Below are 72,089 nucleotides of genomic sequence, written 5' to 3'. Positions count from 1 at the left end.
TATTTCGTCGCAGTTTTTATTTTCAAAGGTGCATTTTTATTTAGTTATCGCGTCGTTTTCGTCATGGAAAGAGTTTCGCTGACGAACATTTTTTGTCGATGAAATTAACGCTGAAACAGATTAATGTTAGACTAGCAGAATCATTAAACTTGTGAAAGGTAAAAATGAGAGAAAGCACAATGAAACGCCATTTCGTTATAATAAAGGAAGTGTGGCAATGATTGTACTGCAATCATTAGTAAGAAGTTAATCTATTCGCAACTTAGACGCCCACACAAAGTGATTCAGTGCAGATGGAACTGAATGGATTTGGACGTAATGTTTTATCTTTTAGCAAAAGGACATATTGTTCCTCAACACAAGATTCCACTCCGTGATACAGATGGCTAAAAATGGCAACAAGCACTCCAGATTCCAACTGTGATTTGACTCGGAGGCTGGGCAGTACTGGGAACTCTGGAATTCCAGCAGCGTCCCATTTGTTTTCTCTCTCAGTGGCTGAGGGCTCAGTGCAACTGAGTTTGTCCCATGCTCACACAGGTGTTTGTGTGTTTGTAAGCGTACGAGTGTGTGTTGAGGTACTAGAGATGATAAAACGGATTCACCAGCTGCAAGAAATCTGCTCCTTAGCCCAGAATCTCTCAAGAGCTAACTGCTCATACCTTATAAGGCCAAGCAGTGAGAAAATCCACCAGAGGATCTGTTTCGCAGCATCGAGACTGGAATTTGGTATTTGTGGCTGGGAAATGCATCAAGTATTGCGAAATTACATTCTCCTGTGTTTGTTTTTTTTTTTTTTCCTGCACCAACCCCCCCTTTGCTAATATGGTAAAAGCATTAGCAAAGTCTGACAAAAATGTGCCTTCAGAAGTAGTTAAGAAATAAGTAAATGTACAACCCAGGATAGCTTTGCAGTCCTGTAGTAAAGTCTTGTATTATTGAATCAATGAAAGAGATGGAGTGCTTAAGTCAGTTGTTTCAGTGGTGTAGCAGTTTTGTTCTGCTTGGATGTGAATACTAGTGCTCAGCTTGTCCTTCAGGAGGTCATTTTATGCTAATAAGTCATAAACATAAAGTGCAGCATGGTTCTTTTTTTTTTTTCCCCGGGTTGGTCCAAGTCTTAATGGTTCTGAAAGTTTTAGCTTATGCTCGGTCAGCATCACAACCAGACTGCCAACGATTGTGTATTGCTCCACCCACAGACGATGTTGTTGACTTTAAAAATGCTTGCATTTAAAACTAGGCTAAAGTGGTGTCTTTAAGGTTTTCATATGTTTATGGTATAGGTCTTAGGAAGAAAATGAATGTAAACTTGTTGCATGTTCGTGCACAAAGCTATATTAGTGCAGACCTCTAGGACTAGAGTATCTCTTACTTCCTGTTTTGCCATGTGCTTGTGTTTATGCATCCGAGAGAGAGAGAGAGAGAGGGGGAGAGAGAGAGATGGGTTTCTCTCGGATTCTCCCGGTCTGTTGGACTCTGTGTGTGGGGTGCCATGCATACCAATGGTCCCTGTTGTGCCATAAATTTATGTCCGTAGAGGATCATTGACAAACTGCAGTGAGGCAGACGTCATCTTGGTTCCTAACCAGGCCATCATGGTCTTAAGCTTTTTTTTTTTTTTGCAGCCAGACAAAATTCATTTGATTACTTTCCAGAAATGCTTTTCACGTCAGATGTGCCATGAAGCAAGTTCTGAGACTTTTTTTTAACAGTGAGACGCTCGTGTTTATGTTCATAGGTTTACTTAACATTTGTGTGCAAACACACAAACAAACACATGCAACCACACTACAATCTACAGGCGTGTGTCTGTATGCACATAAATCATATATGGAGTATTCTCCCAAGCCTCAGCAGTGTCCTGACTGACTGTTAGGAGAACAGCAGGAATAACCATCTGATACACACATTCTCTGATGAACAAGTCTACACATAAACCCTGAAAAGTTTCCATGTCAAAGGAAAGACCTAGGGCAATTTTCCTATGACTTTCATCATCCAGTGAAGTCACCCCTCCCAGAATTCAGAGAATGCCAAGAATGAGTACCTTTAACAGCTTCTGGAAAAATCTGTGTTATCAGATTGAAGACTCTGGGATAAAGAAAATAATATCCTTATTTTGCATATTGTGGTTGACAGGGAAGGTGGGAGCAGCTTGCTATCTCCTGTTTTTGTGAAAAGACTTCCTTTGACTGTTCCCTATAGCTGCCATCTGCTGCTATCTGTAGGGCAATTAAAGCCATCATGGCCCATGTGTCTGCTCCCCCCCCCCCCACTGAACACAGCAAATGTTATTGAGCAAAAAGCTGTCAGCTTACACATCTAAACATAGTTAATGACTTACACCATTTACTTTTGAGAACAACATTGTTGCAGATGTTGTGAGGTGGTGATAAGTTTCTTTTTCGTGAGGTCTGCCTTCAGTCTTGCAACGCGAGGGAATCAGTCATTCCATGCAGGATCATAGACTAGTCAGGCCCAGTCCCAGAGAGGCAATAGAGTCTCATTGAACTGTAGTTCCACTGAATGGGCCCCCTAGTGGTTGACCTGGCAATTCAACAGTTCACATTCTTTGCACAAAACATATAGAAAATATTATGTTTTATACAACAAAATACCTTCTGTATATGCCCTTGCTCTCTGTCACTGCTATTTGGTCTCTCTCTCTCTCTCTCTCTCTCTCTCACCCAGAACAAGAACCAGAACAAAGCCATTGTTTTCTTTTGTCATATATTTTACACTTCTTTTACACAGTTCATAATCTGCTTTATAATTTGTGACGCTATACTAGATAGCAAGTCTTACAAGTGCAAATATGAAAAGGTAGTTGTGAATGTTCTGAAAAACGAGTCTGTGCTGTGCAACCACTGTTTAATCCAGTGGTTCTCCACTCCAGTCCTGAGGGCCCCCTGTCCTGCACGTCTTTGTTTTAACTCTTCGTTATCGCAGTTAATTGAGCTAATCAAGGGCTTGATGATTAATTGATCAGTGGAATCAGATGTGCCAGTCCTAGAGTTAAAACAAAGACAGGCAGGACAGGGGGCCCTCAGGACTGGAGTTGAGAACCACTGGTTTAATCTGTCCACTGAGCAGAAAAGCAAAAAAAAAAAAAAAATCCATTCAAATGAAACCATACAGCAAAAGAAATGCCATTCATATGACATGAAGCAGGATGTGCGATGATAAGGTAAATGAAGATTATTTATGTGACATGATGGTCAGTAAAAGTACAGTAGTGACAATTTCTTTTCTTGGCCAAAAGGTCTCCATGGTGATTAAAATTCACCATTCTTAGCTGTCCCATCAATTGTGCCAATACGTCAGACAAGAATTAGCCGCGCTGATTAATCACTCCACATTTAAATCATTCTGACTGTGCTCTAATTTCAGCAAGTTTTTTTTCCTTTTTTTTAACACAAATTCACAGACTCCATATTGCTCTATATTGATAGTTGAATTCTGCAATTCCATACACATTCTGTCCATGGCAGAAACCATAAGACACAGAATTCTCTTGCTATCTTCAACAGTACAATTTGTCCAAGAACTTTAGTACTTTAAAATCCAAACCCCTGTGAAACAATGCATTTTATCACGGTCTTTGGTTACCTCAACACTTTTTTGTCTTTGTAAATGTTTTGCATTAACAGAGGTTCCCCCATTTTAGCATCTTGTCAGAATAGTGCAGCAGGCTTCATTACATTGGTTTGGATGGAGTTATAGACCTGTTAATTCAACTGTATAACACATTTAGAACGGGATTCAGTCTAACACTTACAGCATGTACCAGCAGGACATTCATTTATGATATTATGAGATTTGGTGTTTGGTTCTGGTTCCAGTTAGGAAAACAGAAAGCACAACCTTGGAGCTGTTTGTTCTACAATAGTAAAGAATTCCTTTGTCTTAGGACACAAAGGGAGAGAGACAGACACAGTCCCCTAGTGTTTTGTTTACAGTAATGTTGAATACAATCAATAATGCCTCAGAAGTTCTAAATGGCATTCCTGTTCTCTCAGAGATAAGAGGAAATATTACGCCTTTTTTCAATTTAGTACCCCGAAACCATATACTAACTTTTTAAGCCCTTTGTACAAAAGGCAGAAACTGTTCCTTCAACTGGAAGAAAATAATTTGAATCATCCAAAAACCTCTTATCTGCCTTCACAGTCACTGCAGGCCCAGCCTGGCTCCCACGGGATGGAAGTCCTACTATGGACTTTCCTTCCGCCAGCTGTTTTTAGTCAGTGATGTACTGACCATATTTGGTCTTCCATCCCATGGGAGCCAGGCCAAAAGATTTAATCAGTGATTAAGGAATTGTGAGGATGATCAGAGCATTTGGCTTACATTGTGAAGATGGTGTCATAGATGTATCCTACTTTTTACTCACACACTCCGTACTTGATTCGTACCTAAATGGATGTACAGTAGGGGTAGCTACAGTAAACCTCATGGCATGTATATGCTATAAACTCAAAAGTATTTATGTTGAGTTGAAAATTTGGATGAACATAAGAAGTTTACGTAATTGGCCTGATCATATTTTAAAACAAAAGCTGGGAAACTGGGGGCTGGGGGGGAGAAAAAAAGATTTCTGGGAAAGCCCCTCATTAGTATTTATGGGAAACCTCATGGCTTTTTTGCAACTTCATAGAAACTTTTTTTTTTTAATGTAGGGAAACAGAATCCTTCTCTCTGCAGCTTGTTTTCTTCTCTACGGAGGGTTCGTTTTTCCACATGAGCCTCTCATTCCTCTCCTTTTACGTGGCCTCACAACCAAATCACTCACAGTAATCTCTGTGGTGGCAAAGTGGCAAACACCCTTTCTCTCTGGGAGATGGTCCAGAACATTCCAAGGAAAGTATAAAAGAGTTTTGTGTTAGCACACCCTGTTTATCCCAGAACTAACTGAAGAACCACTTTAGAGGTGTGATATGTGTTCTGGCTGATAACTGTGGTCATTAAAGTCCTTTCTGTGTGATGCTTTGACTGGTACGGTATGTTGTGACAAATAGTATTAATTAATATTACACAGCCTTGGTATTTGTGTTACCGTTTGTTAAACAGTTGCTCTAAACTTGCGAACCTTATCAAACAGTTGTTTGTCAGTGGCATTGAATGAATGGAGTAGAATTTATGCCATCTCAGGTGCTCCTCCTCTGCCCAAGGACCCACCCTAAACACTCTTGGAGGTGAAAGGCTGACCTTTTAAAACAGTAGGAGTAAAGATTACCCTTAACTGATTATTTTTTTTCCCCCCAACTCTTTCTGACTCATCATAGAATTGCCCTTTGGCTGTTTGAACTCTAATCAGTTGAACGATACAAGCTTGGCTGAGGTGAGATGGCCAGTTACAGAATGTTCATATATTTTTATTATTGCTGTTGATTAGTAGATTGTTTCATTTGAATGGGCTTCTTTGCATATTGTTGATTGATAAAGCAGTAAAAGAACATTAGCACTGCAAAAGAATCACCAACATGAGGAAAAATATGTTAAATGGTACAACCCCCCCCCCCCCCTCCCCCCCCAAAAAACCCCAAAAACGGTAATACTAGATGAAACAACAAATGTGAGAGATATTATCTTCAGAATCGAAATCACCAAATTGTTATGATTAATGATTTATATTTCCAGTAAATATTATTTGTTAATATTTGTCAGTTTTCACACAGAATGAACAGACGCGTGCGTTTCTCCTCCGGTCACCCTACTCATATAACACACCTCGTCCGCAATAATACACACTGTCATTCCAACCCTCAAATGCCATCTCCCACTAAGCTTGTTTACGGAGTCCCCTCTGTGTGCCTGAGATTCTGAAGATACTGAGGGTAAATCAAAGCAAACAAGTATCATTTTCTTCAACTATTCCAAGAAAGACACTGTCAGCCCAATCCGAGACGTGCGTTTGGTTTTGTATTAAGTTTTTATCTGTGTTTTTGTGTGTATCTGTGTCTTTGTATGTCTTTGTGTGTGTGTGTGTGTGTGTGTGTGTGTCTGTTGCCTTAATAAACTTGAGTCAGATTTTGCGCTCTCTCTGGGGGGTCTGAAGGTATTGGAAAAGAATGTTTTTATTTTCTCCTTGTTTGTATTCTCTTCGTTCTCACTCTATATCCCCGTAATGCTTGTGTATTTCTACAAGATGTTTGTCTTGTCTGCTAATCTTCAGGCTCCATGTTTTAGCTCTCAGGGAAGTCATTGTCCTCGTCTGGTATGAAAAGAACCTGAGAATTCTGCTGGAGTTTAAAGTTCAGACTGAACATGGTGTTTTGCACTAAGTTACATAATGTGAGACTGATCATAATGGCAATGCATGAAGTCGGGTGTAGCAAAAATATTAAATTGATAGGACTAAAATTCAAATTGGCTGGACCATGCAGTCACCATTAGCAAAAAGCAAATTGGCATATTTAAATTTTCTGCCTGTTATGTATGCTCACAGCTTTCTTGACAAAGTTAATGATAGAATGAAATAAATTAGAAAGTTCTAGCAGCATTGGACAATTATTGCTGTGATGTTACATCTTAAACCTTAAAACCACCGATTTTCTGTGGAGAAAACCACCTTAGCTCTCATTTTATGAATATAAACTTGGCCATTATTAACAGTGTAGTATTCCCTGCCAAAATCCTGATTTCACAGAAAATGAACAAAAAAACTTCTAGGGTAGTTAACAAAAAGATACACAGTGTGTGTCTAGCTTTGGGATAGAGTAGTGAATTTAAATGTTATCTAATGACTGTGGCACTGTGTCTAGTGACTGCACCAGCACAGAGAAGAGGCTAACCCTACAGTATAGTGAGGTAGGATTGAATTACAAAATGAAAAAGAACCCCGCTTGACAAACAACAAATCTAATGGTGCTTTAGTCCAACACCCAAGAGAGTAATAGAGAGACAGAGAGAGAGAGAGAGAGAGAGAGACTTTGGTTGTGAGTAGCCACTGTATGGGCCAAGAGGGGATGAGGGATAAGAACTTCATGGGGGGTCTCTGTGCTCTCACACAGAGTGTGACACCTGAAACCTTCCCCTTCACTGTATCGCTCTTCACTGTCATTCCTACCACCCTCACCTTTTCTGTTTGAGGTGTGCAGGCATTTGTCAGAGAGAGAAAGAACTGTTAAACAGGAGAATGCACAAAAGCTACTTTTTGGACCACAATAGTCCCTAACCAGCTGGGTTTTACCAGCTTCTCTCTGCATGACACAATTAATGTGTGTTCTCCAGCTGAGTCTCAGTAAATCTGGCAGTTTCACAGACTTCTGTAAAGAGAGAGAGAGAGAGAAAGAAAGAGAGAGAGAGAATTTGGGTGAAACACGGCAGATGGGCAAATGTACACATAACCTTGACCTATTTTCTGATGTCTATGTAAACTTAAAGTCTGTCTGTCTCTCTCTCTCTCTCTCTCTCTCTCCCTTTCTCTCTTTCTTTCTTTCTTTCTTTCTTTCTTTCTGTCCTCCTTTCTTTCTTTCTTTCTTTCTTTCTTTCTCCATCTGACTGATACCATTTCACTCTCTGGGCTCAGGTGGCCTGAGAGCTCCATGGTGCAGGCCCATCCTGTGTGTGCCCTGAGCTTTCCCACTTGCTGAAGAATGGCTGGAATGTGGCAGGCTCGCTGTGGTGGCACAAAAGTGCTTGTGAAAGTCAAAGGGAATTTCAGGCAGAGAATAGAAGTGATCTGAGTGTGTCCTTTTGTGCCCGCCCTCCCCTGGCGCCCTCAGCAGCGGGCACTGGTGCAAGGGATTGGGTAACTCGACAGGATAATGGGTGATCCGTGCACTTAGCCAGGTGCATTCCTAGCATTGGCCAAGCATGACCAGACTAAATAAGTGAGAGAGAGAGAGACAAAAAGAAGGGATCTGAGTGAGAAAGGGGGAGGGAAAGGATCGGATTGGAGGTACCTCAAATACCACTCAAGTCAAGTTGCCGTTGGCACAAGTTTTCCTTATGGATGCAGAAAATGGTACCTAACTGGGCGATTTCCAGGGTGTAGGTTTAATTTATCAGAGGGGTTTTGAAAAGATAGTGTAGTATCGTTTCTATAATGATGAGAGAGGTCTACTTCATATTAGTATAACATCAGACATTAGTAGCTGTTGCAGTCATCCAGTCAGTCCATGTATGGGACACAAACCAGTCCATTTATGGCACATATTCTGTTCCTACAAGGCTTTTTATCAGAAATTTTTCAAACCATATAAATTATATACAGTCAAAAAAGGAAGTGAAGAAAAGATATATTTGCAAAAAAAATAAATAAATAATGTGAAACACGTGAATAGTGTCACACAAGAAATATGTATCATGAAGACCACATGACCATGGTAATGATCATAGTTTAGACCACAGCAAATCCCATAAAACTGTGGTTACCAGTAAATTTAAAAGAATAGTAAAAAAAATTTGAAGATGAAATATCAGCTGTGAACAAAAGTGCTTTGAAAAAAGACTGAAACATATTTTCTGCACACTTCTGATCATGACTGGGTGCTTGGTATAAACATTCTGCCGTTACCAAAATACCTCTGCACTTCCATCAGGCACTGCCTGTCAGGCCTGACTCAAAATGTGTGGATTTGACTAGTCTTCATCCAGAACAGCTTTAAACAAAGCTGAAACAATCTCAGCCATAATGCAAATTGCTCATAGTTAGAACAACGCATTGACAAGCACCCTTCTTTTCAAAGACTTTGGTCTGACGTTTTCCATAACTCCTTCAAATTCAAACAAATTTTTTTTCGCTCTTTCCATACCGAACAGTTTGAAACTTTGACTCCTGGGAGTTTGAATATATTGTACAATAGGAAACTATTCATGTATTAATTGATTAGGCCAAGAATATTTCTTTTAGTCCTTGTTATCTATATATGCACTTTGGGCTGCCACCATGCGATGAAAATTTCAAAATAAAAGTATTATTATAATCATGGACTACTCACCGAGGCATGGCAAGAGTTTCAGTTATTTTTCTAAGACTGCCCGTCTTTTGGGCTTATTAAACTGACGACTCCCCCAAAAATCTATATTTAGAATGTTAGCCTTCGCCTTTGCAACACGAAAACAAAATGGAAAGACAGAAAGTTCGATAAAACCAAAACCCGAGGCTGTGATTTTTCTGATGGATGCTTTATCTTTTAATTGGGTCAAGTGTGTGTTTCTGCGTGGATGTGCTCTCTCCACTTGAGCCCCAGCACGTTCAGATGAACTGCATTTGCAAATAAAACGGCGATGAGTTCCTATCAATCTCTCCCTTTAATGAAAACCACAGGTGTCACTCTCTCAACCATAGGCCAAAACACAGTAAGATCATTCAAATTATTTATCTCAAAGATAGAAAAAAAAAGGTTTAGACTGACCCATTTTCCTGCCTAAATCTACCATTAATAAAATGATGTAAGAGAACAGAGTTGAAAACCAGGTTGAGCGGTGGAGTGTGTGGTCTGTTTGTATTTGGGGAAACGTTGGAGTGCTTTTTCCTCAAGTAGCTGAGAGAGACAACTGCACAGCACTTTACTCTTTCGCTGTGCCAATATAAGGATTGGGTAAGGGGACAAAAGAAAAGCAGGAGGATGAGAATGTTGGCATCGTGCCCGGGCTCAATTAGAGCGCCCTGCGGGGTCGGGCATGCTCTGCCAGAGAGAGGAAAAAGAGAGAACTGTGTCAATCAGCTTCCCACTGCTAACAAAAGGGACATGCTCCCTCCCCCATTTTTTGCTCTTCATTAAATTCAGAGACATTAGTTACCTCACAGCTTGGCAGCCATACATCACTAAAAGGAAAACTGAGACAATCTTCCATCTCTTCAGTGGGGAGGAGGAGGAGGCTATAATTTTGCTGTTGGATTTTGCTAAGGAATATCAGCCACAGACAACTCTTCAAGGTGGTGAGGCACTGTAGAGTTCAGGGTAGTATTTCATGTTGTCTTCCTGTGTCCCACAAAGACACTCCCCCATGGCCACTCCCCCATGTTTATTCATGGCCTTTTTTTTTTTTTTGGCAAACTCTGTCCCTAAAATCAAATAACAAATAATTATGCTTGAAGTAGTATCTTCTGTTCTAAGTTGATATACAAAGAAGATCTTGTCTGTTGGTGTATTCCTGATGTTCTGCGCGCTCAACAAGTTTCGTTCATTCATTTTCATTTCTGAAAGTAGAAATTTAAAATGAGGAATTGAGCTATTTTGAAATTCTAAAGCAAAATGTAGGCTTTTATAAAATTTGAAACAATAGAAGGATTTGTCTCAAAATTTGATTTGACACAAAACTTGAAATTGAATACGACTGAATGGAGAACTTTCATTAGGAATTTAGCATGTGATTATCAGACAGGACATCAGTCAAACACAGTTTTAAAGTATGCAATATATTCAATGCAGCTGCACTCCTACAGATAGTATACCAAAACTCTGTCTCAACCTCATGTTGAACAAACATTTTCAGTTGACATCTGATGATTCTGCCACCAGCCATCAAAGCAGAACTGTATCTAAAATCAAAATTTCCTTTTAGGTGCAGAACCCATTTCTCAGCAGTTAATATTTATGATGCTGTGACAAATGTGCAGCATCTTAATTTTTATTTAGAGGAAGTATGAAATGACAGTCCTCTTTTCTAATCCCCTGTGTTCATACAAGTGTCCCTCCAGGGGTAATAAAGTAAAGTGACAAATTCATTTTCATTTATGATGTAATGTTGCATTTATCGGTAAAGACCATGTTGGATCATCCCTATTAAGTTATCAAAACATGATGCAAAATGTTCCACCTACTTTGTCACAGTAAGGCTATGAGTTTCATAGTGAAACATTAAGACACCTGAGTTAAAATGAACAGAAGCATCGCTGAAGATTTATAACGTATGCATTTAGAGATTTGGTCAGTGTAGGTTCCAACCCTGAGTCCCCTGACAGCTGTAGGTGCAGCTACAGAACATTGTTAACAAAATGCAAATGGAAGAATGTATGAGATCCAGAACTGCGTGTAACCTTTTGGAAGATCTGTGACTTCTCATTTTGGCTCTGTGACGTCTCACTTTGGCTCTTTTCGGACTAACGCTGTCTTTCATAAACCCCTACAAAACTGTGGACTACACATGAATAACCCCAAGTGACTAGAATCAGTATTTTCTCTAAATAGTAAGCTGATAAAGTTAACAAGTAAATGAGCGGACAATAGCAGCCCTAGTGAGAGACGTGAACCCAATGCTGTTGTCACTTAACAGTAGAACTGCAGGATCAAACCTTTTAACAAAGCTTTCGGTATGAGATACGGTGCTGAGTGGTATCATGTCTTGTTCATGCATCTTTTGGCTTTGTAGCATTGTTATATGGACTGTAAAACTTTTTTCCCTCCAGGAATAAAAATGCCATAATTGAATACATTTAAGTTATTTTATCTAATGCTAGGTGGCGAAAATTGCCATCCTGGGTTCAAATTTAAGTGGCAGTGTTGTTGTCGGTCAGCTTGTTACAATACAAATGTCTGTGTCTGAGTTTTTAGTAAGTTTGGCTTTTCAAGCCAGCACACAATCAACAAATCAACAATTTTTTTGGCAACATCTAGTTAATTAAACAGAATGAGATTACAAACAGCATTCAATTTAGCATAACAGACTCTGTGTTTATATGTGAGTGTGCGTGGGTCCGTGTCTGAGGGGATAGAGATAGCGTGAGAGTGTGTGTTGTTATGGGAAGGGGAATGGAAGACTTTCTATTACCTGAGGGGGAAATGGGGGGCCATGGTTTCCGTGGCAGTCCACCCCTAGGTGACCTCATGCTTTGGCAAGACTCTCTGAGGAGGAGAGGCAGAAGTAGGAGAACCTTTGACTAGAGCAGCGAGTGACCTCACTGTGGAAAGACTGATTCTCCCGTAAAATCAGAGCTCGCACTGTGACCCCAGGGAGCAGCCAAACCAGACAATAAAAAGTGACCCGAGTTGCCAGACCTTACTCTACCGCACTGACCAAACAGATGGTCTCCTGTGATGATTGTCAGCAGACAGGTTTTGAGTGGCTTCCAGAAAGGCTTGAGTGTTTTTCTCTCTTTTTTTTTTATTGTTCTTTTTTTTTTCCCTGTAGGTTACTTGCTTTACCTCTTTTTTCCTCATAAAAGTTTAACATATTTCCTTTTGCGCTGACATCACCCCATGGCTCACAGAGATGATGTCATTGCGATCTCTTAGACAGGCTGGTCAGAGTCTGGCATGCCATGTGAGGCAAGCAACAACCATAAACTCACTAGCATTTAGAGGAGTTAGAACCCTCTCTCTCTCTCTCTCTCTATCTCTCTCTCTTTCTCTCCCTCCCTCTCTCCCTCCCCCCAATCCGCCCCCCTCCTTCTCTCTTGCTCTCTCTCAAAGTGAGTAAATAGGAGAATACTTGTAGGTTCACTCATGGACAGAAGGGGGAGTTTGGGCATTTTGTTTGCAGTCCATTGTCTCTGTCATCCTGATTGGTACATATTCATGCCTTTGTCCAAAGCTTATAGATAATGAAACTTTTAACTGCACCAAACTCCTGTTGGCTACAGCCAATGGTTATGTGTTTGATTGCTATTATGTTTATTGTTCTATCTGTTCTCTCCTTTCCCTCAGACGGAGGTTATGAAGAAGGCTCTGACGGAGCTGAATCTGAACATTGTCGAGATGACGGATGAGACAGCCGTGCTGGATGGAGGAGACGTCCTGTTCACAGGTACAGAACAATCAGCTCTTTGCATGAATCTGCAGTTAGATTCATTGGTGTACTTGAATCAGTGCTATTGTTATATGTATTCTCAGTCACATGCAGCGTGTATTCGTGGAGTATTCTGCCTGTCAAACGAATCCAGATTATTGAACAGCAGGTACCCCCTGTTTGTTCCTACCATGTCTTCCGTGGTCATCTCTTCATAATCGTTATACAGCATGTAGAAGAACGTTTAAGACTTTTACCATCCTACTTCTAATATACATTTTAGTTTGGTTTTGCTGTGAATTTAAATGTAGGTCATTCACTGTGTAAAGCTGGAAAAAGCCCGAGTACACCTAATTGAGTTTCTAGACGTTGGCTGTCTTTTTTTTTTCTTCCCCCCCCTTTCCTGTTTGAAATGAGTTTCACATGGCGGGCCTTGAAACATTTCCTCTTGGCATGGCAGAGCTAATAGCTCATTCCTAAAAGCTCAGCAGCTGTGGCCACTGTGTCTGTCTCTTGAGCCTTTCCCACAAGCCCCTGCACTGACAAGAGCTTGCCTGATTGGTCATTCTTCAGGTAGAGAGTTCTTTGTGGGCTTGTCAAAGAGGACCAATCAGAAGGGAGCCGAAGTCCTTGCGGACGCATTTAAGGTCAGTCCCATTGATATGTCAAGTGTTCACCAATAAAGGGCAGCTATTATCCTAGGCTCACGCACCAGGCAGCTCTAACACTTACCCTGACATTGTCCGGTAAGAATTTATCCTAACTGTAACAGAGTCCAGTGAAAACTTACGCTAACTCTATTCTAATCCTGGTCGGAAATTCACACTTATACGTACACCTTTATATAGTCAAAAAGGAATTTACTCTAACCCAACCTATTCTAAAGAAAGCAGCGAAAAAAACCCTTTTCACCCACCAAAACGTCTCCTTACGCAAAATCTCAGCCAGACATAGCAAAGTCCCGTCTTGGCTCCTGCCTTGGCTCTAACTCAGTCCCAGTGCATTATCTAGCCAAAGCCTAACTGTGTCAGACGCTGATCCCAAACTCACCTGCTTTAGACTCAGTCCTCTGAAAGCATCACCTAACTCAACTCAGGTAAACTCTACAACAATTATAGAGATTATAGAATTCAATCATAAAGTGAAAACACTGATCAGAAATACATTAACAAAAGACGTGCCCTACGCTGTCCTTTTGATGCTATTTAGTTGTTATTTTGTACTTTCGCAGACCGACTGTATACATTTTGGGTAGCTGTGCTACAGAGTGACTTTGAACAAACCATTGGTCATACTTCTATCAAGCATTTTTACCTCTCACAGCTCAGCCCTTGTTTTACAGACAGCAAAACAATCCACATGCAGCACCAGACAAGCAAAGCAGAGTCTGTTATTTGTGTACTCTTTTATGAATTATTTTCTGAGGGCAATGTACCTGCATGTCTATCCGTAATGACTTTTACAGCTGAAAGGATAGAAGTTCGTCACAGACATCTGCGCCAGCTACCGTCTGTACAGACACGTTGGAGCAGTATTACAAGATGAGATATTCATTGTGGTCCCTGGAAAGATTTGCATTCTTTCTCCTTATCAACAGTACGGCCCGACTGCACATTTGGTGATAACCGATCACTCGCTTAAAAAGAACGGATTTCAGTCAGAACGAAAGGAAAAGGCCAATTTAAAGGCAGAACATTTTTACTGATGATCATTTTGCGCAAGATATATTTAATGAGCTGTATCATGGTCTGCTTGAACCCTTTGAAATGCCGAGAGCGACGCAGAGGTTTGACGTTTATGGAAACATCTGACTTTAAGTTGAAGAGATATTGTTGATTTTGAAAGGGCAGCCATCGCCATAATGAAATCAGAGCAGCTTCCTCTAAGTTGAAAAACTCGTTTCTAAAAATAGTGTGGTGTTCCAAAATATCGCATCTTGTGCTGGTAATCAAGTGCACCGCCAGGGCCATGAATTCTCTTGCATTTTCTAATTTTCATGTGTTTTACTTGCTGATTTTCCTATGTTTCTCATCAGCTTTTAGTGCAGCTATCATGTGCTGTATTGTAGCCAGTGTATCTGGACAGGTATTTTGAATCATCTTTAGAAACTGAGCCAGGAAATTCCTTCTCCCTGTCCCTTGGTTTATATTATCGTTTCCTACAAATTAGTCAAATAGAATTGTGGCCCGCTTACTTTCTTAGGTTTCACATATTTTCTTATGAGCAAGGGTTTTATGTATTAATAGATTCTATGTTGTAAATGTTTGCATTCCGCTTTGCAACGTGCCCCTTTTTTTTTTTTTTTTTTTTTTTACAATGTTCTCACTGAGCTTGTGTTTGGTAGGACTATGCCGTATCCACTGTGCCCGTGTTGGAGGGACTGCATCTGAAGAGTTTCTGCAGCATGGCTGGACCAGACCTCATTGCTATTGGCTCGAGTGAACCTGCCCAGAAAGCACTGAAGGTGTGGTAGCTAAAAAAAAAAAAGTGAAAATCACCAGTGTGCATGCTGTTCTGTGTGTCTGTTTGTGTTAGAGCATGTTGTTTGTGATAAAATATTTCATGACAACGGTGAGGAAAGTCATGTGTGACACAGCCCCGTAACACCAGAAACCTTTAAGTCTGCTCCAGGACATCACCACCCCCACACCACTGTTCTTATTCCCCAAACCTGAATTTGGACGGGTTTAGAGAGGAACAAACACATTGTTATTTTGCCTTCCTATCTGACTGACAGAATATGAATAATTCAGAAACATAAAGTGTGGTCTCATCGAAAGGAGCTAGATCATAGTTGGGACAGGAGAAGAGAAACTTCTGGTTTGGTAGTTAGGGTTATATTACTGTGTTGAGTTGTGCAGTAGATGGGTGTCAGCAAAGAGAACACAGCAGACTCATTCTAATGTTTTTTTGTGGTTATGTGTCTAAAGAGATGACAACTGGAATGCTGGGTTTTGCCATTATTTGAAATGCCGTTATTGCCTAAACAAATCCTAGAACTGAACTGAATGGTTGTCATGGAAATTCCAGAGACCTGAGCCAAAGCTGAAACAGTGTTTCTTTAACACTGACATGTTCTTTAAAAAAAAAAAAACCAAAAAAAAACTTTGCCCGATTATTTGGCATTTTCCCAGATTCCCAGGGGTGTTGCTGCATTCCTCCTACCCTACAGAAGGTGTTTAATGCATGTTAGTGCAACTGAGCAAGACAGGGCATCACAAGCTGACATCACATGTAGCCTCACCAGACCTAATGTGTACTTTACAATGTGTTTATTCATGATATGGTAAAAAAAAACACATTTTCGATTAAATACATTGTTGTAGATGAACAGTCATTTCATCTGCTAGACCAGATTAAGCAGTACACTAAAGAACCATTTACGAGCAGTTTTCACAGTCCATTGTTCAAGTCAGTTTTGATACATATGTGAGATTTTCTTAACACTTAAAGTTTCAGCAAAAGACAAATGGTTTTGCATTAATAGGGATTATCAGTATTTACAAGATTGCAGTGCCATCTGTTGGATGACTGGCCACAGAAAGTTTGTAAACTATTGAAGTCATGTACAAAATATGCAAAATTTCAGAGTGAACAACAAACTGTAGTGGAGTGACATTTTCAGTCATTGCCTCGTTATAGGGCTACAATGCCGACTGCCTGAAGTTTGATGTGCTTCATTACTGTTATGCAGTGACTAAGTTTGTTGACAGTTGCACAGTGTTTTTCAGAAATAGCGATATTTGTAAAAATGGTAGGCTAACTGAAAATGATTAACTTTCATTGAAGCACCCGTGTAGATGATGCCAGTCACATTTCATGTTACCTGGATGAACATTCAAGGAGGACACGTCCTTTCAATGTTTTAGATCAAGCTCAACATGAGAGAGTTGTCACAGTTTAAGATTGCAATCAGCTCCATTAATCTCGTGGAAAAGAGCTGTTCTGTTATCAGAATATTTTACATCAGCCCTGGAGACGGCACGTGGACACCACTTATGTTGGTATTTGTTTATATGTAGCAGCTCTAAAAAAAACGTGACACTCATAACCTATTCCAGTCACTGTCAAAATCAAATTCCCCAAAATATCTTTAGCATCAGTTAATATAAACAGCTACACTTACCACTTGAACATTTTATGAGTTACACAGAATAAGTTGCTCATCAGTGTGCTCAAATGTTTACTCAAATCATGGCTTTGTTTAACTGCTAGCAATATTCAGAACTGTTTTGATTCACAGCCATCCCTAAGAGATGCTCTTCTTTATGTCTTTATATATACCTTGATTTTACACTCCGCTGCCCTCTGAGACATGATGGACTGTAAATTTATGTGGTTGGAAGGAAGTTGAGGGGTTAGCGTACTCACCAAATGATTGGTCATTGTAAATCATCCATCATTGCCAATCTAATGGGTGCTTTTAATGTTATTGGCTGATGCTGTCCATGGTTTTGGCACTCATTTCGGCTGTATAGAACATGTTTAGTCTTTAGCTATCAAAATGCACCATGTTTCACATGCTACTTTTTGTGTTAGTGATGCTGCATTTTGTCAGAAATAATTTTGTCTAAATGCCTCATACACACAAAATAATTTATTTTGGGTGGGGTTTCGGGACTTGGACAGCTACTTTAAACGAGACACATCATTAGATGGTACGTACCACCATTTTTACCAGTCAAAGAGTGTAAGAAATGAGACGATGAGAGATCAAGCCTGAGGGTTTTTAACAAAAGTCAAAACGGTAAAAAATCAATAAGGTGGCACAAAGTGACAGTGTACACTTTTTTGGCTCATTATAAAGAATTACACGATGCCATTTTTATTTAGGCCTCATGGTTTCAGAGTTACAGCTAATTTTGTCCCTTGGACATCACCACAAGGCCCGTCTGTCTGATGGGGACTCTGGAGCATGTTTTCTTCGTCTTATAGATTTATGACTTACGGTTTAGGTTATGCAGATACAGAAAAGCGTCTGAAGACCCCAAAGTCTGCCGAGAGAAAACCTGGTGAATTTCCTCAGTGTTCTCATTTATACGGCAAGTACCTCATAACCCCAACTGGTCTCCAAAGGATATTAGTGGAGACAGTACCAGGACAGTGCCATTCCTCATTAAGCTGTTTTTTCCCCCTTTGTTCCTGAAATTAGATTACGGTTTATCTGCTACATGTGGCATGTGTTTTGCTATGCCCCATTGGTCCCAATGCAATATTAACAATTCAAGACAAACACATTCCATTGGTTAAATTTCAGAAAGAGAGTAAAGGTTACAAATATGTGATAAGGTATTTTCAGGTAATATGATGAGGATGAAAATCAAATTTGTTGTGCTGAATTTATCCCGATGATTTACCCCCCCCCCCCCCCCTTTGTACTTAAGCAAAGTAGTGTTTTTACAAAAGACTACTCTGGTGTCCTTTCTTGAAGCTTGCTGTTATTGACAACATTTGCACACGTTGCATTATAAAAGAAAAAAAAAGAGATGAGTCTCTGTTATAGTTTCATTGCATAATCAGTAGGCACAAATGAAAGTAACAAAATAAAGACGTTTAGCTGTAAAGGTTTCTGTCATTTGTGACATTATGGTCTTTGATGTCTGTAAAATGAATCCAGGCTATCAGTTACAACTTTTGGCAGTTTGAAAGCTATGAGCCAATACCACTAACTTTTGTCATATGAGCTGAAACCAATGTACTGCCAAATTTCAGTACATCCCTACATTAGATGCCCCAAGCAGTCCAACCCAACAAGAGATGACAGGAAAGGAAAGAAAAAAAAAAAGTATAATTAATTTTATGTAAGGTAGGAGAATGGGCAAGGTGAGATACTGAAAGCTGATTTAGATGAAGATAAGCTTGTGTAACCAACATTATCGGCTTTCCAATGCTATTACAGGGTAATAACTGTAATTAATGTAAGGATCCTGTTTTTAATTACAGGGTATCTTAATCCCCCCTCCACACACACACACACACACACACACACTCTTTCTTCCCCCATTCTGAAGCCCTCTAAGGTATCTGCAGATGTTTGGGTCATAAATGCGGGAGCCACCTGCCTTGCATTCTCTTCATTACATCCCAGCTCACTGACTTTTAGTTGGCAGCACTTAGTTCAAAGACTCACTATTTCAAAGTCATCTGAATAAACTGACATATGCAGTTAAGAGTATCTGCCTGGCGTTACCTTCTCCATTAATGTGTTGCATCATAGTTTGTGTGTGTGTGTGTGTGTTTATATGGGTTGTCTGATTTTCACTGAGAAACTGCTCCCATCTTTTGAAGGTCTAATTTCTGTATGGCTGTGTATGGCTGCGTATGGTTTGACTTGTAGGAGCTGAATGCTCGATCTTCGAGACCTGAAATGTCCTGACCACTTTAACCTGTGTTTGTGTTTGTGTAGATCATGCAGCAGATGAGTGATCACCGTTATGATAAGTTGACCGTGCCTGATGATGTTGCAGCAAACTGCGTCTACATGAATCTCCCTGGTAAAGGCCATGTGCTACTGCACTGTACTCCTGAGGAGTATCCTGAGAGTGCAAAGGTTAGACATCCAATTACACACACACACACACACACACACACACACACACACACACACATACACACACACACACAAAACGCAGACATGTGACTCTTTTATTAATTTACACACACAAACAATGATGTATACACACCTGCATATAGATAAACCCCAGCTAATCATTATCGTAAAATGAGACTGAAAGTGAAGGAGTAACCATAAACCCTTGTATCTTTATAATCGCCGTCAGATAAAACGCTGTTATGCAAAAAGGCAATTTTTGACAGGAGATCAAAAACGTTTACATTTTAATATTATTTAACACAACATGACGCAAGATCACATTCTACAGTTTGAGTACGTTTTGGTTCAGATATTGTCTGATGTTACTGTTCATTATATTAAGAAGGACAAATGTAGTTTTTGGTAGACATTGGTAAAAATATTAGCATCACTGAGTCAATTCTCGGACACAAACATTATGTTCTTATGAGATGCAGTTCTAATAATGATGTTCTAATAATGATAATGTCTTAGTAATTAGAGTGTTTTACAGAGTTGGTGGCACCAATAATAACTCGATTTGTAGAATGTCTGGCATATGTGCCAGGCAGATCAAAGCACCCCAGGTGAAGAGCTGATCATAAAGATAGTTTTTAGATTATTTTTCACAAATGCCCATCTTAACTGGATTAATTAGAGCCATTGGAAGACTAACTATTCTCAGTATTTGCTGAGCCAGTATACTATTGTACAGTAAAGTATAAATGTTGATGCACTGTGTGTGGTATGGTTAAATATACTGCATACCCGTAAGACGTCATACAGTTTAGGATGTTGATGAATGTTCTTAAAGTTAGAGAATGATCAAAGAAGAAAACCTACCTTTGGCAGTTTACCACAGTTGGCCATGTTCAGGGTCTCTCTAATTCTCACTGCTGATTGGTGGACAGTGATGGTCAGGTATTGTGTGTTGTTAATGCTGCCTCACTCTCTGAAACCCTGCAGCTCTTATTTCTGCTTGACAGGGACGGATTGATAACCATACTGGAATGCAGGTTAATAATCCAGTGCAGCATGTCATAACATATCTGAATATGCTGATTTCCCTTGTTCCTCCTTCGATGGTCATTGGTTGAAGCAGATCATTATGAAACCTTAATTATATTGGTGTTGCAGACTAATGTGCGGTGGCAACAATACAATGAAAACATTGACAGTCGTGGTCAGTAACAGTTAGTCACAGCACATCTTGGCCAGTTTTGAGCTGTCCAAATAGCAAATTCCATTGCTTGTCCCCTTGTAAACAGAGAGTTGAAGATGAACACATTCCATTGTCATTTCTGATCCTTTCTCATGAGGCCTTCCTTTGAAAACCCCGATCTGATAGACTAAGAGGAAAAAAAAGAAAAAAAAAAACAAAAAAACAATTCAACTGCGAGAAAAAGGAAGATTTTTGAATCCTATACCATCTCACTTGCTCAACAGCAGGTGATAGTTTTAAAAGTTCTTGTTGCCATGATCCATTGTGGTTTTTGCGGGGACACAGTCAGATTTACTGAGCCAATTTAAACTGGCCCACTTTAATAAGAAACATTCTCACCCCGCTGAGTGCCGTTATATAACAGCTCTACTTCTGTGAAACAAAGGTGAAAGTTCAGAGGGAAAAGGGAGGGTGGAGAGAAAGAGCGGAGGAATTCTTTTCTGTCTGTGTCGGGGACTGATGCAATGATCCAGCCACTGATAAATAAGAGGCCGTAGACAAAGGGTCCAGTGAAATACTGCAGCGTCTCCTTGGCCGTCGTATAAATTTCAGCGCCAGTGATGAGAACTCAGCTGGGGGGCAGAGACTGCAGTGAAAAGGTTGAAGCAACTTTTGAAAGAGTAATGAAAATAAAGCACCATAAAGACGGTTGATTTAGTGGCGGCGTTTGGGACATTGGCAAAAAAGCAGTGTTGCTTTCCAAAAGTTTAGGTGGGGCCAGTGCTCCTATTCTTGACCGAAGAAAGTGCTGTTAATGAGGGATTGTTGAGTGGGATTTGTTCTTGTGGTTAGTTGAAGACATTGCTTCTGTATCTCAAATGGATTGCGGTTTCTATGGTAGAGGACGAGAGTATTATTCTTTGGAAGGGACTTAGGAAAACACTGGTTGGTTTCTGGAAAATTTCCATTGAATGACACATTGTTTTATGAGGCTTTTTCGAGATGTTGTAATATTTCTCTCAACGTTTTTTTTTTTTTTTTTTTTTTTTTGCTAGCTGGAAACTGGGAACAGCAGAGAAATGTTTCTCTGAACACTTCTGTTTTCTGCCCCTTACCCCACCTTTCAAATTACCACACCATCATCAAGACTCAGAGCACAAGTCTAAGACCCTGGGGTGCTGGCAGATTTTCTCTTGATTACAGAGTCTTGGTTAAGTAACAAACACAAGAGAATGAGCTGAGTTGAGTTGAGTTGAGCTGGAAGAGGGAGGTAGACATAACAGCAATAAAACATTGTGCTTTGCAATTTGTTTGCCTAATTGAAATATTCAAAAACAACAGTTTTGAGTTACATTGCGCTTCATGGGCATCAAAGGGTTCTGCGCGAAAAAAAACTGTGTTTTATTAGAAGCCGTGACAGTTGTATTTAGAGTTACACTGCAAATAACACGTTAAACCACAGCACTGTGCCCACAGCAGGTCTCATTCACATAGCATTACACAAGCTGCTTTGTAAACGAAGGTGCACATCATTTTCAAATGCAACAGTGTGCTCATTCTGTACACGCTACCGATGACCCAGCCTGGCTGACTCTCTAGGTCTATTCATTTATTTCAGGATGAAATTTACACGGCTGTTGATATTTGAACTGTTGAAAGATTCCTCATTCATTTCTGTTGCTATGATATGTGACAAAATGTCAGTTTTATTTATTCTTACTGATTGACATTGTTTTATTGCATCCTGAACCTGAAGAGAGTGTGTTGCAAACTTGAGAGGAGATGTAAGGTAATAAAACAGCAAAATGACAGTAACTGTTCATTTGTTTCATTTACACTGTTTGGACTAGCGATCAAAACACTACAATATGTGTGTGCGCATTGTACCTTGAAGCCAGCAACTGTTTGACTCATTTAAGCTTTCACGTCTAGATGAACATCAACATCTAGAGTGGTAAACATCTTATTCTTCATGATGCTGTGGTGGTTTGTTGCAATTGAATGTACTGTGTCTTACGCAGTATTCACACATTACACTATATACTGTATTTCTGTTGAACTTACTGCACCTTGCTTATTGTGTTATTTTTTTGTTTGCTGACAGAGAACCAACTTGTGACATCTCGTTTTGCTATCATAGGCAAAATGATAACCACCCTGCGTTTATGCTCCAGGTTTTTTTTTAAAAGACATACAACTGCAACATTCACTACTGTGAACGTTTGAAAGCTTCAGTATGGCTCTTCAAACAAACAAACAAAAAAAAGTCCACATCTGGATTGTCCACACCTGGATGAATAGCATACATTTTGTGCCCTCTCTCTCTGGCAGGTGTATGAGAAACTGAAGGACCACATGCTCATTCCAGTCTCAAACAAGGAGAAGGTTAAAGTGGACGGGGCCCTGACCTGCTGTTCCGTGCTCCTCAACAAGAAGGCCTAAGTCGGACAGCCGTCCCCGAAGGCTCAGTCAGCACGCATCTGTATGGTGGCCCCTCTGTGACAAAAACCTTTTCAAATATGAGAAAGTGAGCAAAGCAGCGAGAGAGACCGAGACGTCCACGAAGGTGACTAAGTCATGTGGACAAGTGACCCAGATAGTTAAGAGCGGCACGGATATGTCTCGCTCATTATTTATGCCATGTAAGCGGCTGAGTTTACCAGTCTGTACATTGTGTTTTCCTGTAAAGCCATAAATATGTGGGGGAAAAAAAGCTCACCCATAAACCGGTATGAGACCCCATTGAAAATGTGCGCTCTGTGCTGCTCACAGCTCTGGCTTTGGAGGCGTAAACGTAATTTAACCTTGGCTAAATGACGTCACCGAACCTTAGCCTGCGCCCAAGAGCATTCTTCACGTTCACGTGTGCAAACACGCCGGTCTCTCTTCACAGCCCTCTGGGTTGCTGACATGGACCACAGGTTTGCGTGCAGACATGTTGGTCTCCCTCGCAGCTTTGCACACCATGGCATATTTGAAAGGTTTTTGTCGCAAGGTGTGCCTCGTACATGCTGTTATGGTCTTCGAAAGGTGACGGGTCCAGATTTCTGAATCAACACCCCAATGTGCTCTTAGCCATGTGTATAATCACCCCACCCCCTTAAGCAGCTCACAACTGTTTACAGTTCTTAAAATTAAGTGTGAAGTTAGAGTAGATTCCTTTCTGTGATGTGTTTGTTTTTTAATTCTAAAAAAACAAGAGAGATCTAAAGAGTTAAATACTTTGTAGGTTTATGGAGATCAGAGAGAACAACTTGTAAAACTGCCAAATTCCAATCATTTAACAGCACTATATATTTGTAAAAGTTTGTCATTTTATGATTTATATTGTTTGCTGAAAACACATAAATAGTGTATAAATAGTATCCATGTTGGGAGACACATTAATTAAATGAAAGACTTGGAGTTCTCAGAGTAGTAAATTCTCAGTAGAAAGTTTGATCCTCAGCTGATTATGGTTCTGGTTAGTAATGGGGAAGAGACAACAAAACAAAACAAAACAAACAAACAAAAAAAAAGTCATGTCAGTTTTCTGCTATTTCTGCTCTAAGGCTGAAATAGTACATTTGTTATGCTCTTTTCATTGACATGATGGGAAACAGTGGAGCCCTTATTGAGTCGTGCTTTGAATAACATGTGTCTGCACAGTCGTTACACAATGTTCAACAACAATCCGTGGAGAGTTTGAAGTTAACAGTATTATGATTGCTAATCTTAGAAAAAGTTTAAGCAAATGAAATGTTTAATCTTGGATCAATTTAATGTTCTGAATAAGTTCTGCAGAAGAAACAAACATCTGAACAAGTCTTGAATTGGAAATGGTGGAGATCCAAAGTCTGTCTTATTTATGGTTGACCAAAGAAACTAGGGTCTTCCTATCTTTTCCACTGAATTGAATATGATCTTATGTGAGTTCCATGATTGTGCACTGATCCTCAGCTGTGATGATGATGCTACTTATTCGTTCTGTCCAGCTGTGATGTTGGTACTACTTGTTTTTCGGCTACTGTACTGCTTTTACTCTTTATGAGTTAGGAAAGGGATGAGGTAAAAAGGGCAGCACCTCCACTGAACACTTTCTTACAGAAGTTTCTTTTTCTGAACCCTGCTGTGAGTGCCAGGCCTTGTTGTTGTTTTTGTTTGTTTGTTTGTTTGTTTTCTGTCATTTAAGCTGAAGATGATCCTCATTCATCTCAGCATGCACTGACATCTTTCTTTTGAGGAGTAATTCATGAGATATGAGCAGGAAAACGTGTCTGTTTAAAAACGTGAACGCAGGCTTACGCCTCAGTGCAACCGCCGCCGTGAATCCTTTTAGATAAGATTGCCTGTCCCGTGTCAGTTTGCATGTTACAGGATGAGCTTCCCAAAATTCAGCAGCCCATTGTTCCCCCAGGCTTAAGAAAAGAAAAAAAAAATGTTTTGTAACCCCACTGTTGCTGGTTTGCCTGTTAAGCCTGTTTATGTACATTAGGTATTGGGTGTGGAGTGAGGGTTTTGAAGCTGTCAGAAATTAGGTCACTCCAGTGCCCTTCTCACAGTAACTTATCATTCGGAGAAACCAGAGAAAATGACCTATAAAATTTTACAGAAACGCCAGAAAAAAACCCAAAAGATTTTTGTGCAGCCAGACAGACCAATTGGCAAAGGGCAAGAGATTTTACCATTTTTTTTTTTTATCCCAAACCAGTTGTTGTGTTAAATGTTTTATTTGAGTGAATGTTGCCCCTTTGATCAACAGCTCCAGCCTCTCCTGCTTAGACTGGGATGTATAATGTTCTCTGTGCTCTGATGTATGCTCTTCAGTGAAACTGAGGTGATCCGATCATGATGAAACATGGAAAGAATTCATTCTGGATGAGTAGCTCATCATCCCGTAAACATTTTCACTCTCTCTCTCTCTCTCTCTCTCTCTCTTTCTCTCTCTCTCTCTCTCTCGTCCTGTTTCTGTAGTCACTCTTTGATAATTTATGATGGCGATTTCATTTAGCCTGGCAAAAGGACAAAATGACGAGTCATCGAAGAGCATAGCGAGCAGTATATTTTACAGGAGCCGTATGGCAGTTTAGCTGGGTGACAGCATAGTTGTAGCGTATCCAAAGGAAAACTCATAGACGGCTCTGCGGGGCCGGACTTTTCACTGCAGATAGTTCTGAGCTGCAGCTGCCATCCTACTACTATTCCACTTCAGTCTCAAAGCAAGTTGCGGAATCTACCTTAGCTGAATATTTCTTTTTTGTTTTGCGTTTTGATTGCGCGACCCCCCCCCCCCCCCCCGCCCCCCCACAGCTGATGTAATTTAAGAAAACACGGATTAATTGTTATTATTCTACTTTTGTAAGAAGTAGATGATCTTCACAATAGTCATAGTTGCTAAATGAACTTTTGATTTTTGACACTTCGTCGATCAACTGTGCTCAGGTTCCTTAATTTTGTTGTTCGTTAAGTAATAAATGAAATACTCAATTCATGAAATGGTTTGTTCTGAGTTGTACTGATCAGTGTGTGCTGTGTAGCGGGCGCAAGCCTTCCCAGGATCATTCTTTCATTCAAAACAGTCCAAGGTGATGGTGAGTAGAATTTTGTCACCACCTGGTGGTCATGTGTGTTCAGCTGGATGGTCACAATAGTAATTCCGTTTTTAAATATAATAATGTTGCTGAATATACTAATCAGTTATTTTTGTGCATGGTAAAGATCATAACATTATTCAGTTCCCATTCAGAGGTGAGGTTTACACTACAGATGAAAGGTCAAGAAAGGTCATGTTTTCATCTGACTGGCACAGTGAAGTGCGTGAGGATGAAGAGAATAGTCAGGAGCCTAGAAAAAGAGTAAAATACATCTGTCTTAAACATTCCCATAATTATCAACAAATGTCCTTAGTTTCTCATTAGTGACTGTGTGCTTTGTGCCTGGTCATTGCATGCCAAACTGAAAAAAAAAAGAAATCTGTTCTTAATGTGGATGGATTTTAGATTCTTTATTCCTCTTTTCACATTTAAAAGTGCAAGACAGCAAATGCACAAACATGTCTCATTTGAACTTCAGCAGAGGTTTCAGAGAAACTTATAAATTGGAGAAAAAGACTGAACACAGATAGTAGTCAAAAACCTTTTGACTCATTACACCTAACCAGTTAGGATCAGAGATGTCCCTGCAGTTCTTTAAGGAAGAACAACAGAAGAAAAACAAAATGTCTGTACAAATGTTTGTAAAATGCTTCAGCATTATCAGACAATTAGGGAAGTGTACATTCCAGGTTATTATTTGGACAACCAGTGCGGGGGGAAAAACATGCACCATGTATCACAATACATCACAGGGTCATCTTAAATGTGCACGCAAAAGACATTTATGAAATTGATGAACTGGCTAACAAATAATTTGAAAAAACTTATACTCTGTAAGAGAAATTAAAAAGTATTAAAACTCTAAATTGAAAGGTTCCGTGTGATCTCCAGTACTACTTGAGACAGTTGTGAATCTACCCAGAAATGGACTTCCTTTCAAAATCTCTCCGGGAGCAAAGTGTGCAGTCACCAGTGAGGTGGAAAAGAACACCATCAAGAGAACTGCAGGCCTCTCTTGTCTCAGCTAAAGTCATGGCAAAATGGGATACACAGGAGACTAGCGAGGTAGTACCTACTGCTCTTTAAAAAGAAGACAAAAGCTCCTCTCCAGTTTTACAAATAGCACCTGGTTGACTCTAAAGAATCCTGGAAGATTGTTCTGTGAACTTATGAATCCAGGAGCACAGCAAGAACCTCCTACCAGCAGTAAGTGTGGTACTGGTAGTGTGGTGGCCTGTGGATTTTTGCGGCCGTAGGACCTGGAGGACTTGCTGCCGTTGAAGGAAAAAGGCTTTTGCTCTGTATCTTAAAATTCTAGGAAGACGGGAAGACGATAATCCCAGGCATACAAGCAAGTCATATCAAAATGGCTGGAAAAAAACAATAAAATGATATGGCCTAGTAAAAGAACTGACCTAAATCCAAATGAGATGTTAAAAAAAAAAAAAAAAAGCCGTTCACGCTTGAAAACCCACATATGGTGCTGAGCTAAAGCTGTTAGCAGGGGAATGGGCCAAAATTCCTCCACAGTGATGAGGCCTCAATCAACAGCTTCGGGAAGCGTTTATATGCAGTCACTGCTGCTGAAGCTGGCGCTCCCACCATCCTGAGGGGCCAGTTACTTTTTCACACGGGTATTTGGTGGTGCATTGCTATTGTTTCTAAAAAAAGGATCAGTTTTGTTCTTATTTGTTTGCTTGGGCAAGTCCGACAAATGACACCTCTGTTAGGCCACATGGTGGCTAACTTACTTTTGTGCTAACCACATGATATAGCAAGTCTTTTTTACATACCTGTACTCCTTAAAAGTGTTGTCTCCAACAGAGCTTAACCCAGGGTAGACAGCTCTTCAAATTCATTAGGTTTTGAAAGGGAATCAATATAAAACTTCTTTCTAAGGTTTGCAAGAGCCTGACTAATGCAGCAGAGTCAAGTGATGGTTGCTAAGCACTAGACTGACAGTTTGCTATTTCAGTCATTCAACAGTAAATTACTACCATATAGTTTCATCATGACAATTTGTCACTTTTTAACTTAATCTACAGTCTCTGTCAAACAGATTCTTCTTACTTATTGTAGAAAACTTCCCCATCTATAAAGCCTCAATCTATTCATTCATACCCTTCTGCTTTGCTCAATCTGTTACAGGTGTGCTACACATTTTGAATCTCAAAACTGCAAAAGTTTTTCAGACCTCTCCCATTTCTGATTCTGATATATATTTTTGCACTTTTGATGCTAGAAAATATTTAGTGCAGCAATCTATGAATGAACCTGCTTTAAGAACTTAACTGTGGGTGCACCACACACATTGTTCTCTACACAGTCATCCTTCCACTCCTGTATCTCCTCTTCCTCTCTCATGCATACGGCTCCTCTTTTAAACTGCTCTACACTGTATGTTTAACTCTGTCTTATTTGTTTCAGTTAAACTACCCTGCACCTTCTTTTCTCCATCCCTCTATCTCCCTCCCTCCTTCCATCTAGTCATCCCTTTTATTATACATTTAGACAGTTTTACTCTGGTTCTTCAACTTAGTTTGTTTTATTTGGTACATCAAAACTATCCCTATCCCCTCTTCTTCAATTGTACCACACAACAATACTAATAATACTAAAAAAATACACTTGGAAAACATACAACAATTATTAAGCAGTTCTGACATGCACCACATTTAACATGGTCAACAACATCTTAAAAAACAAAACAAAAACAATCACAGCTGTATGTAGCGTAACTGGTATTCAATATTCCCCAAAACAAAATGATTGTAATATAAGCTTGAGAAAAGTAGATCAGAATTCTAGCATTTTCCTGGACAAAAGTGTAAGTTAACCATATTACCTGTGTAGTCTGCATTACCAATGACAACAGCTACACATCAGACTTCTTAAAAAAAACAAACTGATTTCACATTTTTCACAAAATAAAGGCATTCAGACAAAGATGATATATTTTTACCATATCAAAATGTGAACAAAATAATAAACAGTCTACTCTGTTGTCATGGGTGACAGTCATCTTAACAAGCATAGAACTAAACACTTCACATGCACAGAGACAGAGGTGACTGTTTCTGTGCTGAAGTGGTGTGTGTGTGATAGAGACAGTGTAATGTAAGAGATTGCAGATACTGGGGTCAATCAGGCTACATTACTCCTAGAGCCCCTTGTGTATCTCGGGACCCACAAACAAGTCCAGTAGGGTTGTTTTACATAAACTCTTGTGTAAAAAAATAAAAGGACATCATTTAGTTCATGCAGAACTCAAGACGGGGGGAACCCTCTGTATTCCCGAGAGATCCAGATATGTCCACCACACAAGTCCACACAGGCCAACACCGAATAAATGAAACAGCCCTGGGCCAGCGCTGCCACTCAGGCTCCACGCAAGATAACACAGCTTTTATCTCTGGCTCTGCCGAAGGATCCTCTTCTCCTCTTCCACAAAGTTTTTGTCGGAGGAGGCCTGTCCCAGATCCCTTTTTCTCTTCTCTTTCTGCTGGAAGGCTTCCACTTTCCTTTTCTTTGTAGATGCAGCCGTCTGCGATGAAGACTCATCTGTAAGGGAGGAAACATTTTCGTAAGCATATCAGTTATACAATAAACATCTTTTACATTAAACAAAACAAAGAAAGTGTTTCTACAAAAATATAATCTTTCTTTCTCTCCGTGCACATCTCATTTTTCTAAGCCTTTCATACAGTCTACACAACATCTGCCCCCAGGTATTCTCTTGGCTTTTGTAGTGCAGGCTTTTGGATATTTGAGTATATAAGAAACATCACCTAAGTTTGTTGCAAACCTGTGTAATATGCTTCAAAAGAGAGGGTCCCTGTTGGGTGAGAATTTAGTGACCTGACATGCCCTCCTTTTTAGGATACATTTTTTGAAAAAAGCAGGGGGAAATTTCAGTAATATAATACCTGCTGTAGTGTAAAAAAGCAAAAGAAGACTCATCCGACCACGTCACTTACTCATTGTTAACTGCACTTTGTGTTTAGGGCTGTCTGACTGACCCACCCCACGAAAGTGATAATCTGTTTTCGTATTTGGCTTAGATTCACCGCATGTGAACTGGTAATCGTGAGTGAGGTGAATGTAGACCGGCTGAGTTTGGGATTAAAAGAAATCTGTCTTGGTATGAACCTAAAATAATTAACAATCAATTTCACAAGACCAAATCTGCAAAATCCTGCGAAGTTCACTCTGATTCACTCTAATTTCACCAATAGTTTTAAACTCTTGGAACAATAATAATAAAAAAAATGTTAAAATGCTTTAAAACACTGTAAGGCACTGTGCCACATGAGAGAGAACCAGGTAAAGAGCAAATACTTTACCCGAGTCTGACAGTTCCTCTTCTTCTGGTAAAAAGCGTGCGGGTCCACCTGCACGCTGGGGTGCATCATCTCCATTATCCTCGTAGACATTAGACCACTTTATGGCCATGTCCATGCCGGGAGGAGGACCTTTCTTCTTCTCCTCAGTGACATACTGTTGAGGAGGTGGCACGGCGTTGTTCTTCCATGGTTTGAATTCCTTGGGCGGCTAAATCATGAAGAAACACCCAAAACATTGCTTTTATATTTCTTCTCCCCTTCATCATCATGTTCTCACTGTAAAACAACTCATTTGTTGGTGGGGAGACTAGGTGCCTCCCATTGGTTGTGATAGCTAAGGACAATCATGAGAATCTCATAACTAGGCTATCACAGACAGTAAAAAGATTGTGAAAAAATAAAACATAACTGGTGAACCTTTCCTAATTAACTACTGTAGTCTAAGATTATCCTACGCTAAAACAGTACTGTCATTTTGTTTAGGGCGATAAAATTTTATAAAATGCTGTGACTAGTAAATCATTTAATTGAAATACAAAGAAACAGTTCAGGATTCAGATACTGCATCTAAATTGCATTTAACCCATCAATTATTTGAGACTACAAAAGCTATTTACTAAGCAGTCCAATATTGTGCAATATTATCAAATTGGGTTTATTGATGATGTTCACTTAGGCTTTGTAATAGAAACATATGCAAGTAATAGTCTTTAGCATGCTGCACATATTGTCACAGAGACACCTTCGTGTCTCACGTATATTTGTTTTCTTAAATGGAGGTGGGAAATTCACTGCAACATAAGAGTTCTATCATGTGAAATTATTTGTGCATCTGCTTTCTAACTGACAGGATATGGACTTCTCCTCACTGCTGATTCTGTAGTTACAAAGCAAACCCGAGAGGTTTTCGCCATAACCACCACAGACATAGCTACAAAATCTAGCATAGCTGCTTTTAGTAACTGTCGCATTTCTCTTAAGGTAATATGTTGATTCGGGGTAAAGGGGCAAACATATGTTTACAGTTCAAGACAGAACTTTCACGCCCACCTTAAAAACGGGATTTGAGTAAGACTGCTTTGGTCGTTTCTTTTCTCTGTTAAGGTAAGGACAGCTGTTATCCTACTGTTAATTTCAGGTGCTGTTGTCGAACTTAACTTAAAATATACATCGTGGGAAGGTTCTGTGAGGTCTTTGGGACAGATATTTGAGAAGGAACTGGTACCCTTGATTTTAATTTCCTCGTCACATAAGGCTCGTCTCACATATTGACTAATGACCCCTATCTGACCTATAACGGAAATGCCCAGTCTCTAAATCAATCAGTGATCGTCACATTGCAAAGGACGGTAACAGCACTTAAAATGACCAATATGCAGGACCAGAGCTATCCATTTGTAACCTGTATTTGAAAATTTAGTTGTTTAAGAGGAAAGTAACCGTACGGTCTAAATAGAGTGAAGCAATCTACTTTACGCTGTTAGTGTAGCGTCTGTCGTGTGACAGGCTTCTCTTATGCGTGTTGCGCACCTAGCAGGCAGGGTAACAGGCTAGCAAACATACCTCTTCGGGAGCTTTCACGGTACGACTTTCCCAGTCGATTTGTTTATTTAAGGGGTTGTACAAGAAAGCAGGCTTTGAGATCGAACTGAATAGGTGGTCAGGTTTGGGTAAAGATGCCCCAGCTGCAGTTCGCTTGGTTCCTTGGTGCTGTGATGAAACACTCCCTGCAGCTCCTGAATTTTTAGCTTTGGACGACTTTTGACCATCGTCGTCTGAGTCGCTGCTGCTGTCGCTGCTATCACCAATGTCATCAGAACTCATAAAGAACCGAAAGGAATCTGATTTCTGTTTCTCTGCCATCCTGAATACAACACTTTTCGCGTTTTCAAAAGTCCGTGCTCCTCTTCTTTTCCTCCTTCGTTACCTCTATTTTGAGAACATCGACTTTCTATTAGGTACATTCCGCCTCCTGCTGTTGCGGAGTATGTCGGTTACGACAACGTACACTTGATTTTGTGTATTTTATTTTTCAGTATAGTCTCGTGATTGTTAATTAGCCATGTCTCAATGAGAAAACAAAAGTCCTAGGTCCTAGTCTCTTACATTCCCTATCCCATATGTAGTGTCCTATCTTCATCTATTTAAAAAAAAGCGCACACCCTGCATTACATTCTAAGTCTAGAAAACATCAATGCCATTGATGTGATCAGTGATCTGAGAATGCCCAACAGTGCTTATAATCATTTCATGAATTACCTCAATAGTTACACTGATATCCTCAGGAATTCCAGTTCTGCCTTTACTTTGTCCCTACTGAGGATCTTTCTTTGTCTGTTGAGGGGTTACATTAATAACCTTAGCTATAAAAGTGATTAAATCAATTTAATCCAGAGTCAAAATGTCTGTAGTCACCAATTATTTGCTTGTACACCTCATAATCAGTTTTGGGTTCTGGGCTTGCACTAATGCAGAAAAATCATTATGCAGGCTAGCACATTGTCAGTTCTGCTCTGCTGTCTACCTAAATCTCCTTCCTGGCCCTGTATACCTATCATTATTTAACACTTTGTTTCTCTGAGCTTCTCTTGTGCTTTTTCTGCACTTCACATTCCCCACATGCTGCACAATTTTTCACCCCCACGGCTGCAACATTTTCTTGCGTTTGTTCCACAAACCCTAGCATCACCAACTCCCCTCCCTGTCTCTTAACGTGTATTCACTCCATTTCACTATAATTACTATAGCAATACATATAATGTAAATAATCTTATCACCTGAATTATTTGCCGTGAGCTAGACTTACTGAATAGCGGTTATTTTACGGTCTGAGAATGTTTAACTGGTTAGTTGTGAATCTCCCACTACTGTCTGATTCCAAAACAGCATCCTCTGACTCTACTCACCACATCAGTCCATCATTCATCACATCAACCAATTCTGTCCTCTGAACTAAACAAACTGGTATTTGGTCCTCTTCTATATTAAAATGATTGCTTATAGAGAAAATGTGTGTTACTCCCACCTACTGGTTTGGAGTGCAATGTTAGTGTTGAACAATTGCTTTGAGATACTTTAGACATCTGCAAAATGTACTTCTGTGCAGAGACAATTATCTGATATCCTAGCCCAGCAGGACTTGTAAGTATCCTTGTATATCCCAAACATTCTAGGATGAAGTACATTAGCTGTTATGTTGGCCAAATGAGGAATTTTCTCCCATACCTCCTTCTACAGCTTGTTACAAATCACCACTTTTTGGTATTCTCCATCAGTTATTGCACTTTTCCTGACCCACACCATGATCCGACATAATTAAGATTACATTCATAGGGACAAATCAAATACAAGTCTTTTTTTGTGTAGACGGAGACGGAGAACAGAGAAATAGATAATTATTTACACGTGAACGTTGGGGTGGTTAAACATGATGCATATGTTAGTACTGCGTTGCTTTCACCTCATCGAACCCTCCTGAGAATCAGTGCTCCCTGTATTTGTAGATAGTAGTCATACATGCATCTGCCTCACAGCATCATAACAACTCCATCTGCAAAGTTCTTGTTACTGTGCTCTAGCTGTCCATGTGTACATAAAGAAAAAGGCAGGCAGGTTGAGTTAGTACATCAATAGAATCATACGAAGCTTCTGTGGAGTAGGTAACAAGTAAAAACCCGCATATACAAAAGAAAAACAATGGGTCAAACAATTACAATGTAACAATATAATTAACATGAACAGTAGACAATTAACAACTATATAATTAATACTATCCTTTCTTGTTAGGTACTGTACACATTCCTATTTATACTTCCTCAATCACTCCCTCTGTTACATTCTTCTTCCACCTATCTATTCATCCATTCATCCATCAGTACATCTACATTATTTAGGTGTCCACTAAAGCAATGAAGCCCCACAGAACCTGAACTACATTTGCTGAATTCACTGACTGATAATAATGGAACTGCACAGACATATTAGTACTTGGTCCATGATAATTCAGCCAAGGTTTTTGTGCTCCTCACCAGGACCAATGATGGGCCACTATGCACAGAAAACCTCTGAATATCAGTCACCCAGACATCTACAGTTATAGGGTTTGCGTTTAAACTTCTTCTGAACTCACTTTTGAACCTGTAGCCGTGGAACTTTTATCTAAAATACTTTTGGGACTACAAAACACTGCAACATATGGTCCTTGGTGACATCACCTATCTCTTGATTTTTCCCCTAGTATTTCCAAAATTGATAAATATCTTGTTGTCCCAAATCATTGGTTCATATGGCACACAACTAGCACTTATGCATTTACTGCTCTAATCTAAAATGTTCTCACAGAAAAATACCTGTCTTTTATTCACTCTTCTTAAAATTGTTGAACGTATCTGTTACCTCTAGCGCCATCTATAAGCCATTTTGAAATATCAGGGCCCTCTGCGGGCCAAATCAAGACTGTACTTGTTAAGTGCCGCATGAAGTCCAAATTACCTAGGTTTTTTTTAAAAAATTAAATTAATATTGTATTTAAGATCAGCAGAAGTCTCATAAAATAGAGCTACCCTCAATTCGTTGAAATCCCTGACGTGCACCTTTTTATTGGAAGATAAGAAGCTGAGACAAGAAAGCAGATAAAGCACTGTTTCTAAGTGTAGAGCTATTGGTTAATCTTTTTCATCGACTGAATTAAGTATTTTATCTACTTATGTTTTGTAGCGTCCCTTTGCTGTGGGTAAACTGGATCATATACTTAGTTTAAAACATTCGAAAATAAATCTTTGTGTAAGAATGCGTGAAACATTATGCTATAACCACCATACCAGAGCAAAGGTTATTTTGCCGCAGTTTTACAGAAACACACCCATGAAACGGCAATTTAAGCCGGTTTCCCCCAGATCTCAATTTATGACAGTCACCTCAGGTAAGCATCTTACTGGGTAACATAGAAATGAACATGAATACAGTTGAACTCAACGTTATGTCGAGGGACGCCGGGGTTCTCTGCTGTTCAGACACTTGTTTTGATTTTTTTTCCCCTCGGGATTTGATCAAAATCATTTGCAAGTCGTTAAAAGAAATCACACCAATTCTCGTCAGCACGTCCTGAATGAATGTTCTAAATTTGATGTTTATGGCCTCAAAGCTGTTGTGAAAATATGAAAAAGGGGGTAAAATTAAATTTTGCAGCGTGGAAATGGGCTGAGGCGCAAAAGGGAGAAGTTACAACGGAGAGAAAAGAAAGGTCGTTTTTCAAGCAAATGCCATAATACCTAATAGCATGCCAATAACCAAGGAATGACTTTTCGAAGTAATGGAAAGGTGAGTTTATTCCCCATAATTCTTCACGGCAATTAAGGAATCAACGGATTTCAGGGTAAAAACTGGGAGATAAAAAAGTTACTTAAAAATAACTTTTTCAGCATCCTGTGCTAAATGTTTGTAAATGAGCTTGCGCAATACGTCTCTAACCTTTCACCCCTGACAGAAAATATTCCAAGTATTTGAACTGCAAGCAAGGGAGGAGGGGGAATGGGGGAAGTGTTGAAAGAGGCAACGAGAGTAGCGTTCGAGCAAGTGAGCTAGTAGCGAACTTGCTAGGCAGCCTAGTAGAGAATATAGAGGGGGTAGCGGAGAATGGCGACGGCAGCGATACGTCGGCAACTCTCGACCACAAAGTTGGTTTATAAAGTTTATTGCAACTCATTGAAGTCCATCTGCTGAAACTGGAGAAACTAAGGGCTCAAAGGAATGGCTGATCCTCTACGGAGGACGTTATTAGCTAAACTTCGGGGGAAGAAATCCAAGAAAGGGACGACAGCTGGTGGATGCGGCGTTGCAGCTAACGGGGGCAGCGAAGGTAAAGAAAAAGTTTTGCAAGAGAGAGACAGGCATCATGAAGCTGTGATGACCGCAGAGTTGGATTGTATGCCAGATACAGTGAGGGCTAACGAGAGTTGTTTTATCGGGAGATACGATAACAAGTTCGTGGATTTAGATAGCGAGAATACAGTGGGTCTAGACAACGCGCATTCCCAGTACAAGGGGACTGTGCACATAAACAGTAGACGGGAGGACATTCAGTGCAGCGGGGGTCCGGTCCTTGAGAGTCGAAATAATGAGAAACACTTGGGGGTCTCACTTCAAAGTGAAATTCTTGACAGAGGGAGTGATAGAGACGAGATTAGCTGCTTCTATAAACAAGAGACTCACTTTCAACACGGACCGCTCCTCGGACTGCACGAACAGAAAAAAGACATTGTCCCCATACCGCGGCGGCACATGGGGGGAGATTCAATAGGCTTCGGGAGTTGTGAAAATACCAATATAAAGCACTGTAGGATCAGTATAGACAAGGGGGCTGTTAAATTAACAGATGGCCAGTGTTCTGCCTCAAAAATTAATGGAGCAAATACCTCTTATGAAACAAATTTAGAGATACGTTGCGATGGGACATTGTTCGAGCAGGGAGCTGGTTTGAGTACAGGTTGCTTGAGAACTGTATTTGACGAAACGGATTTGACTAATTTCCATGATGACCGACTTTTGGAAACGGATGTAACATCAAGGGGAACACAAATGTATCAGTCAGACTTTTCTCATATTTACCATTATGTGGACAGCAATATCGAGGAAACTTCTTTAATGCGCACTATGGAGAGTTTCGAGACTTCAGCTGACTTTGCCAGAAATATTAGAGTGCCAAATTTACTGAGTCCATCATTTTTCCCCACTGAAGTGGAAATATGTGAGACAGACGTGGCCTCGCGTCTGTTGTGCTCCAGAGAGGGAGCAGTTCGTCACCACTCACTAGAGAGCGAGGATGACGATTATTATGATAACGAATTTCTCCCCTTTTATGAATCAGAAATGCAGAATTTTGAGTTGAATGACAAAAAAGATATGGAAATAAAGACAACACAGGCTGAGCCTGTCGAAATTTTAGGCCCAGGACGAATCAATAGCGCTCAAGAAACAGACAGACTGAGGAGTCAGTTAAAAGAAGCATATTATCTATTGATAAATGCAATGCATGACATCAGTTTTGATAGTCAGGATGGTGTAAACGAATTTGTAGAGCAGAAAAACATCTCTAATCATGCTCTAGTCATTCATGAAGGTGGTGGCTTCTTTGACAGGGACTTGTGCAGTGACATTAGATCCTCCATACATTATGGTTCTCAGCAGGTGTCAGATTCTCTGCCATTAAATATGAATGAAAGCCAGGTATCATGTCTTAAAAACTCTCTAGTTTGCAAGAGTCTTCAAAACCTAGTACTTATAGAAACAAAACCAGCTTTACGGAGGTCTGTTAGTGATGGTGCTATGAAATACTCAACACAGCATCCTGTCTGTACGCAAAAACGTAGCTCTCGGATATGTGTGAGTGGCACAAGTCTGAATGAAACAGCACAGCCAGCTGAAGCTGATCCAGTTGAAAACCCGTTGGTTTTTAACGAGGTGAGCCGTGACGACCAGCTTCAAGCCAAAAAGGACGACGGGCAGCTGAACGAGAGCAGCGGCTCGGCCGACAGCCTCACTAGCTCGTCCGACAACGGCGACGGTCAAGGTGACAAACTGGACGCTGCTCAGTGGGGCACGAGGGACTCCAGGAGGCACCTGGGAGTGACGGTAAACAAAATGCAGGAGTGGATGCACAAAGGACGGATGCTTTCGTCTGAAATGAAGCAGCGTATCGCCGGATCCTCCCTGCGTACCCAGGGCACACTGAACGCACCGCCTACGCAGGAAGCGCACAGCTGGGCCAAAGGGGCATGCCACATAACCCAAGGTCAGGGGAGCAAAAGTGCAGCTCCCTTCCAGAGAGGGCATCAGTCAGGTAGGCACGCCACAAGGCGTGGCAGATGGGATCCGCTTTTTCTGGGGGGAAAAAGTCACCAAATATTGTCCTCCTATCCCTCCTTCATTCTGTTCATCCGATCGATCAACGTTTGCACGTCAAGGGGATGGAATGCTTCAGTTCTTGCTTTTCTCATAAGCTCGTTCAACTGGTGGCATTTTTTTTCTTCTCAACTAATGTAGGTTAATTTAACACTGAATAGACACTGATACACTGGTGGAGGGTTCACTGTGCACAATTTAACTGCAAGACTAACATTCTCTCACTGACTGATTTGGTGATGGTGGTGGGGATAATGAAGGTGGTGGTGGTTTTGTTTTCTTAACATCGTTGTTGACATTCAGCTGTTGACAAGTATATACTGATTTTAATGTTTTTTTTTTCTATATTTGCTTTTATCTTGTATCATAAGACTTTAATTTGAACATAAAAGCAATAAACATAGAAAAAATAATACAAAGGCCATCACTTATCAATACAAAAGCAGTTAACGTATCAGTACCACAAGAATCAAATTATAATGATATGGAGTTATGACATGGAGAATATGGATAGAACTGATCAGTTCAGTATGTTTCATCACCATGGAAACTAAAGCCAATTTTAAAAAAAAACATCTAAATTTTGTTGAAATTATCTTAATTTCATAATTATTTTGACTAATGTATTGATGTTCAACAATACATAAATCCCATGATGCAATCCAAAGGACTGTGTTTGCTTATAGACGATAGTCTGCTACATTCTTGAGGCTGAGTTTTACTCAGTACAGATGCATTGATGATTGTTACCAAAGAGGAAGATGGTGAATTTCAAAGTTGGAGGAGTTTTCAAATTTAATTATTAGCCATGGAGAAATAAACTAGAAATCAGGATTTTAAGTTTTAGAAGTCTGAAATGTTGAAAGAAAATAAATTGTTCAAAAAACATATTTCAATAGGGTTCTGTGAATGAATTTATGAATGTAAGGTTTGTTTATTGCGTGTTCAGTATTTAAACAATATGCAAGGTGCAGTGTTATTCCACATGTAGGTGTCCTCTGTTTTTAGTGCAAGGCTGTTTTTCTTGGTTTTTTTTATGTGTAGTTTGTTTTAAAGCTTTTTAGAGGGTCTTTAGCATGAGACTTGAGAAGCTGACGTGACTCTCATGTCCTCATTATGTTGGCTTGTTTATCTGACTGGAATCAGCTGACATGAGGAGAAATCCACTGATTCACGGCTTCAGTGTAGTTATGTAAGCCGACCCACTGATAAGTGTTGTGGCTGCTTTTGCTTGGGAGTAAATCCCCTGCTTCAGGGTCCCTTTTGCTCCGTTTTGCTTTCCCTTGAAAAAGAGTGCGGCAAATGAAGTGTTGGTGTGTTTTTATGGTCAGTTGGGGAGGACTTTGGCTGCTGTATCTCTGTTACCTCTTCCCCAGTCCCTCTCCCACCTCACCAACACTCTCCTGTGGTGTCCGGGCTCATGCGTAATGGAATGTCGCTAAATCTTTGGAGTAAATGTTTAGAATGCCATTCTTGTTATTTGGCCTCTTTGCACCAACCTTAATGCTTAATGAAACGGATCACAATAGGGAGCGGTTAAGTATTTGTTCAGGTCAGCTCTGATTAGCCCACCCAACCAGCTTGGCTCCTATTTACACGGAATACAAACTATGTTCCTCCAGGGTACACTAAATGGTCTGAGGTTACCAAGTTCCATTACTGGTCTTCTTGTGCTTTTGTGAAGACACCAGTTCACATTTGTTGCTGGTTTCGGATATTATGACCATGCGCCTCTCTTCTCTATGGTCACTGGTCGTTGTCCTCATGACGTCTGTACAGGGCTCTACAGTGTTTCAGTGTTGGGGTCATGTACGGAAGCCCTGGGGAGCTCTGTGGATGCAGCATGAAGTGTACTGCAGCCTTAAGGCTTAGTTCATATTACAGGCTTAACTAATCAGTTCCAAATTGTTCCAGAGATTATATTTGTTGTTTGTTTTACTGTTCATTAGTATTTTGAAAGTGATCCATATCTAGTATCTTCATTAATTCCTGAAATGACCCGCCTGCAGAAATGAACACCAATAGATACGTAAAAAGATCATTATTTTTAAAGGTCATTATTTTTAAAGAGGATTGACTGGTGGTAGGAAATGGCTTTGGATTGCTCTATGTGACCGCCAGCATACGTCAAATGAGCCGTTTACTTGGTGTCGTTTACACAGGTGACAAGTTTAAGCGAGAGGGTTAAGAAAAGGGAATTTCAGGCAGTAGGTTCTCTCTCTGCGTAGAGGGTCAAAGCTGTAGTGTTGGATTGTTTCTTCTCAGTCCCCCCTAAAAGACATTCTCTTATTCCGCAGCCCTTTTGACACTACTTTCCCTTGCCCTCTACAGGGAGGCCTTGTATGCAGTGTGGTGTGTGCTCTATTTTGAATTTATATTAGACCTTTGCTGGGAAATGTTAAATTCATGTTAGGAGGTGAGTCACTTCCTGAGAAGAATTCATTGCAGCGGACTATGTTGGCTATGTGCCTTTCAATGAGTGTCACTTTGGTGTGAAAAGAAACCCCAAACTCCCACCCCTAGAGAACTGACCAAACTTTGCATCCTTTATTGGGGTATTGGTAATAATTTAGACACCTCCGACTATCTCCTTATCGTTCACACCGGCAGCTCCGTGAGACGTGAAATGAGCAGGAGAGACGTGACCTGTGTGTGCGCCCTCAGAAAATGAAACTAGGCCTTTCCTGGACTCTGTCCACTTGGCAGAATTTCTGCAATAAAATTGTTTTGGTGGTTGGTTTATGACATGATCATCAGTAATTGTTAGTGAGTAAGGTTTGTTTATTGTAAATCATTGGTGTACATATCTGTGAGTAATTTGTAGATGTGTGTATTGATCATGTATATCCTGTGTGTGTTTGCAAACAAACTTGTTCGTGATGTTGGTGTGTGTGTGTGTGTGTGTGTGTGTGTGTGTGTGTGTCTCAGGTGTGTCTTTGAACGGACGTAAATGTTTAGCAGAGGGTAGTAAATCTCTGTGTCTCCGGTCTGGAATTTCCTACATGTGACGGCACGTTCACACACAGATATGAAAGAAAGACGTGCCAGTACATCCAAACAACATTTCAGCACCAGCCTAGCAAACTCGAACCAGTTCTGACAACAGCTTTAATTTACACTTGACAACATATAATCGCACATGAGAGAAAACATTTGTGTATTTTGCCGGTCTAAAAGGCAAAAGTGATGTGGTAAGTGTTTCTCTTGGCGGTTAGTTTGATGATGGTATTGAATGCACTGCGCTGTTTGGCTTTACATCCATGTATATTGTGTAAAGATATCACAAGTTGTTTAAATTTGTTTTGTGTGTTTAATTAGTAGTACTGTTGCTAATGCAATATCATTATTAATATAAAATCTTTGGAGATGTTTTTGTCCCCGTTGTCTTGTTTTTAGAGTTGTAGAGTTTAGTGTTTTTTATTAGTGTTTTTAAAAACAATTAAATAAAAAAATGATTCTTTTAACACACAACAATAAAATATGCTTGTTGAAAAGCACTTGAGACAGGTTAGGCCTATGGACTTTATTTTTTCCGGTGTCCCTGGCCTGCTTTTCACAGGCTGGCATAACAGTCTTCTCCTTTGTGGACACGCTCAAACAGAGCCACGTTGACACCCGACATTTTGGCAAATTGCCATGGTTACTGTGAACCTGGCTTTTAAGGGAGGGGGGCTTAGCTTTGCTTATTTGCCAAACCTAAGACACTCTTGGCACACCCAAAACACACGATTAGCATTTGGCCAACTTTTTTGAGACTCGGTGCTGGCATTGCCATTTAGTCGCCATATTGGACCTTGTCATGCTCAAAATGTTTTTTTTGTTTGTTTTTTTTTCTTTAAGGTTTACACATTGTCTCTTTCTTTAATATAAACTAAGTACCAAATCTTATAATCCACAGTGTTGAGTGTTAGAAATATTTTTCAACAAATGAGGTTCTTCAGTAAGAGATTCATCATGACAAACTGTCAGTCGGAACTGGTTAGATAATCATAAATAGGTGATGTTGTAAGATTTTTTTTTTATCACCCTAATTAGAATCCTTTATATGTAGAATGAATTCTGTAATTGATTTAGAATGATCTACATATACATCATTATTATATTGCCATGTGTTGGGTAATATTAAGTAGTCTATAAGCTCTGCATCCAGATTGAACCTCTCTATGTCTAGGGCTTTTTATGTCTTCTTTTTTTTTTTTAAATCACAAGACTGAGATTTCTCTGGTTTGGGATCAGTAATTAAAACCACAACCATGGCCATATTCATACCACTAACCGTGAAAATAACAATATGTACCTGCAGGTGCGTTTAATATGTTATTTGTTACCAACTGACATCAGATTAACAGGACAGTTTTAACAGGCACACCCTTGCACCACAAGGTTTTGTGCTGATTTTGTTCTTCAGTGATTGTTATAATTGAATTTGGAGCTTTGGATACATTTGGATTATGTTACTATCCTTTTTTGTGACATTTACATTTCAAATTTTATCCCATTACAAACGTAGTGTGTTGTGGGTGAGAGTCAGTGCAGACTTGGAGAACCACGCTGAATAGAGATATCAGTTCTGGGAGTGAGTTACTCCTCTCCTTTAGACTTAATAAATTTACATCTTAAGAGAGTTGGCGCTGGTACTAAAGCTTAATCTTTTCTACACGCAGTGTTACAAAGTAATGGCCGTGTGTTTTGAAGGCTTAAATCCTTGAAGTCATCCAGGCAAGTAGACAAAGCTCCTGGTTTCCTAAACCCGGTCACAGTCATGGCTCACAAATGCAAGTGTGTGGATATGTGTAATGTTTAATTCCACAGCTATACATGCACAAATTGAGAGGGGAAAAGAAAAACATGAAGACATTATTTTGATGCTTCAGCTCATTTGTAACAATGTATGTTTTGCTCGCTGTGTCGCGCGCTTTGTTTTTGAGTGAAAATATTTCTGCACAGTCTATAATTTGAAGGTTGTAGTTTTGGTCCTGTGAAGTCTGTTTCCCCCGCGGAAAGGGGAACGTATCATTACGCTGGGGCTTTGGACTTTGGACTTTGAGCTTTGGGGTTTTGGGGAAGGAGAAGGATGAGAAAAAGGGAAAGCGTGCTGCAGCAAGACCGTAAGAGCTGATCCTGTTGCGTGCACTCTGAGCATAAAAAATGTGTTGTTCCTCACCTTTGTGCAAAGCGAACGGACAACCGCGGTCAACAGGCGGAAGTTCAGAGTGCATAAGTAAGAATGAAATCAGGCAGAAATACCACAGGATTGGAATGCACTTCAAGTTGAATGAACTTGATGCGAGAAAGTACATGGACTCAAAAAATGAAAAATTGCCAGAGAGAGAAAAAAAAAGATAAAAAAACCATAAAAATTAAATAACCAATTTAGAAACAACGTGGGTTCAGGGAGTACAAGACAAAAGGTAACATGAAAGGTAATGAAAATACCAATGAAAGGCAATTACAATAATCATAACAAATAAATTAATGAGTAATTTCAAATCTAGCTTAGTTGTCATAATAAAATGTGTTTTAAGCTGCCTTTCTGTTGTCATGGTTTCTCTGATAGACTTTGAGATAAAATTCCTGAATGTGGTCAAATAAAAACGGAGTTACTGAGAAAGAACGTAGAAAATAGAACATTCCCACTTTTTACATCTTCACATTTTGATCATATAAGAAGTTCAGCACTCAGAGAGAGGCTCTACTACAAGGTAAACCATTTGGAGCTTTTAGACCATGTAACACTCTTTAAAATATAAAAGCAGGCCAACATTTAGAACAAACTCAGTTTGCTTGATATTTGGCCCGTATAAAAAGCACGACAGTAATCAATTGACTTGATAAAAATGATTGACTTCAGTTATTAAGTACCTGCCTGTGTAAGGAATCATCACACAAGATTTTGAAGATTAGTTTGAGGATGAAAATCATGTCTCATTCTAAAATAATACAGAGGCTTCTAGCTTGAGATTTAGTATTGAGGACCCAGTGGCCCTGAATTCAGGACAGCTGTAAAAGGTGACCTGTGGTTGAATTCAGTTGGATTCGGGTGAGCTGTAAAAGGTGACCTGTGGTTGAATTCAGTTGGATTAGGGTGAGCTGTAAAAGATGACCTGTGGTTGAATTCAGTTGGATTCGGGTGAGCTGTAAAAGATGACCTGTGGTTGAATTCAGTTGGATTCGGGTGAGCTGTACAAGGTGACCTGTGGTTGAATTCAGTTGGATTCGGGTGAGCTGTAAAAGGTGACCTGTGATTGAATTCAGTTGGATTCGGGTGAGCTGTACAAGGTGACCTGTGGTTGAATTCAGGAGAACTGTAATAAGTGACCTGTGGTTGAAAAGAGTATTTTTGGTTTGTCTTTATTGTTAGTAAGATTGTCAGGCATGGCATATGGTCCAAGGTGGTTTGTTTTAGTGTGTTTATAGCAAGCGCTCTTCCAGAGTGGCTTGTTGTTATGTGTTTTGGAGAGCATTTGTCCAGAGCGGTTTATTATAGTGTGTTTTTAGAGAGTATTTATCCAAGGTGGTTTGTATGTCTCAGTTTACAACAGGCTCTCTTTGGCTGATTTCTCCTGACTACAGTTTTCCATTAAATCTGTTAGGAAGTTGACACTTTGGAAGTAAGGAAAACATTTCAATATTTGTAAATATTACGGGACTTGGTTTGCTATTATACTTTGTGCTTTTTTAATGTAGCGTAAGTCGGTTATGGTTCGAGGTATGTTTCCAACTCTCACAGAGCTCCTCCATTCCCAGGCCTGACATTCTGGGAAAGGGAAATCGTCTTTGTGTAGTATGCCAAAGGTCAACTGTGCATAATTGAGAGTTTGTGTTTGGTCATAGTGGAGTGCTTGGAAACAACTCAGGAAATCTCATACCACAGATACTGTATACCCATCAAATGGAGTAGGAGAGTGGTTTTTTTTTTTTGTCCTCTACGTGATCCTGAACTAGCTGGAAACTCACGTTCTTGTTCCATCGTTGTTTTGGAGCCACATTTTTTTAAAATGCCCATAATCAGAGCGTCTATAATCCAAGCGAAAACAGTTACGGACATCGGAGCTCTGTACTTCCTTTTGTTCCATAGCAGATTTGTGTGGAGGTGTACGATTTTTGATTTTCTTTTCAACTCAAATGTCAATAAAGTGATTAACATTCTCATGGTTTCATAATACAACCACTCAATCCATTTTCACCTTGTCTGTTCTCTTTATCCTCTAACTCAACAGATAAGTGACATCAAGTCCTTTTCCCAGTACAACAAATTGTTTGATTTGTTGCTGGAGCTTTTTGCCATTACCGCTCACTTTAAATGCTGACCAGTTTGGGTCTAAGGTAGCAAAGCTCTCAGCATGTATAAGTATTACAAGGCCATTTTAATGAGAAGTGATTTCTTAAGGAATTTACTCTTCCTGTGCCATAGATTGACGTGTTGATGAGAATTAGTTTCATGCAAAAGGATCTGGTACAATCTTACATTGGTTGATGGAGATTCCTGCTTTCTCCCCTACAGCTCTCATAGAGAATGTCCACAGCAGTGCACCGAAGGAGGCAGGGACCCTACATTGTCCTCTCAACACCATCACCGTGTCCAAGAAACGCAATTGGCTTCAACAGAGCTTAGAGAGACCTCACTATGCTGAGGAAGCCCTAGCGCCCCACAGAGTGGAGGAAGACCATGCACCAGCCCTGGACTCCTCCGAGGGTTTAGGGCCTGGTCATCAGTCCAGCTCACTCCGGGTCCACATGGCTTCTGCTGACCTGAGTCAGGCCTGCACAGATTCCCAGTCTCATTGTGTTGACCCCACTGAGGAGAATGATGCAGATGATGAAGGTGACATCTGGTACAACCCAATTCCAGAGGATGAAGAGCCAGACCTGCCTCAGTGCAACCTTGACATCAGTCCCCAAGTTTCCCCTCAGCCCACTGAGCCACAGAGGAGCCCCAAGCCCCCCCAGAGGAGACCGAGTGGAGGGGGTGAGGTGTGTCTCACAGTGGCTTTGGGCACTGGCGAGGCCCAAGGCACCATGAATGGGGATTCAGGAGTCTTGAATGCCACACATTCCACTGAAACTGTGCCCTTGCAAAGACAGATGTTTAGCTCTAAGCTTCAGGAAGACAGTTCTGCTGCAAGGGTCACACCTACAGGTATGTCTCTCAATTATTTTCTCTCTCTCTCTCTTTCTCTCTCTCTCTCTCTCTCTCTCTTGCTCTTTCTCCCACTCCCTGCATGTTTGATTATGTTATATTTCTAACTTACTTCTGCTGTTTTTATTCCTTTATTCCTTCTTTGCCCCCAAAATGTCAAAACTGTTAACTGCATTGTTTGAGCAAATGGGTGATAAGTGGCATGACCTCTTGCCCATACACGTTTTACTAATGATTGATGTTTCATCCTGGTTTTGTTTGATTTGTTAATCTCTTCATCCGGAGAATGATAGGGTTAAAAGGTGTAGCAGTAGATTTCATGAACAAGTATTGCTTTCACAACAGACAGATTAACTTACACTACAAAAAGCTAATATATATTGACATTTAGACAGTGTCCTTAAAAAATGTCGAGGAACACAATGAAACACCTTACCAGAATTTTCTTAAAAGAGACACTTAATTGACGTCATCTGAATATAAATTTTGAACATAAATTTTTTGTTCCATATTTATCAGTATAACATTTTCATGTAACCAAAAACATATGATGTTAACACACAAAATCTGGTCATGATTAATATCTTAAGCTTAAAGTAAGAGGACATTCAAAACACCAGTGAGGTAGGACATTTTGGATTATAATGACTCTTATATTGATCTGCATAAATATCCATTTAGGGAAGTTTCAAATGACCTCAAGTTAGCTCAACAGAATGAAGAAAAGCGATTCACTGATAAAGTGGAGTTAATATTTAGATCATAGATGTAATACCTTCAAGCAATACTCATGAAAAGGTGTGTGTGTGTGTGTCAATTACAAGTCATTGCATTCGTGAGAGGAAACAATTGCATTCCAGTCTTTGTGACATAATATGTAATCACAAAAAAAAGAAAAAAAAACAGATTGATCAGCGTGACTGGTATGTTTGCTTACATTTTTATTTTAATCACTGTGTCCAGGTACATTGCTGCTGCAATCAAAACTTTGACGCAGTCATAGAAACAAATTCTAAATCTTAAAAATTACTTATTGCGATAGATTGTTCAAATGAGTTGTTAGTTCACTCTAATAAAAAATTAGGTAATTCAAAGAGCATGATTAAAAATCACATTGCCCCTCCTCATATTTTTCACCTTGCCCTTGAGAACTTTTGTGTTACCATTTTTGAGGAAAATAGTAGTTTTCGCACATAAAAATGCACATAATGACGTTGACCCAAATAGCAATAACCACCTCTATAATAACCACCTGTCACAAGCCACAAATCAACAAGTTGTTTATCAGACCCATGTCCATCTGAAGAGTACCAAAACATGTGCTGTTTGTCTAGCCCAGGGTCCAGCAGCCATTTTACCAATAAGAGCTGAAAACACACACTTGCAGAAAGGCCATAATATAACAAAATGTCCACAGCTTATACTGCAATAACAATATGATTGTTCAGCTTTTGATGACAGTGTAGGTGCTTATTAAAAATTGCAGTAACTGCACAAAATGCAGTTGAGTTATTAAAGAAGATATTACCTGATTTATTGGCACGATGCATGACATTTCTGTTACACTCAAGATATCACAAAAGTCAGGGAAAAGAATCTTATCCTAAACAACTCAGTAATAAGTGTGTGTTGTGCTCTAAATACATGAATTGTCAAAGATTCATGACTTATTGATCTTGATGGTCTTTTGCTTTGAAAACACAGTGTCTTGGAAGAACTTATAATTGACTATTTCAACCAAGGTGTGTTTTCTTTACAAGTTAGACATACAGTAATGTGATCTTTGACTTACCTTTACCTATCAAAATTACCTTTTGATTTGTCGATTTTGGTTTCAACTGATAGACCTCAAGACTCAATAAGATTCATTGTCTTGTTTCCTTTAGCTATTTCACCATTAGTTGTTAAACTATGAACATTGACCTGTCTATGATGGAATCCTTTATTGTCCACTTAAAAGTCACTTCTCAGCCTTCCTAATGAAGCTGCTTTTCCTTGTCTCTAATGGAACTACCATTGTTTGCCAAATAGTTATAATAAAAGATTAGGTCATATCCGGAATATTTCCTTTCAATATCATATTTAAAGATTACACATATATATTGTTGAATGTAAGGTAAGAAAATTAAAATAATTTTCGTGTGATTCATGGGCTTGCATTTTCAAACGTCTAAATTATGGCAAGCCATGTTAAACCCTGAAAAGAAAAAACATATTGCTGTTGACTGCTCCTTGGGTTGCTGAATAGAAATAGGTTAAACCAGTTAAAATAGCTCGTAATCCTCTGCAGTGTAATCTGACTGTGGTGTCCCACGGCTACACATGTGACTATGATGTACCCAGGCACACACCATGAACAGATAGGCCTGAATGTACGTATATAGTATGAATATGACCAGTTACTTTGTAAGCACAAGAAGACAGTAACTCAACTGCATTTTCCCTGTAATTGCCTTCTGTTCTGTGTTTGTGTTGTCTCCCGCATCACACGTATCTTTTTTTTGGCTCTTTGACATGTCGAAAACATGGTTATGACTTGATGTGATCCACAGCAAGCCAAAGCTCTTTTGATCTTGTAATGCCAAGTGATCCTAAAAGATATTTTCCACCAGACTATTCCACGTCACTGCACAGAACAGTGAAAACCTGTATGCAAACAACCCATTTAATGTCGACATCCTTCTCCAAGTTACCCTTTATAGTTTGTCAGTTATTTTGGCACACTCTTCAAAGAGGACACATCATTAAATGTAATCCCAGACAATCAGTGAATTCTAAGGACTGTTAATTACTATTCTTGTACATGCAATGATGAAAGATACAGGCCAATTTTCTTTAAAAAAAAAAAAACAAAACATGAATATGAATTACAGTTGAAAATGATGGGTTTTGGATCACCTTGCTAATGAGACACATTCTGTCTTACAAATTTATTCATTTCAAAAGCACATTCATGTATTTTATGTCATTTGAGACTGGTGTGATTTCCTCAACAATTTGACTACAACATGTGCAAGCCAATGTTAGTAAAGCAGGGATAGTAAAGTGGAGTTTTCTAAAGGTTTCTCTCTTCCATCCCAGACATATATCGAATTGATTAACTACTCAGTATGTGAAGAATTTTTTGTTCGTACAGAAAAAAATAAGGCTGTTAGATTCATGTAGTGGATTAAATGTACTCTAGCAAAAGTGTTTGCTTTTGTTAGTACTCAGGGTAAGAAATCCAACCGTCATGTCACAGTGTTTGGATGTAGTGATCTGTTTTGAATGGAGAAGAGTGTTCAGTTTCAGAACTCTGTGCTCTTTATGGTCAACTTATGTGGGTTTGCTGATGCCTTTCAAATGTACTATTACAACGACAACAACTACAGAGCTTCTTTTCAGAGTACAACCTCAAAGAGAGATGGAAAGATCAAGCGCTATGTAGCAGTTTATTACCCCTCCTCCTTCCAGCCCCCCTTTTCTTAAGAGGTTCCGCTAAGTCTTTCATTCAGCTGTCACTTGTGACACTAAGCTTGACTGGCCTGGTAGTGCCTCTCTTAAACCAGTTAAAACGGCCCATAATCCTCTGCAGTGTAATCTGAGTGTGACGTACCAGGGGTATACATGTGACTGTGACGTACCAGGGGCACATATTGGGACAGGGCTTAATGCAGAGAAGTTGCAAAAAGCAGATGAATGTTAGAATGAACATGTGATGTCCTGCATGTTTGTATATGTATGTGTAGACATGCTTGGGCTTGGATGTATTTGGCAACTGATGTGTCATTAGCCTCCTGTTGCATTACAACTTCAAGCTATCAGTCAGTCACCGTCATGGCCTGTGCTAGGTGACATTCGATAATTTTGCAATGGGGAGTGAGAAATATGAAGCAAGCATCTGTTATGCTTTGTTAGAAATCATTCAAATTTTTATCAACCCACTCAACGTGGAGCACATAACATTTGATGACTTACTGCGTAACTGGAGATCTAATTGAAGTTTCAGTTAGGGTTCATGTTAGCGGCCAGTAACAGCATCATAATTTCCAGACTTTTGACATTTGTCAGCTCTCAGCTCATTTAAAACATGCTATAGATTCTAAGATTCTTTGATGACAGTGTGGCAAGGTGAGGTGAAGTTTGTTTTAACCCTTGCAAGGAAACACATTGACACCTTCATTTATGTAAATATGCAGACATTTTAAATGTGAACAAGACACTGTCTGTTTCATAGGGAATGTTACAGAGATTGGGAGTACTAAAGAAATCGAAAAGTAACTCACTGAAGTATTCACAGAACATATTAACGGTTATAACTGGTGCGGTTACTAGTCAGTATTTAACATGTATACTGTTCATGAGTTGCCGCTCTTATAAGGAGTATTTGACTTTCCTTTTTTTTTTTTTTTTTCAATTAAACAAGACTTTAGGGCCCTTTTACATGGAAACTCCTTCGCAGGAGGCTCATTTAAGGAACTCTTTAGACAGGCAGGCAGCTGCTGGCCCTGACGCCAGAGCTGTGTCTTTCTGCTCTATTAGTGTATTTCCATCCCACTATCCAAGTCTTCTAGACAAACACTTAGAAGACTGTCAGGTCTCAGTGATCATTTGTCAGTTTGTTTTAGAGTGGAGTCCATAGAAATAGCAAATCGACAGCCGTTTGGCATCTTTGGGCCTCCCTGAGTAGGCTCTCTTTCTCCAGTCTCTACAACAAACTCAAAGAAATGTTGAGGGTGGTTTATCATTTTATCAATTCCTGAAGACTAAATCAAATTTAACAACTCTTAGTTGATATGCCACTTTCCGTCATTTCCTTACAAAATCCAGTTTTGTATTTTGTAAAGGCACACTGTGCTCTGTGTCAAATAAGCAAGTAAACCCTTCCTTGAAGCTTATCCATGAACAGGTGCAATTAGAAAGAACAGAAGGGAAGAGGAACAAGGGGGTCACACATTTTTAGGGACAACCCCCATCCTTCTTCACTGTATACAGTATTATCTTATATAGAGTATTATCATATTGTTTATCTAGCAAATAGGAAATACTATTAGCATCAAGATTATACCATAGTTTGGAGGCAGTTATTTGGGGAAACTAATTCTGACAGTTTAGGGTTAAATTCCTTTATATTCTTACCTTTAGGCATATTTTCAACACAGGCAGTGGCCCAGCTCTTCCAGACAGTTCAGAGAAATCAATCACTGTACAAATTTCAGGGACTGAAGGCTGGAATGAATAACAGAAGGATGCCCTGTCTTTGTGTTTGTTGAGATAAAAATGTAATTGGGTCCAAAAGAAAGAAAATGGAAAATTGTAAATAATTTGTGTAATCACGGTTCTTACGATGATGTCTGGTCTAGCCGAAAAATACACAGAACAGTCAGCTTGGGGAGACTAACCTCCAAGTCTAGTTTTAATGTCACATCCATGGCTCTGAAGAGATGTGTTCTCATTATACAGGTTAAAAGGAAAACAGAATTCACAGTGTTTAGGATTTTCTGTGTGGCATTTGCTCCACAGATTTCAACTGTAGCCACCCCTAATGTAAGACAAAAGGTATGACTGCTCCACTGAGCTCATCTATCTCCATTAAAGATTATTGGCTTTTAGCTCTTTAGCCTTGTCTTTGTACACAATTTGAAAATACTTTGACAAATATAGTGTCGTATTTTTTGTCATAATGTTGCATTGATTTTTGAAACAACAATTCAGAAACATGTTCTCCATAGTAACAGTTTATGGTAGATTAAGTAGACTGCCATGACTGCTGTTCGACATCACCTCATTCTTTATTGCCTTCACCGCTGGTGATATCTGTGTCTGGCTTAAAAATGAGTTGCTGTTGTACACAAATCCAGTAAGCCTTAATGGGCTTTTTTGTGGACCGTTCTTTTGTATTGTACCTGTAAATGCACTGGTGTCATGACTACTAAGTGTATAACGGGCAGTAGACTAGTGCCTGTAACGGGCAGGATCACACACGGTGCTAGTACGACAGCACAGACAATTCAGTTCACCAGAAAACTCTGTGTCATTGGACACAATCCAGCTCTGATCCTTTGACTATAGGGTTAACCTGGAAAAGAATGCCTCACTTAAGCATATTCAGCTGTAGGCTTGACCGAGCAAGTAAGTTCTTAGTCTAGACTTGAAGATTTGTTGGGAGGCTGCTTTCAGTCCTACAATTAAGGAACTGCTAGATAACCTCTTCCTTCAGAGGTAGTGGAAGGAGGATTCCAAAGAACTAAAATATTTATTATCATTGCAAAATTTAACAGGAAGCCAATATAGAGAATGTGGAACAGGATTGAAGTGTTCACATCTTCTAGGGAATCTGAAGCCTGTTTAGGGTTACTTCAGAACATCCAGAGAAGAAAACATCTGCACATCAAACTGCTATATTCCAATATAGAACTAATAAATGCCCAAACTAGCTTTTTAGGATCATGTGAAGACAGAGTATTATCTGTATCTTTAAACCCCAGGTAAATCATTCCTGTACTCTGTCTGAATTGTGCTGCTGCCTCGACAGCTATACAGAAAAGGACAGTTTACAGTTCTTTTGTCTCTTTACCAAACACTGCCTTCCTGTTCATGTTTCTTTGCCTTAAAGAGTTAAACTACAGTTAAACAACAACTTAAAGAATACTTGGTGCTCTAATTAAATATGCTACTGAGTTCCAATATGATATTTTCTGTTTGTCATTTAATCTTGCAGTTTTCAATGCTATTCTAATAAAGGTACCAAATGTTTCATTCTGCAGAGTTCAGTTCAGGAGACATCCTGGAGGACGTGCAGTTCTCCCTTTTAGTCTGAGAACAATGTCAACGAGATTATGGCGGGATAGTGTAGTATTACTACATGTAACACTTATCTGGCTCAGTCGTCCTTGAGAAATATGAAAGTCATCAGCTCTTGGGAGTGTGTTGGGGGATGGAATGAATTGGTGTACTGTGTCTCTTATTGATTTATTAAATGCGATATGTCAGCAAACCCCAGCTCATCAAACAGAGCATCCATGGCAAAGCTAGATTTGCTCTGGATCTTTGGATTTATTGTGTTTGCCCAAATGACCAGTTTACAGTGACTGTACAAAGGTCCTCTATGAATGAATTAAAATCAACTCTGTTCTCAGTGTTTCTAATTACTGTTCATAAAAGGTTTATGAATTGGTAAGGATGTCTGTTCTCTTTAAATCATATTAATCCATCTGTTTTCCTCGTGCGTGTTTTTTTATGTATAACTGTCTTGAAATTCTCGCTTATTGCAAATGTTATGACCCCTGATGGCTTAGACGGGTACGTGATAAAATACACCCAGGAAGCACGTGGGCTTGTGGGAAAAGAGGTGTTTTCAGGACTTTTTGTTCTGTTTCATAATGTGATTAATACCTGCTACACTTTTTCCAGTGAGACTCAAACACATATAGAAACTGAGGGGATGTCTCCCAAGGATCTGAACTTACATAACACAACACTGTAACAGCAGCAGCACAAAAAGAGGCTTATGCAGGTCTATGATGCTTGTGTGTGAAAACAGCCTGCTGATATAATCTGTAAGTGAGACTTAACCAGAGGGATCACACACCTAAAATAAGTCACTGCCTGTAAATAATTCATAGGAGTTGCAAGCTAAATTGAGAAATGAAATGATTTGGGGGAGAAAAAAACTGTCCAAGTGAACATGGAAAAGAAAGCAGCCCAACCCAGTCTCTTTTTAACAGCCTCCTACTCAGCATCTAGGAGAAGAATGTACATCCGTGATATTTGAAATAGTTCAAGGTGTGTTCTCTCTTGATGCAGTGTTTCGTGTATTTCACATTTCTTGTGAAATGTCTACACTCCAGAACCTTGAGAATGTTGGCTGCCATCTACAAGAGTGTTTCTGTACTTGCTCAAAGATCAGACCTTATGTATCTTTGAGATTAAGAACATGAGAAGTTTCCCATGTTCCAGAGGTTGGCTTAGACCCTTGGAAGGTGTGATTATGCTTGTTGGATTTTCAGTTAATGATTAGCTCTCCATTACATGGTAAAAAAAAAGTACACACAGTTGCCTCCCAAATTTTGACCTTCAGATGTTTCTGATAGATTCCAGTGAAATGGACGTACACTTTTACCAACAGAAGTTTTGCCTCTTTCTTTGACATTGCAATTATATATTGTTTTTGAGGGGGGAAACTTGGCTTTGGGATCAATCCTGGTTCCTGCAGCTTCAATGAACTCACACGTAGATGTAAATGGACACAGAATGCTCTTCATTAAGCCTTTAATCATCATTTTGTGGCCGAAATTGCCCCTGAGGTTTTGTTTGAAGCATCACGGAATGTGTGGGCCCCCAGGGATCTAGGATTGTGGCGGGGAGAGGGTCGGGTTGTGGTTTTGGAACGGTTAGAGAGCAAGGTTGAGACTTAACTTAGGCAAGACACTCCAGTTTGTGTGAGTGGAATGCAGCCCTCTCACCCCTGCCTCCTAATCTTAGCCCCCAAGGATTGAGTGTCAGTATCTGTTCTTGAGCACAAGATGAGAGGGTGTCACGTGTCTAGAGCTGCACAGAGCAGAGCAGACTCTGGCTTCATGCACATCCACTGCATACATGAGAAGAGCTTGAACATGTTGCCTGAGGGGAAAGGTAAAAGAATCTCTTTTCTTCTTCTGTCTGGAATGAAGCAGCGTTAGTTTATTAGGGAGACAGGGACTGTGTCTGTAGGTGTGAACTGTTGAAACTTCCCTCTGATGAGAGCACGCTGAGGAATCTTAAGTAGGTGGGCCCAAATGTATGGAACGTAATGTTGCTCACAGATGGAATTGTTTTTGAGAGCTATATTGTGTGGTGGGAGGACAGTGGATTTGGGTAATGACTTTTCACCTGCTAACCAGATGCATACCAATTCCATCTTTGTGTTTGATTGTGAAGAGTTGTCAAGAAGAATGAAAAAGGAAGTACGTTGGTGAAATGAGAGGGGGTTAAAATGTGGCTGTGACTTGGATGGATTAGGCACTCTTCAGCAGGATGGGCCTCTTAACTCTGCCGGACAAGGGGAGGCTTTGTCCCTCGTCCACAGAAACCTGGAGCATGAACACCCAAACTTATGCCACTCAGCACCTGCCCTGCCTCAGAACATAGAGCAGGCCCTGGCTGTAACCTCCCTCTCTCTCTCTCTCTCTCTCTCTTTCTCTCTTTCTAATGACATTTTCCACTTGGCTTTTTTACTCTCCCTTTCTCTTCCCTCTCCTTTTTATCCCTCTATCATTGCATCCCCTCCCCTCCCCGCCCCTTGCCAGGCCCTGAAGAGCGGACAGAATTGCCCCTTTGTTTTAGCTGTGCTGAGGAATTTTAGATCAAAAACCGGAACTATGCGTGCAAGGAGGGAACACAGCTACTTTGCAGCCTGTCCGAAAAACATGTCATGTGATTCGGGGAGAAAAAAATGGGATTAAAACAATCAAAGGTTTGGTCCTTAAAGACCGTAAATAGAAAATTATTAACTAAATCATCTATCAGGTGTGTCATTATGACTCAGGACATATTGTCCTCAAAGGTATGCTAATTTGACTTAACAGGCTGTTTATGAAGAATGTGATATCTTTTTCAACAGTCTTGAAGCGACATATAATACAGGTCTAAAGCTGTGACCTTCTCCCTCTTGTTCTATGATGCCTAAGGAGAGTAGCCTAATACAACTTTGCATTATTCTTCAGCCAGGTTAGCTATTTCTTTTTATGGGGTCTAAAAAATGTTTACTTCTTTTAGAGCGCAAGATTGCAGCGTGCTTTGCCGTCTGATCCGAGCCTTCCCTGTGAGAGTGAGAGTAGAGTGATTAGGAATGATGGAGGTGCAGAGAAATGTGCCCTCCTGTTGACAGACAGAGCATTAATGGCTAACCTCTCCTTCATTTCTCTAATGCCTGCTTTGAAGCTGGATGATTTTAACCAGCAGAACAATGAGACCGGAGTGCTCTGGCCTGTGGAGAGTATGTGGGCGCAGTTAGATGAATGGATTCAATGTCAGTAGACATTAATGGGTTTTCCTGTGAAGACTAGCACACACATCTTCTAAACTATGTAAAACTAGCTGACAGACAAGCTGCTTGGTGTAGTTATAACACCTTAAAGAGGACCCTTTTTCATTTATAGATACTTAATTGACAGTGACTGCTGTCTAGGGACGAAAAGGGGAAAAAAACCCCCCCCTGAAAAATAAAGAAAGAGGGCTGTCAGTCTTGAACCCCCATGTTCACATGTGAGATGGTTTGTTTTATCATGAGAGTCTGTGACCTGGATGCATCTTATGCTTTGTTTTAATCTTTAAATTAAGCTAAAAGGTTATACTTTAAGTAGTGAAGTATGCCATGAAGTGTTAAATATCTCGAGGCTCATCAGCATCGGTTTTTTGGGGATGTTTTAGTTTGTTGCAATTTTTGTCCATTGCTGAATTTTAGTAAAAAACAGTTAAATTGTTGCCAAATGGTTTATTTTCTTTGCCTTAATGCGAGTTACCTAAAAAATGTTCAGTCAGTGGACAATTGTAACACCATCTCATCAAATATTCTTTCTCTCTCTCGTTCTCCCCAGATGAACAGTGCTTCCTTGGTTTTTCCCCTCCCTCCAGCCCAAATCCCTCCAAAAAGGGTGGTTCCATCAACTGGTCCTTCCCAGACAAGATCAAGTCTCCACGCACAGTCAGAAAGCTTTCTATGAAGATGAAAAAGTTTCCAGAACTGAGTAGGAAGCTCAGTGTAAAAGGTACCCACTGCAGCAACACCAGCAATGGTGGTGGGCAGTCAGAAACAAGGGCCAATCTGCCCAAATCTTTTGAGACAACAGAATCAGGACCATCCCAACCACGGCCATTTCCAGCAAGGGGTTCTGGGCCAGCGGTGACGTTCTCCAGTGGGAACGTCATCTCCCGATACCACCTGGACAGCAGTGTGTCCATGCAGCACAACTACATGAAAAAGAAAGGCAGTGGAGGACCCAAATCAGCTTGTAAGAGAGGCTACCTCAGCGACGGAGATTCCCCGGAGCTAGTGACCAAGTCCGGGAAACACGGCTCCTCAGAGGGGAAGAATGGGAAAACCAAGGAAAAGGACACAGTCGGGACTGGAAGTGGTAGCAGTCCCAAGTTGCAGGGCACCGAACTGGACATTGATGCCTTCCGGCCATACAGCTTCTCTGAGCAGCCCAAATGCACTCAGTACATCTCTGGCCTGATGAGCTTGCACTTTTACGGGGCCGAAGACCTGAAACCTCCGCGTGTGGACACCCGTAATGTCTACTGCGCCATCCAGGTGGACTCAGTCAACAAGGCACGAACGGCGCTGTTGACTTGCCGTACCACCTTTCTGGATATGGATCACACCTTCAACATCGAGCTGGAAAATGCCCAACATTTGAAACTGGTAGTGTTCAGTTGGGAGGCCACTCCACGACGGAACCGGGTCTGCTGCCATGGAACAGTGGTCCTGCCGGTTCTATTCCGTGTAACGCGAACGCACCAACTGGCAGTGAGGTTGGAACCGCGGGGTATGATCTACGTGAAGCTTAATCTCATGGAGCAGTGGCAGAACTCTTTGGATGTGCCGGATGAAGACCGGGAGCCTCAGATATTCGGGGTGGAAGCGTGGAAGGTGGTGGAGAGAGAGGCTTCTGGGCTGAAAGTGCCTCTACTCATCGACAAGTGCATCACAGAGATTGAGAAGCGAGGATGTCAGGTGTGTAGTTTTTTAATCACTTTCTATTCTGTCTGGAAGCAAGACAGCCCTGTTTATAGTGAGATGGTTTGATTAGTGCCTCTAGTCATATGTACCATGAGTATCTGTATTTTCACATGCGGTTATTGGTGCGTGTAACACCTTGGCTGCCAGGTTATTATCAGCTGTTGTCTGGGATTAGTTGAGAACACATGACGAATTAACACATCACATTTAGGTAGTTTAATCCTTCCTAGAAGAATTAGAATAAGCATTACATAAGGCAATGATTTCTGGCATTTGAGCTTTGCTTTTGTGCCACTGGCAGTTGGCATATGCTGTGCGAATACATAAGTGTGAGGGTGTGGGGAAGAGTTGGGGGTGTTCTGTATGTGGAGCTGTGTATGTGTGGGGTGGGGGAGGGGACATGGATTGTGAGGGGGCTATGTGCTGTGTTTTGGATGGATGTTTGGGGAGGGTCTGAGTTGTGTGTGGTTTTGGGGGGGCTATGTGTGGTATGCTTGTGTTTGAATGATTGTTGGGAGTGGAGATTTGTGTTGGGGGTGGAGGCTGTGTGTGTGTGTGTGTGTGAGCGTGCGTGCGTGCGTGCGTGTGTGTTTGTGTGCGTGTGTGAGAGAGAGAAAGAGAAAGAGAGAGAGAAAACATATGCTCACTGTCAGCACAGCTCTGCCAAGGCAGAATCTGTACAATCTGTTTTTACCATTCACTTGGACCTGAACTCGTTCAGATGTATTTAGCTCAGTGCAGGACATTCTTCCTTGTTTCTTCAGTCAGTTCTCACTCCTAACCATGCTGTGTCCTCCGTTTTCTAAATGACCTCAAACATTAATTCAGTCTACCCCAAAATCCCACCGACCCCTCTGAGGTTCAGTATTAGTCTTTATTCTGGATGACCTGCTGGCCTTAGTCATACAGGAAGGTCTGACTCAGCACAGGAAGGCCTCTATTTGTTGTCTTAATGAGAGTGTGGACAGGCTATTGTTTCCGGTTAGTGATATGTGTTACACAGAGCCATTGGAAAAGGGCAGGAACTCCCCCACAGCAGAAAAGCATGAATGTGAATGAGGCCGTTGTTCTTCATTGTTGCCTGTCGATTATGTTTACTTCCTCCCATCTGCTAAACCTCTGAGTAATCTTACAATCATGAATGAGCAAAGACAACTGTGTTAGAAAACAAACAGCCTCTTGCGTGTGATTTTTCAAGCGAGGGTGCTGCTTTTATTTAGGCTTAAATTATGGGTATTCTGATATGTGATCCAAATGGAAAAGAATAACTCTTTTATTTTGTATAGCCGTTTTCCAGACAGTTCTTTTTCTTTTCTTTCTTTCTTTTTTTTTTTTTATGAATATTTGCTGCATTAAGTATCTCTTGACACGCTCTTATTAAAAAAAAAAAAAAAAATCAATGTGTCAGTTGTCAGATAAGTTAAATAAGTTCAACATTAAGTGCAAATGGCAGGGACAGTGAATATTGGTAAGTTTAAGCGTTTCCACACTGCCATGGTGGTATAAAACTTTAGACTAGAATAAATTAAGGGCATACAACTTTTTCAACTCCAGAGGCCCAGGATGCTGATGCCCAGAAAATGTCACCATGTATTTACTCACCATGTCCTGATCGTCTTAGGCAATTCATCGTTGGTCCCCTGAATCCGATAATAGCTTTTGTTTTGCCCAATTACTAAGAATAAGTAAAGTTAGCAAGTGCAGGTCATTTAAGACCCATGGAAGCAGGGACAGGATGTGGAGAGGCCTTTTTTTTGCCTCATCCTGCCCTATAAAACACATGCCTACGGTTTTAAGTATCTCATGCCTGTGAGTTAGTGTTTTGTGGGAATGACCTGCAAGGAAGTGGCCATGACTTTGGTCACAACATACATAACGTAGCCACACAATACTAGGTTGTGTACTAACTTCCCAAAAACCCATAGACTTATTTCCACAAGATAGCATGTCATCTGCACACTTTGTAAAACTCACGGCAAGAGCAAAGAAAATATGAATTAGTGTTCTGCTGTGAGTTTTTGGGCCTAGTTTAATTGGCTCTCTTTTGATCTTTGAGTTAAGGGTACTTCTTTTCTTTCTTGTATGGGACAGTCAATAGAAAGTAGCCTATTTTTTAAATTTCAGCCCTTTTGAACCTTTTGGTACATCATAACTCAAAGAATGAAAGGGAATATTTGTGCACAAAGTGTGTGTGTTTGTGCGTGTGCGTGTGTTTGTGCGTGTGTGTGTGTGTGTGTGTTCATGAGGAATGTTTACACTGTTTTGGGACAACTTATGGTTCTTTTCCAAAAGACAAAGTAGACTCTTCAGGAAGACAAATTGTACCTGCTTCACAACTCAGCAGCTTTTAGTCCGTAGGGTTGGGAAATGTGAAGACCTAACCTCTGTTTCATTTTTAATGATATGACAGAAAGTAACATTACATTCAGTCTCACTGATCCCAGTTTACACTTTTTTTTCTGTTTTTGCATGATTGTATCTTATGTTTGGTTCAATGGGTAATACCAATTCTGATTTATTATAATACCTAAACCAAGAGACTTCCCCCACAGAAAAACTAATACCAGTTATCAAAATGAATTAGTAAACTGTGCGGTTATGATGGTTATTGGATTGTTCACTGAAGCCTTCTTGTATGTTGGGATTGGCAGGTGGTGGGACTGTATCGCCTCTGTGGTTCGGCTGCAGTGAAGAAGGAGCTGCGAGAGGCCTTTGAGAGAGACAGCTACAGTGTAGAGCTCTCAGAGAACCTTTATCCAGACATCAACGTTATCACAGGTACCGCTTCAATCTTGCCTGCTGTTTACTAAGGAATTCCCCCTTTATCACTCTCTCTCTGTTTGTCTGTCTCTCTCTCGGTCTGTCTCTCTCTATCTATATTTTCATCTCTCTCTCCCTTTGTGTCTCTGTGTGCACATTCCAGTAAGTGGGTCTGGCATAAATATTGGCTGTTGCCAGAGGTGGTTTGAGAAAAGTCTGTCCTCATATGGGGGCTGTTTTGAGTCATTCTTTCTGTCAGGTTCAGACATGCTCTCCATGGCTCCCACCTATGGAAGAGTGGTTAACATAACTCAGACAGTGATATTTTCTGTCTCCACTCACAGGGAGAGGGAGAAATCCCAGAGCGCTGTCTCACTAGACGTGTTTGTCTCTAGGCTAAAGCGAACAGGTATTCATCTCGAATAGAGAGAGACGTTACACTGTCTTGGTGGATGACCTGAGGTGACACTTGACTGTATGTAGTTTAAGATGAACCTTTACTGTATTCTGTGTTTAAGACAAGGCTTTGTGATGAAAACATGATAAAAGTAGTTGTCCCCGTCTGCCATGGACTGATGTGCAAACTGAAAGTCTGTTAGCTTGGTGTGCTGTCGCCAGTCTGTACTGCTTTACTTGGACAGATTTGTCAAACTCTGTACACAGCCTTGACAGCTGAGCAAACATGACAGCCCACCCGGCAGAATATGAATACATATGAAGGCCCTGTGGATAAGTAGCCCAAATGAACAAGTTGAGATATGCATGAGAATATACCATACACACACACACACACACACACACACCTCTCTCTATAAAAAAAAAAGAAAGAAAAAAATACATATATATATATATATATATATATATATATATATATATATATATATATATATATAGATAGATAGATAGATAGATAGATAGATATAGATATATATATATGTCATTTCTTCGGAAGAGTGAGGAGATCTCTTTGTCGTCCTCCCATTGTAAATATCAGCTCATGCCTTGGTGCGACTTGGACGGATTTGACAGAGATATGGCAGAGCTGTTGTAATACACACCAGATGACTGGAGCAAAATACTATGTAAAGGTTGTGCCTACCCCCTAGTTAGAACTGTCAGTTTTGTGAGTCAAAATGCTCGACGGGCCTCAAATGTTGAATTTCTGACTGATAATGTTTTAAATGAGAAGCTTTCCCTAGTAGTTGTCCCCGGCGCAGGCTGGATCATGGGTGCTTGTTCCATTTTCCTCTCCTCTCCCCAGAGTTTGAGGGAGACTGTTTAGGCACGGGGCCTTGCTGGTCCAGTGTTGGTTTTGGAAAGGGGCCCATGTTCGCCATCTTGATTCATGGGCGCTTTGATCCGGCTGAATTTACACGGCAGGGTAAAGAACACAGTTAACAGTTGAACGAGCTAAAAAGCAAGCACCAACGCGTATTTAAAAGGAGCCAGCACCGGCGCATACATTCAAAAAGAACTGTCACCGATGGTGCGCCGTTGGTTGTCGGTTTTTTTTCGTTTTCCCCTCTGTCCAGTTTGTTCTGCCAAGCGTGCAGGTGTCGCGGTGGAGGGCTGGCGTTACGAGCAAGGGGCGAGGGACTGGATTTTTAAATGTGGTTTTTGGAACAGCGGGAGGAGATGGGGTGCTAAAGCGGAGCCACCAATGACGATAAGCCAAAATAACAGATGAGCTAACGGCCGCCGATTGTTACGTGGTGTTAGGCGGGAGGGTGTCAAAATCTTTCAAATCGCAGGTCGCCCGTGACCTTTTTGGTTTTGGACGAAAAACCTTGCTCTCACCTTCATATCCTTTATCCTTTCAGACAGAAAAATCACGAGCTCAACCAACACACTTATCTAAAAGAGTTTATGTGTAAACAAGACAGAAGAGATTCTAAAGTCCAATACATTGTTCAAAAATTGGCACCGGTGTACCTTTGAGTGCAGTGCCAGGGATTTTGTACTTCAGTGCTCTTGTTAGAACAGACTGAAAATTTTTAACAGTTGAGTAGCGTGGAGGACCGTGAAAGGTGTGTGAACTTTGAGGTTTTGACTTGTTTTTTTGTTCCTGAATAATACCTTAAGTTCTTGTTTAGGGTTTTGTAGGGATTCTCTGTGGTGACCCTCTGCTGCCCTTCACTTTATTGCTGCTTAGAAAAGACTGAATGAGCTCAGAGTGAATGAATGCTAATGATGCAGTTCTTTTGGGAGATAAACCCAGTGCTTACTGAACCCAGTGACTGCCTGAGCCATATCTACAGCTACCAGATGACAACACTTTTCAGACCAAACACAAGTAACACACTATATATATATATATACATATATTTATTTATAAAACAAATGCTTATGTATCTCATTGACTTCAGTGCAGGTCTGAGTGGTAGCCACATTGCAAATGTGGCATTTAAATGGTGCACTAATGCCATTGAACAGACGCATTTGGTTTTCAGTGTTAGAACCTGAAGTTTTTCTAACTTCAGGTCTCAGAGGACTGGGCGGTCACTCGTAGCCACTTTGTTATCTCTGACAGGAGGCCAGCAGCACCAGTGAAAACCGAACCGGTGAAATGGAGGCTCTCTTTTTTTTTTTTTCTTTTTCCTTTCTTTTTTCTTTTTTTTTTTTTTCAGCGTGTAAAGAAATGACAGCGTTTAGAGCAAGGAGTTGTTTTCGGCTGATGTGGTCCAAACGGGGGATAACTATTGCCTTTTTCATTGATCTTATCCTGGTCCTACTCCACCCCCCCCTCCCCATTTCTCTCCCTCCCCACCCTCCTTATGTCCACCCTTACCCTGTAGCCACATGGAAAGTCATTTACAAGTACCCCTTTTGTTGCTGAACAAACACAGATGTTGTTTGGCTCATGCATCGGGGATTAGCTGAACTCTGGGCTGGCCAGCAGGCGCCCCTGGATAAATCTGCGTGGGTGTCGGGGCTGCATGCAAAAAACTGAGGTGGACAGCAAGACTTCTCCCCCTCTTTCTCCCCTCGCCAGGCCCTCGTTCGCCATGTGGAACAAGCACCCCATTTATTCTCAGCAGAAAAAAAAAAAAGGAGGGCATTATAACTTGTTCAGACTTGTTGAGATCAGAGTGAGTCTTGCTGTGTAGAACCTTTCAACGACACAGAGCTCATGGTTCATACGTGTCACACATAATGGTGATTTCTCTGTTGTTTAATCGAAGCCTAAATGTGTTATTACAGTGTGAATTTCACAGAGGAATTAAAGATAGTATGAACAATAGTCAACATTCGAAATATGTTTGGGGTTTTATCTGAATATATGAATGGTCCATTTATCATTTCTTCTCTCAAACTGATCTTACTGAATTTTGTTTTTCGTTTTTTTTTATCACCTTGTGAATGTGCCTTGTTAGCCAAGGTTTTATAACACCAACAGCACCTGCATGGAACTGCCTGTCTTCCTTACAGCCATTTCCTTACCTTTATGAGGTGTGTGTGTGTGTGTGTGTGTGTGTGTGTGTGTGTGTGTGTGCATGCGTGCGTGCGTACGTGTGTGTGGGAGGCAGCAGAGGTTAAGCCACTTCAAAATCCGTAGAAAGGCCAGTCGAGTCATAGCAGGTCAATGATTTACTTTGACATAAAGCTAGCATTCTCCATGTTTTTTACCACCCTCCAGGAACACAGACTCACCACTGTTCACATTTAAATTACATTCACACGAGACGTGTGTTGTGTGAAGCATATGTAGCGTGTTGCTGTAGCTGACCGTTTTGCTTACCATTTTGCTATTCAGACATTGGATTCAGAAAGAAAAAAAAACTTTTCAGGTTCTCAAATATTTATGTAGAACTCCCGTGTCACGACAAAGAATCGACATATGACTAAACATGACAGTGTGCCTGTCACATTAAGAAACGATAATCAACTGTACAAACTGTCGGTCTGTATGTGCGGGTTTCCAGTAGTTCATGAATTGCCTAAGAGTTAAGCAGGATGTTAGCAGGTTGGTATGTTCAGAGTGTGAGTGTGAATCCGGTAGGTTTTATCCCTGCGGGTGAAACAACAATGCATGCAAAAGCTGATAAGCATTTCAGTTTAGCTATAGGAACGACGGTGTAGGAAGTTGGGAAACATCTGTAAACACTGATGCTATCAGCCGCAGCTCACAAAAAGAAAAAGAGTATCTGTAGCAAGCATCACTCAGCCACAACATCATATCCAGTGTTACTGTATGAAACACAGGCTCCTTTTAAACAGTTTGCTCCGGAATCCCTCATTCTTTGAGGTTACCGCGTCGTCTCTGCTGAAATTATAAAAATAAATAAAACTGCAGGCAGTGATAATGGCGCCAAGCACCGAGAGGGAGCTACAATGCCCCGAGGGCGTAGTGTGTGTCTGTCTGTGTGTGTGTGTGTGTGTGTGTTTGTCTGTATGTGTGTGTGTCTGTGTGTGTGTTTGTCTGTATGTGTGTGTGTGTCTGTCTGTGTGTGTGTCTGTGTGTTTATGCTTATGCATTGACAAGGAAATGAAGACAGAGACAGAATCTGCGTGTGACATCTCAACTTTGCATGAGGTTTGGATTGCAAGGCAAACAGATAGAATGAGAGCTGATGAGATGAAACTCAGAAAAAGAGAGACTGTGTGGCTGTGAGGGGAGAGGGCATTTCATATTTTACAAAAATAAAGATCAGTGTTTATTCCAGTTACCACTAGGTGGTGCTATGTGTGTGAGTTGTTGTGTTTTCATCATGAAACAGGTAACTCAGTCGAAAAATATAAAGTTCCATTAAAATTGGACAAAGGATGAAACACTTATGTAGCACTTCCTATTTGTGCTGCATGCATATATATATATATATATATATATATATATATATATATATATATATATATATTGACTGTTGTGTGAGAGCCTTATTGTGAATCACTGGTATTCTATTGTCCTTTTTCTGTTTTGAAGGCTTTCTCCTTTCCTAACAGATGCTTGCTGTTTGAGAATGGCAGGGCTCTTCTGTCTTTTACTCAGTTCAGGCTTGTCAGATCTTATGCTGTTTTTGGTTTTGCCTCACCTGACTAAAAAGACGGTGAATGTAGGGCAGGCAAACATCAGGGAGGGTGTGGGGGTTCAGAGTCCAGCTGTGCCTATATTTGTCTTCACTGATTTAGAGGAGAAATGTAGGCGTGAAGGAAAAGGAGGAATTAAAGTGTTAGGCGTAAAGTACAAATATTGGCTTGTCTGTATCAGAAAAACATTAACCTGTGTAAATGAGGGGAAAAAAGGCAAATAAAGACTTTTAAACATGCTTGAACTGGAGGAATATAGACGTTTAGGAGAAGAAAAACCATGATGTTCATTATTCCCTGACCTGTGAGAAAGGTTGTGGAATAATGAACATGATGCTTAGCCCCGACAAGAATGAATGGCCAAATGAACAAAAATGTAGCCTGGCATCGTGGGCAACTCAATGTACTAAAGGCTGAGAGTAAGGAATTTCTTTGAAATTACACACTGGACAAGCCAGTGATCTCTAAAGAAATACAGCAGTAAAAAAGAACAAAGAAAGGTTCTTTTTTATGTATCACAAGCAATACAATGTGTTGTATTGCTTGTGAAAGGTAAACAAAGTACCAACAGAAATCTAAAAAGCCATGCAAAACACTGTGCCAAAGGGATTAAAAAAAACTGCTCAGCAGAAGAGATGGGGTTGTTGAGGATTTTGAATGCGGATGACAACGGAAAAAGAAGTGTGTGGTAACTGTGCGCTGAGAGTGTGTTTGCCTTTAGACTGGTCCAACAAATGGAACAAATGGCCTATGAGCCAGAGGAAATTGTGTGTCGGGCGCAGTGGAGCTGTGTTGATCTAATTAATCTCTTCACTTATATTAGTGATGGCAAGCGTTTATGCACTTTTCCCCCGGCTTGCCTCAGACCGCTTGTTTCATGCCACAGCGAATGACTGGGATTTAAATACTAAGTTCAGTCTCCATTTCCTGCATTGGTTTAGTGATTTAGTAATAGTGTCTGTTGAAAGCCTCAGTCAAAATATGACTTATTGCTCACCTGAGCTAGGACTGAATGAGGACACACAGTCCATGTCAAATTAGATGAAGTACTTGAGGTTGGTTGCTATATTATGCCTTATTTTTCTATGTGACGTTTTCCCTCTGAAGTTTGTGGTCTTATATTTGGGTCTGTAGACTGTTAGGTCCCTTATGATCCAGTGCCCGGATTTCCTCAATGTTTCTGAAGAATTACTACTCAATAAAACTTCATTTTTATCTGACACAAAAATAGATGTAAAAGAGCCTTTAAGTAATTTCTAAAAGCTTCATTTTAGCCTTTAAAAAAATGCAGAACGTTTTTAAAAATCAAGTTGCAAATACATGTGTACATATATAAATAGTTCTATAAGCAGTGTCCTTTATTTAATCAGGAAAACAGGAGCATATGATGTGAAAGTGTGATTATCAAGGGTTAAATTAAGTTCTGAATTAAATTCCAAAGTTTCTGTTTGCTACACTGCCCTGTTCATCTACAGAAAACCCTAACCCTGCTAATATCAGCAATCAGTCAAAGTCCTCTGTTTGGATAAGACAGACAGGATATAACTCTGGTATGGTTTAAACAGATGAAGCACTGTTTAGTTAACAGGTTAACTCCCATCCTATAAATACATCTGAATGTTTTTGAAGCACTCTATCAAGTCCACCGCACACGCATGTCCCAGGTCAGAGACTGTTGTTTCATCTCCCAGTCTGACTGTGGATGCCCACCCTCGTTTAAAGTGCAACGTCGCATTGCAATTTCTATTTGTTATTTTTTATTTATTTATTTGTTTTTTATCTGTGTCTGCAATCCTGGTTTGCTTTTTAGAAATCTGATCATAGTGTGGTGTTGTCTGTGCTTTGAATCAGTGTCAAGCTCCAGCCTTATCATGCCAGAGCAGTCAGCAAGGCCATGCTGTAAATGATAACAGTGTGGACTATGATAAATAAAACAGGCCCTCGGTTTAGACCAAACTCGCTGTCGTCTCTATCTTTGTGTTTTTTTCACATTGTTTGTCTCCTTTGTAAAAAAAAAAAAAAAAAAAAAAAAAAAAGCAGTGGTTTTGTTAGAGCTGGAGGGGAACACCCACAGCAGTGTGGGTTTCATGTTTAGCTATCTCTGTCTGCATCTGTAGAGTCTGGAGGACCAGGTAGGGTTGCACTACCCTTCGAACATAACCCCCATCGTTCTCAAACTGACATGCAGACACCTTAGCAGATACACAAAAAACTACACTGCAACAAGTGGCTTCCCATGGCAGAGGGTAGATGGACTCAAGGGCAGCTTCTAGAAGGAGCTGGAGAAGTAAAAAAAAAATCTCAGTAATCAGTCTGTGTACTCAATCTTTGGCTCTTTATGCGTTTTGGAGGAGAGGCATTTTTCCACCTGATGAAATGCAGTTCTGCTTATATTACACCAAAGAGGACATGAACACCAGATCCAAGCTGTACTCTAGATCTTTTTTTTGTTTTGTTTTGCTTTGATTTGGTTTTTCTCGCCTCTTGTTATTTCTTGCCAGTGTTGTTTTGATAGGTGAACATGTTGGACAGTGCATTGCCCAAACCTTCAGTAATTTCTCTCTCTCTCTTTCTCTCTCTTCCTTTCACCCCAGGTGTGCTTAAGGACTACCTGCGAGAACTGCCCTACCCCCTGATCAGCAAGCAGCTGTATGAAGCTGTTCTGGAGTCCATGACTAAGAGGCCTTTGCGCATGGGGTTGTGTGGCTGTGAGAATGACCCTGCAGACTCAGAGCATGCAGTCAGTCTGCTTCAGGATCTCCCCGAGGTGGAGAAGGTAACCTTTTTATATGAAAGTTGGAAGGTTAATAAGAGTAAGATTTAAGAAGTCAACCTTTTCATATGAAAGCTGAAAGAATGGCTTCTTCTTACTCATGTTTCAAGCTAGTTGCAAGATTGCTACAGTATGATGATGTTCTGTTTAGAGATTTTTGTATATAGAAGTACTTTTATCGGATATTTTATATTGAAGATTAGTACTACTTGGAGATGAGTATAACACATTAGAGCGTTCTGTAGCATGTTTCACTGACTGCACTGGGCTGGAGAGCAAGGCAAAGAAAATGCCGATTTTCACCAATACATGCAGATAATGAGCAGCAAAATACTGACACAAAAAGATAGAACAGGATGTAGTTCAGGTTAAATTCCTGTTATTTCTGCCCTTGTAATCATCTTATCTCCACTGTTCTTCCACTGACATGCTTCCACTCTCTTGTGTTTCACTGTAATAGGTGACTCTACGGAGGCTCCTGGACCATCTCAAACTGGTCGCGTCACATCATGAGGTCAATAAAATGACATGTCAGAACTTGGCAGTGTGTTTTGGGCCAGTGCTATTAAGTCAGCGACAGGATGCCTCGTGCCACAGTAATCGTGTCTTTATCGACTCCGAGGAACTAGCCAGCGCCCTTCACTTCAAAAAGCATATTGAGGTGCTGCATTACTTGCTGCAGCTTTGGCCAGGTAATTATTTCGTATATTAATATATGAGAACATACATTCCTTCTACAGTCTTTGTGATATCAAAGAAAGATGACTTTGAAAGAAGATTACTTTTGGCTATATACTCAGACTGTTTTATGTGTAATATCAGTAAGTACTTGTGATATTCCATAAACTGTGGCAAAGATGGGAAAAGGGTAGGGTGCCATTTAAAGAAATAGTTGGATATTTGGATTATATGGTTTAACTGAAAAGTAAAACAAAAATGACTCTTAATGCATCATATAAAATATAATGGAATGTAAATTAACAAAAGACGTAACTTATTTATGATTTACAAGATGAAAAAAATAAACATGAATAAATACACTACACAAAACATGTAAATCTTACATGTCTCAGGACATCTAGTTCAAGAGTGGTGAATACGGAAGTGTTAATCTGAAAAAGAAAAACTTCCTTTTTAGATTAACACTTCGTAAACAATTAACCCCACTCCTGCTCGTCATCCCATCATAAGGAACAGTTTTATTTAGTGAATCTCATGTTGTAAAAGGATTTTGCCCTAATTATGATATCGTTCATATTAAAACATCAACGCTCTCTTTAACTTTTACTTTGATGTAAGCCTTGGGCTGCATTGGACCATTGTGAAATGAGGAACTGTTTAGTACGGGGATAACATATCTAAATTATTGTCTAGCTTTGTGTGTGTATAGCCCCTGGGCTTGAAAATTTCAGAGTGAAATTCCCTGCTGTAGCTTGCACAGTTTACGGCCATATCTTTTGAGGAATTAGGACGTTATGTCATCAATCCGTGACTGCTCTTTCACACTCCTTTGTTTCTGTTTTTTGCCTTCTTTGCCCTCTAGTGGTGGACTCTCATGGCACATCCTCTCCTTTAATGACGGTTTCCCCTGCCCCAGCTTTAGAGAGCACCTCAGCGGCAGCCCCCTTGAGGAGGAGGAAAGACCGTCCACAGGTGCTGAAACTGAGCGAGGCAGAGAAAGCGGGTGTGCTTCGGCCCCGACCCGGCAGACTCGACAGCCCAAGCAATCGATACGCAGGTGACTGGAGCAGCTGCCGGGGCACTTACCTCCAGCAGCCCAGAGTCGAGACTGACAGCAAGGAGGTGCCCATCAAGAGTCTTGGATCCACAGAGGAGGTAGAGGGTCAAAGGCCGAAAGAGGGAGGGGACGGAGGGCAAGTCACACCTGAGGTGGTGGAGGAAAGAGAGAAAAACAAAGAAAAAGAAAGTGAGACGCGAGGAGAAGAGAGAAGAAATGGAGGGCAATGGGCCGTGGAAAAAGAGCATGAAAACTGTGATCACATCCTCCCTACACCAAATGAACACTGTCCCAGAGAACATGCGTACCAGGCTTATGTAAAGATCCAGGAGATCAGCCCTGTGCTTAGCAACAGAGTCAACCTTCGAGATCTGCAGGAGAGCATTGACACGCTGATCGGCAACCTAGAGAGAGAACTCAACAAGAACAAGCTCAATGTGGGCTACTGACTCGGTCATATGTGCCATCTCAGTGACTGGATCAGTCCGAGAGGTTGCATGCAGGGGAACCATTGAAAAGTCACCCAGGTGTCAGGTCTCAGGGTTATTCATGGAAATGCCATGAAGGCACTGAGGTGACTCTTGCTGTGGATACCACTGCGCTCTTCTAGAAAAGCGTGGCCCTTCTTTCACACCCGTGTCGCTTTCGCCGTGTGGTCTATGGACATTTCTCTGTGATGTACATAGGTTGCACAAGGGGACTTAATTATTTAAAGTTGGTACTTAAGGCAGTAGACAGCTTTCCTTTTACACGGAGGTACGGTACGATATAAAACCAATGCACTTATGGCACAGGCAAGCTTTGACTTCATCTACACCCACCCAGAATTTGGGATAAATTGTAGATGTCACCTGGCAGACCCACTAAAGCCCTTTCTTGCAGGACTTAACATGTGCTGCAGGTCTGAGGCTTGAGGTCTGGAACTGAGTGCATCTCTACTTGCCAGAACATGTAACAAGTATCATTTTATTAGACAAAACAATGAATAAACAAACTGTTTATTTTTAATTGGAATTTTAACGATAATGATTTGTTCCAAAACCTATTCCGAAATTTTTTGTAAACTCCATCCTTACGTTATTGTTTTTTCACAAACTGGCAAGTGTAAGATGTTCTTATGGAAGGGCGAGAGTTGAAATACCGAAGATATGTTGCCTGCCAAGTCGAGAGCTAATTTTTCGTAATATGAGATATTAATTGTGAGAGTTTATGTTAGGATCTGATTTTGCTACCTGTATTAAAGTGAATCCAGGGATACAAGATGATCAGTATTTAATGGAACTGTGTACATATATATATATATATATATATATGTATTTTAAGTATATTATTTTACACAAGTTATATTTCCATACATTCGTATTTAAATGTTCTTGATTACCTTGTAGTATTGACCTGTAGATCAGTCTCAAATATGTGTGATGCCTTCTCTTCAAGCTGCTTGAACACATTTTAAATTTTAAATGTACTGGACTAATGAAAAATCTTTAGCATTTGGGTACATGTATCGACATAGACCATCATATACCAACAGGCTTAGTGATATTTTCGTAAGTGTATATGTTTTACATTGAGTTTCTGTTGATGTGAACTGTGTTGCTATTTGCAAGACCATGCATGGTTAGAAGCTTTACTTTCAAAAACAAGTTCTTAATGACATTTCATGCAGTCTGTACATGAGACAGTCTGTAGAATGAGATATTTGAATTTCTGTCAAACTGTG

The 72,089-nt window shown here is 40.3% G+C and overlaps 3 protein-coding genes across 3 annotated transcripts in view; 2 read left to right on the top strand and 1 right to left on the bottom strand.

Moving 5' to 3' along the window:
• Nucleotides 1-23,819, top strand: part of ddah1 (dimethylarginine dimethylaminohydrolase 1) — a 38,351-nt gene extending 14,532 nt beyond the window's left edge. The window contains exons 2-6 of the mRNA XM_030785800.1: nucleotides 12,600-12,699; nucleotides 13,255-13,328; nucleotides 15,026-15,145; nucleotides 19,088-19,231; nucleotides 22,746-23,819. Of these exons, the coding sequence (XP_030641660.1) occupies nucleotides 12,600-12,699; nucleotides 13,255-13,328; nucleotides 15,026-15,145; nucleotides 19,088-19,231; nucleotides 22,746-22,856 (549 nt within the window). The 3' untranslated portion in view covers nucleotides 22,857-23,819. The remainder of the gene's footprint in view (nucleotides 1-12,599; nucleotides 12,700-13,254; nucleotides 13,329-15,025; nucleotides 15,146-19,087; nucleotides 19,232-22,745) is intronic.
• A 5,206-nt stretch (nucleotides 23,820-29,025) lies between these two features.
• On the bottom strand, nucleotides 29,026-32,222 carry c10h1orf52 (chromosome 10 C1orf52 homolog). Its single transcript, XM_030787106.1, has 3 exons — nucleotides 31,894-32,222; nucleotides 30,331-30,538; nucleotides 29,026-29,548 (listed from the first exon to the last, which is right to left on the bottom strand). The coding sequence occupies exons 1-3, from the start codon at nucleotides 32,191-32,193 to the stop codon at nucleotides 29,394-29,396; spliced, it is 663 nt and encodes a 220-aa protein (XP_030642966.1). The 5' UTR covers nucleotides 32,194-32,222; the 3' UTR covers nucleotides 29,026-29,393.
• Nucleotides 32,223-36,819: 4,597 nt separating this feature from the next.
• Nucleotides 36,820-71,385, top strand: syde2 (synapse defective 1, Rho GTPase, homolog 2 (C. elegans)). Its single transcript, XM_030786379.1, has 8 exons — nucleotides 36,820-38,167; nucleotides 45,734-46,369; nucleotides 56,926-57,126; nucleotides 57,184-58,064; nucleotides 60,722-60,848; nucleotides 68,450-68,631; nucleotides 69,089-69,320; nucleotides 70,172-71,385. The coding sequence occupies exons 1-8, from the start codon at nucleotides 36,907-36,909 to the stop codon at nucleotides 70,813-70,815; spliced, it is 4,164 nt and encodes a 1,387-aa protein (XP_030642239.1). The 5' UTR covers nucleotides 36,820-36,906; the 3' UTR covers nucleotides 70,816-71,385.
• Nucleotides 71,386-72,089: the final 704 nt, after the last annotated feature.

The sequence above is a fragment of the Chanos chanos genome, chromosome 10, assembly GCF_902362185.1.
Source record: "Chanos chanos chromosome 10, fChaCha1.1, whole genome shotgun sequence".
Lineage (NCBI taxonomy): Eukaryota > Metazoa > Chordata > Actinopteri > Gonorynchiformes > Chanidae > Chanos > Chanos chanos.
This window is presented reverse-complemented; position numbering and strand designations above follow the sequence as displayed.

Bases quoted from the DNA above. Each gene is read 5' to 3' on its own strand.
- c10h1orf52 (XM_030787106.1), bottom strand. From the start codon at position 32,193: ATGGCAGAGAAACAGAAATCAGATTCCTTTCGGTTCTTTATGAGTTCT. The intron at 30,539-31,893 runs GTATGTTTGCTA...TTCATGATTTAG, and splicing joins CCGTGAAAGCTCCCGAAGAG to CCGCCCAAGGAATTCAAACC. The intron at 29,549-30,330 runs GTAAAGTATTTG...CCTCCCTTACAG, and splicing joins AGAGGAACTGTCAGACTCGG to ATGAGTCTTCATCGCAGACG.
- syde2 (XM_030786379.1), top strand. From the start codon at position 36,907: ATGTATCAGTCAGACTTTTCTCATATTTACCATTATGTGGACAGCAAT. The intron at 58,065-60,721 runs GTGTGTAGTTTT...TGGGATTGGCAG, and splicing joins TTGAGAAGCGAGGATGTCAG to GTGGTGGGACTGTATCGCCT. The intron at 60,849-68,449 runs GTACCGCTTCAA...CTTTCACCCCAG, and splicing joins AGACATCAACGTTATCACAG to GTGTGCTTAAGGACTACCTG.